General features: G+C 39.2%; 2 protein-coding genes across 8 annotated transcripts; both read left to right on the forward strand.

Annotated features, from left to right (window-relative positions):
• Positions 1-32,758: 32,758 nt before the first annotated feature.
• On the forward strand, positions 32,759-39,607 carry LOC149844019 (uncharacterized). 7 transcript variants are annotated; one of them, XM_090000247.1, is made up of 3 exons: positions 32,759-32,879; positions 36,514-36,689; positions 37,039-39,607. In XM_090000247.1, exons 2-3 carry the CDS (start codon positions 36,596-36,598, stop codon positions 38,976-38,978), a joined length of 2,034 nt encoding a protein of 677 aa, XP_089856373.1. In that variant the 5' UTR covers positions 32,759-32,879; positions 36,514-36,595; the 3' UTR covers positions 38,979-39,607. The 7 variants fall into 7 exon arrangements, with proteins under 7 accessions (XP_089856373.1, XP_089856377.1, XP_089856378.1 ...); XM_090000251.1 differs by lacking the exon at positions 32,759-32,879 and adding an exon at positions 35,644-36,365; XM_090000252.1 differs by lacking the exon at positions 32,759-32,879 and adding an exon at positions 35,644-36,344.
• LOC149844020 (myosin heavy chain, striated protein) lies at positions 38,988-39,607 on the forward strand. The gene has a single exon (XM_090000256.1). The coding sequence runs from the start codon at positions 38,988-38,990 to the stop codon at positions 39,399-39,401; it is 414 nt and encodes a 137-aa protein (XP_089856382.1). The 3' UTR covers positions 39,402-39,607.
• Positions 39,608-60,948: the final 21,341 nt, after the last annotated feature.

Below are 60,948 nucleotides of genomic sequence, written 5' to 3' on the forward strand. Positions count from 1 at the left end.
CTCGCTTCCTCGTTTTTACTTCACCCATATCTCTATTTTGCTTCCTGATAACAATAATGGTAGAAAGTACATATAGGGTAGTTCAGCTGCTCCTTTCAAAAAACATGATTCAAAATGACTTTAGAATCAGGAGTCTCGTGTGATTTTGAATCTCAAGCAAATTAAAAAGTGACTCATTTGCAAAAGCAAATGAGATTCACTCTCTTACGGCTTAACTTTTTTTGTTGGGCTGCTTATACAAATCAGATCCAACCGTACATGCCCCTACTTTGGACCTGCAACAAAGAACATTCATGAGTTTCAAACCACAGTCAACCTTTGTCAGATGATAAACCACAGCCACCGTCAGCTACCAAGGTGAAAGGAGGATCAGGTGCAACGTGATTGCACTTTTAGTGGTAATGCTAGTTGCACCTGATCACCCACCATCGGGAATGTACAGCCTGTCATCTGTAGGGTTGTACATCAGATGGTGGGTGATAAGGTGCATATGAGCACACATAAAGTGCGCAATCACATTGCACCTGATCTCAATTCCCATGGCCTTGGGGAAGTTTGGACAAATTTATTGTTATTCACAGCTAATAACTGAAAAATAAAAAATAATCACTATTTTACCAAATTGGTGTCCCCCAAGATCTGAGTCTATCAGACCCGTTATTCTTAGCGTTTATGGACTATGGCCCCAGAGAATATGTTAAAAGATTAATAAAAATGAATGTGTTAGTCTCGGGCTGAGTTTTCGGAATGGGGCATGTGCAGTGTGCAACTCTACTGAGTAGAAAATGCATCGACTGTAGGAACGCACGGTGTGTGTTGGCTTGATCGATGATGTGCGGTGGTAGCATGACATAAGATAGGCAATGATATCGTCATTAGTACATCATTGTATGGCGGCACAAACATGAAGCATATTGTTTGGTTAAGCAGTGCCAACGGATCAGAGGACATTGTCTTTGGAGATTTGGTTAAGGACCTCTCAGCTTGCAAGAGTTTTCATGTGTAGCGGTTGGACGCATGGGGGTGCATGTGGGTTAGGGCTAATTCCGCAGTGATCACATTAGATGATTTCAACCGAGTATGGTGACTTGAGGTTAGGCGAGTGAATGCCTAGGCGTCGACGAATGAGTTTGGGTGGTGTTTTTCGCTATGGTGTATAATCATCAATTGGTCTTTGGACTGGAGGCTGCAAGGTCTTGTTTCTTCAGTGACGAGGTTTTATTGTGGTGTACATGAAATCGTAATATGTTTCATGGCATGAAAGTCTAAGGTAAAGTTTATGCCTCCTTCGAAAGTGATAGCTGAAATGAGCCGACTATGTACTAAGTGGTATGGACTAACATAGAATACGCATTTGAAAATGCACTTGATCAGCTTCCGCTAGGCTGTGCACGAGGTAGTGCGTAGGGCCAATGAAAATGATTCAACACATGAAAAGGTATTGGTACGTAGCATTTGGCTGTTAGGTTGGGCAACTTGGCACATCGTGGGTTTGCAAAGCATTCTATGCCTGTGACAGAGTGATAGAAAGGCTTACGATGCTAAGGAATGACCGTCGCGCCACACCGACTTATTGAAAAAAAAGTAAGCTCATGACAATGTTACCCTTGAGAATAATGTTATTTCATAAAATAATCATAGGTTATTGTAATATTCCTCGCATACCCACCACCCGATTTTCCTTCAATTTAAAGGCATTGTTGATGATTTTACCCTTATGCTAAAACACAATTCCAGTGAAAATCACCATTTCATTAAAACTCTATTTTTTTTTCAACAATGAAATTTGTCTATACATTAAAATAACAAAACTCAATTTAATTGCAACATAACTAATAAATCTAAGTAGTGGGTTACTTTTTTTCTAAACTATTTTTCTTTCACTCCACTCTCATCATTCTCGTCACAACTACCACTTATATACCATCACAGTCACCACCACCACCATCTATCTCCATTGATGGTAATGACAATAGTAGTGGTGGTGGTGGCAATGGTGATGGATAGTGCTAATGGCAATATTGGTGAGGGTCGTGATGAATAATGATGGTAGTAACGGTAATGGTAATGGTGTTATTGACAATGGTGATAATGGTGGTAGTGGTTATTATAATGATAGAGAAGTGATGATAGGGACGAGGGTAGAGTGAAAGAAAGTAATTATTTTTTTGACAAAAAAAAGTTGGGGTTAGGCAGACCCCTATCATTTATATAACCATATATGATGTGCGCTAGCTACTCCTGCCAAACAAGTGTGGTAAGAAAAGTAGTCGAAAAAAATTGTCTCACAAACTCAGTAGTTTTGTTGCAACTAAATTGAGTTTCACGATTTCAATGTCTGCTTTGTTGGAAAAGTTGGAGTTTGGCTGAAATGGTGCCTTTGCTAGAACAATGTTTTGTTGGTAAAATCATCAACAATGCCTTCAAATTCAAGAAAAATTGGGTGGGTAGGTATTTTTGAGGATATTATTTAAAACAACATTATTCTCAGATCATTTTTTTCAAAAGGTTAAAGATGGCTGTTTTAGGACTGTTTGGTAAAATAACCCAAGAACTTGCCTTGATTTTGGTGGAAAAAAAAGTCACCAATGTAGGAAGCCAAACATTTAATGAGATTGACTATGGTGCCAACATTTCATGTATCTTAGTTGAACACATGATATAACGGTATCAGCTTCTTTCAATGAACCCTATAGGGTTTGGTATGGGTTGGGTCCCAGTCAAACCTAACCCATTGATCACATCAGGACTGATGTCACCCAAACGGTTCGGGTTCAGGTGGGATATTTATTCGAATCTAAGTCCATTTAATCGATTTGACAAAAAAGAAACTTTGTCATCATGGATGATCAGATATGTCTTCAGTTTTATATCCAAATCGGATTCGATTGACATCCAACTAAGATTAGCCTATCTGAATTTGAATGAGAAGGGATAATATCTGCTATTTTTGGATTCAGTAATGCCTACATTAGAACTGAATCCGGTTTATATCCTTAAATGCTAAAGTAAATGCTAGAACAACACCAAAAGGTTCTTGAATCGTGAGCGTACGGAATGCTAAGGACCGTAGGGCTTGGATTGAAGCCAAGCTGAGGTAACCCAACTTACTAGCTTGACCTCAAAAACAGGCATGTGTCTTAGGGATGTAAACAGTTCCGCATTCGGATCGGATGTTGCCTAAATGGATTTGGAAGGTGAAAAGCTCGTACCAAATTCATTTTTTTACGTGTAATTGGATTCGAATATCCTTCAAATCTGCATATATGTTGGATTCGGTAGCAAAAAAAACTAAACTATATCCTCATCCAATTATAATTGGATATGGTTAGGGTCTGACTAAACAAAGTCTGATTTGGTCGGATATGGGTTCCTCAATGATCCATGGCTAGAACTCTACCTCCACAAACTGCCACCACCACCCTCTTCAATACACTATGGCATGAAGACACACAGACCTCCTCAAACCCTTTCTGCCAATTCTGATCTCTCTCTGCATCAGTGGGAGGAGGCAGGCTGCAGACCAGAGCCTTCTGTTTTTTAATGCTTTCTAGATTTGTTTCATGAGATGAAAAAGCTTGGTCTTCAAGCCCCTCTATGTATGTGGAATTCCATCTTGGTGGGTTCTCTTAGAATGGAGAGGACTGATCAAGTGTGTCAGGTGTATGGTAAGGTGCCCCAACTTCTTTGCCTCATGATAGTAAAGAACTGTATTTCTGACCTATTCACCCACCAGGTGATAATGTATTGGCGTTGTAAGATGCACAAAGCTGTTGAAGGAGTTCGTGTATTCCATGAGCTGTTTGAATGGGAGCTACAGTCCTAGTGTCTTCATTTACACAACTGCAGTATATGGGCTTTGCTGGATACAGGAAATGATTGAGGCTATAATGCTTTGGAACCAAATACTGAGGTAGAAGGTAGTTTCGAAAGTGCTTATCGATGGATGCTTTGGTTTTCTTTAGTTCATTCCATATTGTATAAAGAACAATCATGTTGGTTTTCTTTTTGAATAAAAATGAATTCCAGATTTACTAGCACAATTGATCCCTCATAGTCCTTTACCATTTTGGATTTCTTGAACCATCTTGGTTCTTGTGATTCTTTCCTATATCACTTTCCCCTTGTGGTACATGTGATGTGAGGGAGTATAAGGAAAGCTTCTCAACAAAGTGGCAGTCTAACAGCCCATAAGGACTTTCATTCAGAATTGTGCTTTTGCCTTTGCATTGGTATGATAGAAGGGTCATTTAAAAAGCACAGAAGACAAAATGAACTATCAAAACTAATTCTGAGTTGTCTCTTTGTTCTCTTTTCTCCGTCTTCTTTGAGACTTTTCAAGCTTTAGTCCAGTTTGGAAGTCAATGTTCAGGCACATCAGTGCTCAATAAGGATTGCAAACTGCAAAGTTGAAGGAAATCAAAAAGTGCAGATTGAGACAATTCGGAAAACTCAGATGCACTGTTAAAGGAGAGATTCATTCCTATTGGACTCTTGTACATCAGTTTTTATCATACATCAACTGATTACAAGATAACGAAGATCACATAGGATCGTGATTTGGTCCAGCTCTCATCCTAACGTCCTGCTTACCAAACCAAATGTGGCAAGTGTGAGTCGTAACAGGCAGTAAATCGAGTATCAATAATGACAGTAAAGAAAATAAAAAATTACAGTTACATTACAAAGTTATCTTTTCTAATACTTCCCCAAAGTTGGGGCGTGTGGATTAAATAACCCCAACTTGGTCTTGAGTCAATGAAATGGATCCGAGGCCAGAGATTTGGTGAAGATATCGGCATACTGTGTGTGATAAGGGACGAATTTAGTACACAGATCTCCACTTTGAATTTTATCATGAATGACATGGCAATCAATTTCAATGTGTTTCGTCCATTCGTGAAACATTGGATTAGCGGCAGTGTGGCTTAATTATCGCAGAAGAGTGTCATCGGTTTTGAATAACGGATACCAAAGGTCAACAAGTAAGGACATGAGCCATGTCAATTCGCAAGATGCTAAGTCCATGGCCTGGTATTCTGCTTCGGCCAATGAGTAAGCAAAAATAGCCAATTTTTTAGTTTTTCATGAAATTAGACTATCGCCAAGTAAAATAAAGTAGCCGGATGTGGATCATAGTGACATAGGGTATGATGCCCAATCTTAATCATTGTATATGTTGAGATGAATCTACGATGAGAATAAAAGAAGGATACCTTGACCAGGTGTGCCTTTGAGATACCATAATACATGCAAGGCTGTAAAATCCATAATTTTTGAGAATTTTTCAGATAAATAAAAGTGGAAATTTTTCAAAGGAAACATGAAAATATCATGTCTTTGGAATGATTTGACGAATTGATACCGGATCCGAACTGGATCATGTGGGTTCAGTAAATTGGATTCGGATTTCAGGAAGACCCGGAGATCCAACCCGATTACAATTGGATCCTGATGTATTCGAACATTTTGTGATCCTTATTCGAGACCCGAAAAGAAATTAATGAAAATTTGTAGGTGTGTAAGAGGAATCGGGAGAATCCACTTGAAAACGGTGAAGCCATCAAGGAGAAACACTGAACAAGAGCTTATATAAATTAATTCAGACGAAACAAACGAATTGGAGTGTGGTGTAGTGGAGAGGCTCGTTACCTCTTGGAATTTGACATAGGATCAAAACTCATCATGTGCACACGCACATTATTGAGAAAAATGTGTTTTTTTTGACAAAAACGAATTGAGACTAGATGTGCTTAAATGGATTAAAAGATACACCAATTGCAACAAAATGAAACATAGTGCAGTGGTGGGGTTTGTTGCCCCTTTTGGGGATAGGCACTGGTTTGAAACCCCCTAGTGCACACGGGATTTTGCACCTTTGCATTTTGAAATCCTTTTACAAAAAAAAAAGATAATAAAAACGTGAAATGAGATTTTTTTTTAGGAAGCTAAGACCTCTCCCCCACTTTCCATGATTTTAGGTGGAGCCTTGCACCATTAGTTGAGGAAGGGCACCACTAAAAGGAAGAAAAAAATTGGTTGAAAAACAAAATGCTCATGAAAGGAGAAGGGCAACATCATACTTTTGGAATTGGGCTTAGAAAAAAGCGGAAATTGTGATTTGCTTGGACGGTCTCTAATTTTTTCAAAAAGGTTTGAAAGGCCCAACAAAAAAGGAGAAAAAATAGGGGAGGCTCTCTACATCAAAATCGTGAAATACGATTCCCTCTCTCTCTCTCTCTCCTAAACTTTCAAGAACCATCATTAGCACTTTCACACTAAGAGAAATCTCTAGCCGAAAATGAAGACAAGCAATACTATTTTCGGGACACGGTTCTTCAAATCGAGGTAAGGGCATAATCTCCTTATGCTTGCACATAGTGTTGGGAGGTACATGTATGTGTTGGACCATCGGTTTACATATATGATAATATGTACATGTTCAACCAACAGTCATAGCTATGGTTGACGCAGAGGTCTACTGATATTTCTATATTTATGTACATGAAACTCCATAACCATATATATATATATATAAATTATGGTTTAGTTGAGAACAATAATGTACATAAAATATGCAGATCAGGGTGTTGTGTATCTGTATATTTATAAATACAGTTCAAACATGAACCTACATGTTCATGTATATCTAATTTTCAAATTAGGTAGAAACATATATAAAAGAAAATGAACCTGTCGATTCTTGTAAAATCCTGATTAAGGATGTGCATATGCATGTATTCATGAACAACAGATCTGCATATGCTAACATTCTTAACAATAAATTTTTATAGTCTTGAACTATAATGATGAACCTGCATATGCTAGTATTCCTAATATCACGACTTGCACACACATCATCGAATTTGTCCAAAATAATATTTCCAGCATGTAGATAATCTGTTTACACGATGTGAATTTTTTACACAGAAGATTTCCAGCATAATATCTATTCCATATTTCATTAAAAATGCATAGTGTGGATCACAAGCTTACACACACGATGTATAATTTTTTCACAAAAACTTTCCAGCATAATATATATAATTTATATTTCATTAAAATTTATAGTATGGAAATCCGGTATTTACACATGAATGTGTGTTGGAACGGCAAAGATATCCCAGTACAAGCCGTCATACAGATTATTGCACCTAAGAGTGTATGTTACATAAGTGAGCATATAAATCGGCTAGGTATGCAAGTCGGGTATGTGTACAACCTGTTATGTATGTGAATTTGTAGTTTAAACACTTATATGCGCTTATGGGTTAGTGGATGACCCACACAGAAAAATGATTGTACAAATGCATACAAGGGTATGCTTGTGAATTAAAAGAATATATGTACATGTAAACCTATGAATTCAAGCCAGCAACGAACACAAGCATGGGGTTATGAATCCTTGAATGAAATGTACATGATTATGTGAATCTACAAGTACACCCACAGGTGTGTTTGTGAAATTCAGTTAGGTATAGGTATGCAATTAGGCATAGACTAGTGGAGGTGATAATGTGTGTGTTACTTCAAATAAAAAATTAGACTTGAATAACAACTGCACATGACCCAATTCAGGTGCAAAGTATGAATGATACAAGGTAATATGGTCGTGGGCAAACAAACCTTCGTGATGAGGCACATGAATGAGTCTTTGATTTTCAGTGAAAACCTTATTGGTGCATTTGCACTACAATTCATGGTATTACACCTTACTGGATCACCCGAATGCAGGTTGGGTTCTGATACTGAAAGTATAAGTACTCGACTCAGAGTTGAGCCAAAAATTTCAAGAAAATATTATTGGTACCTATTGGGCATTGAATTGGTAAGGTGCATACAGTGAGATCACCCCGAGTATGGGTTGGGATTATTGGAAATCTTCTGTGGTGCAATGACTCGCACAAAGAAAAAAACAAAAAAATAATTATATGCACATATAACCAAATTTTGAGATTTGGGGTATACCTGAAAGATAGTATATGTTACTGGTTTCTCGGAGAACTGGGTACACCCAATAGACGGTGTATGTTATCAGACTCATGTTCTACCTTGGAAAGGGTAGATGGTACAAGATCCGTGGGACAGTTACATTTTTGTGAGAGCTAGGTGTTTCACCTGGTCCCCAGTCCTCAGAGTTAGGGGGCCAAAACTACTAGTGTGGCCTAGGTGGTAGATCCAAGTCTTCTGTAGAAGTACAGGGGTGTATCCTAATTCTAGTTCTAGCCACTGGAGAGTACTATCTCGATCATGAACTGTCTCCTTTAGATATCTGTACTGCTAGTCATACGGGTTATCAAATTGAAAGCCATAATAGACCTCTGTGTGATCTCAGTTTGATACGATGTTGAATGCCTATGCATACCCACTGGGTAAGTCAATTTACTTTTAGAACTTTCTAAGTACACTTTACTCGTAGTTCATAGTTTTAGAAATTTATAAATATGAATGATTCATGTGATGAGTGACTACATCAAAATTATGGTACATTTCAATTACTGTCTGGTAAATTGGATATCATGTGTTAGCGTACTTAGCTTTCTCAATAATTTATTTTTGAGCAAGTTGTAATACATGCATTCTTGTTGTTTCTATATCATATAAAAAATGTTGCACATATGTTATACACAAGACATTAAGCACATGCATATTGATATAATGCTTCTTACTCAGACGGAGTAGTCTGACCCCTTCTGAATTAATATTTTTTAGGTAGCGACTAAATCAGAGCGATTGCGGGTGTCACTGTGGATAAACCATGAGATCTCAGTTTTTAATTATCTTGCTTAAAACTCTAATAAATTTAGTTGTCTTTGCATTCGTGAGATTGTAATAAATGGACATGGTTTTACTTTTAATGTCATTGAATGTTCCTGAGTACTTCTCGGTGTTACCCTATAACCCTCCCAACTCTTAGACTCTATATTTCCGCTGTTTAAAAAAAAAATATCAAAAATTTCTGTCCAAATTGTTGGGGTGTTATAGCTTTGATATCAGAGTAGGATTAAAGATATGCGATTATGGCTTTTCTGGCAACCGCAATGGCTATGTAAGTAGGCGAAACTCTTAAAAGTAGAGTAGTGTAGACTAAAAATAATAGTGTATTGTACTATTACAAAAATAATAACTAAGATCGTAATGATCCTTTTTTTTGTCCCAATTAGATGGTGTGGGCAAACAGGTGCAACAATATCATAGATACTCTGCATAATCTGGCAAAGGTCGTAGGTTAGCAGGCAACGATGATGCAGCAGATGGGCAATAACCTACATCAAGTGGCCTATGAGAGAGCAACTAATGGTGGAGGTATGTCATACAAGAAATTTATGGACATGGACCTTCCTGCCTTCTCGGGAAAGACGGATCCTGAAGTGGCCGAGAATTGGATACAGAAGATCGAACGCATTTTACGAGTGCTAGATGTCCGAGAGGATCGACAAGTTGATTTTGGGATGTATCGTCTAAAGGAGCATGCTGAGAAATGGTGGGAGACCACTCTGGAGGTTAAGTTCTAGAATGGCCCGGTGACATGGGCAGAATTCGTGGAGACCTTCAATGTCATGTACTTCCTAAAGCATGAGAGGACAAAAAAGATGCAGGAATTTCTAGATCTGCAACAGAGAGAATTGTCCTTGGCAGAGTACACTACCAAGTTTCACAGCCTAGAGGGGTATTGTCTGAATGTGTACATCACTAAGGAGGATAGGGCTATGATGTTTGCTCCAGGTTTAAAGATGGGTCTGAGGAACCGTCTATACACTCGGGGGCCCAAGACTCTCGAGGAGGCCATCCAGGTAATAAGACTTGTTTTCTTAAACCTTTTTGTTAAATGAAAATAGTGTTTAAGAAAGTTGGAGGAAGTCAACCTACTAATCGGATATCATTGGTACAGGTTGCGACCCTATTAGATGATGACTGAAAGGAGGGACAAAGGTCTCACAAGAACCGAACTGGGGTATAGAAACCCAAGTTTAAGCAGAGATTCAGAAGAAAGAAGTTTAACCCACAGGCCAAGAAGCAAAGGCACAATGGGGGAACAAGACAAAGGCTAGTGCAAAAACCATAGGTGCCAAAACTGCAACCGCTTCCACCCTGGGCAACAATGTCCCTGTGAGACAGGAGCTTGTCTCTACTGCGAAAAGATGGGACACTACATCAGGGAGTGTCGGAAGAAACAAGCAGACGATGCAAAGCGAGAGACTGGGGGACAACTGCAGCAACAACAACACCGACCACCACCACTACAACCGCAAGCAGCACAGCAGAGGGTAGCAGGTCAAGTCTACGCTACCTCGACAGACCAATTACAGAAGGGTGACTTGGTGCAAGGTATTATGCTTATATCTGGTCAAGCTGCCCTAGTACTTTTTTTATTATGGAGCTTCATATTCATTCATATCAGTACATTTTGCCAAACAACATAGGATTCCCACTAAATCTTTGAATCAAGAACTAGTAGTATATAATCTCATATGATTCAATAAAATATGTGTGAACTACATGCCAGAGGTAAAAGTCATTTTGGGAGAACACAATTTGCGTGTCAACTTAATCCTACTCGACATGACAAAATATGATGTCATATTGGCTATGGATTGACTCTTTTAACATTATACTAGAGTTCTCTGTAGAGAAGGAAAAGTGATTATCTCGACCTGACATGCCGAAAGTCAAATTTTGACTTTCGAGGCCAGGGATAAAGAAAAGGGTAATCTCGAACCTTAAAGATCAAAAATATCTCCGTAGAGGAGATATGGCCTTTCTGGTTAGTATGATAGGAGGAGAAGCCAAACAAATATCACTTGAGAATCTGAAAATCATTCATGATTTTTTTGACGTATTTTTGGAAGAACTTACTGGATTACCTCCATAATGGGAAGTGAAATTTGAAATCGAATTGTTGTCGTGTACGAAGCCAATTCTAGAGCACCATACAGGATGGCACCAGCAGAACTGGAGGAGTTAAAGAAGTAGTTGCAAGAGTTGATGGAGCATGGTTTTGTGCGATCAAGCACATCTCCTTGGGGAGCACCAGTTCTATTTGTGAAAAAGAAAGATGGGTCTATGAGGTTATGCATATACTACCAAATGTTGAACCAAGAAACAGTGAAGAATAAGTACCTATTGTCGCGCATTGAAGATTTGTTTGACCAACATAAGAGGGCAAAGGTCTTCCAAAATCAATTTAAGATCTGGTTACCATTAGCTGAGAATAAAAGATGAAGATATTCTTAAGTCTGCATTCCGAACCAGATATGGACATTATGAGTTCGTGGTGATGTCATTCTGACTCACAAATGCCCCAGCTGCCTTCATGGATCTGATTAATTGAGTATTCAGGTCGTATCTGGATACCTTCGTCATCATTTTTATTAATGATATATTAGTGTATTCTGAGAGTACAGAGGAACATCGAGAACACTTGAAGATTGTTCTAGAAACCCTCCGAACACATCAGTTGTATGCCAAATTCTCGAAATGTGAATTATGGCTCGAGGAGGTCATGTTCCTAGGGCATGTGATCTCGAAGGACAGAGTCTCGGTGGATCCAGCCAAGGTTGAGGTCGTAATGAATTGGGCACAACCGAAGAATGTCAGTGAGATTCAAAGTTTTCTCGGATTGGCAGGGTATTACAGGTGATTCATCCAAGACTTTTCTTGAATCGCTATGCCTATGATGAAACTACTGGGGATGGGAGTAAAATTTGAATGGAACGATAAAAGTGAAGAGAGCTTTCAGACTCTTAAGAAAAAGCTCACAACAACACCGGTACTAGCCTTGCCATCAAGAAGTGGCGAATTTGTAGTATATACTGATGCTTCTGGTATAGGGTTGGGTTGTGTGCTGATGCAACATGACAAAGTTATTGCCTACGTATCACGACAGCTGAAGACCCATGAAAGAAACTATCCAACTCATGATCTGGAGCTAGCAACAGTAGTTTTTGCCTTAAAGGTTTGGAGACATTATTTGTATGGAAAACAGTTCAAAGTCTTTACAGACCATAAAAGTTTGAAGTACTTGTTCTCACAGAAAGAACTTAACATGTGACAAAGAATGTGACTTGAATTCATAAAGGACTATGAATTCACTATCTCCTTCCATCATGAAAAAGCAAATATGGTTGTTGATGCCCTTAGTCGCAAGGCTGGGGGAAACTTGGCCAACCTAGTAAACATAGGATGAAAGATGATTAGTGAATTCGCGGAATGGAAGCCTTTCTGAGATGATTGAGGCATAATCAAGATGACAAGCATGAAGGCACGATCGAAGCTACAAGAGAGATTCATAGTTAAGCAAAAGGAGGACTCATGGTATGGGAAGATGAAGGCACGTGCACTACAGGAAGATACTGCATTCCAACATAAGGAAGATAAAAGCATATGGTTTCAGGATCAACTTTGGGTGTCAAATGATCCAGAACGAAGAGAAGAAATATTGGCAGGCACACAAAAGCAAGTACACCATCCACTCGGGCAATACCAAGATGTTTAAGGATTTACAGCACGGGTACAGGTAGAATGGAATAAAATGTGATGTTGCAAGGTAAACAAAATCGCAATCAAGGTCTATTGATTTAATTAGGTTACTTTCTTGTCAATTTAGTTTATCGATAAGCGAACTTTGATGTGCTTCCAGATTCATCACAAAATGCTTAACGTGCCAAAAAATCAAGATTGAACACCCAAGATCGGGAGGAACAACGCAGTTGATAGAGATTCCTCAATGAAAATGAGAGCATATCACAATGTACTTTATCATGGGGTTGTCTCGAACCCGTAAGAATTATGATGCCATTTAGGTAGCAGTCGATCGACTTACCAAATCAGCGCACTTCCTACCAATTAGGAAGGGGCAATCATTGAAAAGCCTGACGAACTTATATATTCAAGAGATAATACGGCGACATGGAGTACCTGTCTCAATTATCTTAAACAGAGACCTTCGATTCACTTCACGATTATGGGGTCAATTACAGGCGGCTTTAGGCACAAAGTTAAAATTCAGCACAACCTTTCACCCACAAACCGACGGTCAATCGAAAAGAACCATACAAATACTGGAGGACATGTGTGCTTGTATGTTAGACTGAAAAGGGAAATGGGATGCTCAAGTGATATTAGCGGAATTCGCTTACAAATAGCTACCACACAAGCATCAGTATGGCGCCTTTCGAGGCATTATACGGGCAACCTTGCAGATCGCTAGTATAATGGGACAAAGTTGGTGAAAGAGCGGTGGAGTCACCGATAGTACTCCAGCATTATACGAAGCAGATCCAGAGAATACGAGATCAGCTTTGAGCTGCTCATAGCCAACAGAAAAGTTATGCAGATCAGCGATGCAGGGAGCTCAGTTTCAAAGTTGGGGATGCAGTGTTTGTCAAGGTATCACCGACCAAAAGCGTCTTCAGGTTTGGTAAAAAGGGAAAGCTAAGTCCTAGATACGTCAGACCTTTCCCAATATTGGAGTGGATCGATGAAACAACATACCGATTAGAGCTACCCCCTCAGCTTTCTCGGATTCATAATGTATTTCATGTATCGATGTTGAGGAAATACATAGAGGATCCTTCACACGTGATTCAGTTCAAAGACATAAGTGTGCAAGAGGACCTAACAGTAGAGGAGAGACCGATCAAAATCGTGGACCATCGAGAACGAATAATGCGAAACAAGATTGTCCCGCTAGTCAAAGTGAGATGGAGACATTAGGGTCTAGAAGAATGCACGTGGAAACCCGAGGCAGCAATGAAAGACAAGTACCCTCAATTGTTTGATTAATATGTATCATGAATTTCGAGGACGAAATTCTATTTTTAGGGGGGAAGGATGTAAAATCCAAAAAAATTGAGAATTTTTTAGATAAATAAAAGTGAAAAATTTTGCAAAGGAAACGTGATAATATCATGTCTTTGGAATGATTTGACGAATTGATACTGTATCACGTGTGTTAGTAAATTGGATTCAGATATGGCAATTGGATTTGGATTTCAGGAAGACCCAGAGATCCAACCCGATTGCAATTGGATTATGATGTATCTGAACATTTTGTGATCCTTATTCGAGACCCAAAAAAGTAATTAATGAAAATTCGTAGGTGTGTAAGAGAAATCGGGAGAATCCACTTAGAAATGGTGAAGCCATCAAGGGGAAACACTGAACAAGAGCTCATATAAATTAATTCAGACAAAACAAACAATGAATTGGAGTGTGGCGTAGTGGAGAGGCTCGTTACCTCTTGGGGATTTGACGCAGGATCAAAACCCATCATGTGCACATGCACGTTGTTAAGAAAAATGTGTTTTCTTTTTTGACAAAAATGAATTGAGACTAGATGTGCTTAAATGGATTAAAAGATACACCAATAGCAACGAAATGAAACATAGTGTAGTGGTGGGGTTTGTTGCCCCTTTGGGAACAGACACTGGTTTGAAACCCCCTAGTGTACACGGGTTTTTGCACCTTTGCATTTTGAAATCTTTTTACAAAAAATAATAATAATAAAAACGTGAAAAACCAAACCCCTATGTTTTAGCTACTTCAAAAGAAAGTGGTAACATGGAAAGTTACCACTTGCTGAGATTTTTTTTTAGGAAGCTAAGACCTCTCCCCACTTTCCACGATTTTAGGTAGAGCCTTGCACCATAAATTGAGGAAGGGCACCACTAAAAGGAAGGGAAAAAAATGGTTGAAAACCAAATGCTCATGAAAGGAGAAGGGCAACATCATACTTTTACTGTTAGGCTTAGAAAAAAGTGGAAATCGTGATTTGCTTGGACAGTTTCTAGTTTTTTTCAAAAAGATTTGAAAGGCCCAACCAAAAAGGAGACAAAATAGGGGAGGCTCTCTACATCAAAATCGTGAAATACGACTCTCTCTCTCTCTCTCTCTCTCTCTCTCTCTCTCTCTCTCTCTCTCTCTCTCTCTCTCTCTCTCTCTCTCTCTCTCTCTTCCCTAAACCCTCTCCTAAACTTTTAAGAACCACCATTAGCCCTCTCACACTAAGAGAAAGCTACAGCCAGAAACGAAGACAAGCAATACCATTTTCGGGACACGGTTCTTCAAATCAAGGTAAGGGCATAATCTCCTTATGCTTGTGCATAGTGTTGGGAGGTACGTGTATGTGTTGGACCATCTGTTTACATATACGATAATACATATATGTTTGACCAGCAGCCAAAGCTATGGTTGATGCAAAGGTCTCTTGATATTTCTATATTTATGTACACAAAACTCCATAACCATATATATATATATCTATAAATTATATGGTTTAGTTGAGAACAATAGTGTACATAAAATATGCAGATCAGGGTGTTGTGTATTTGTATATTTATAAATACAGTTCAAATATGAACCTGCATGTTCATGTATATCTAATTTCCAAATTAGGTAGAAACGTATATAAAAGAAAATGAACATGTCTATTCTTGTAAAATCCTGATTAAGGATGTGCATATGCATGTATTCATGAACAACAAATTTGCGTATGCTAACATTCTTAACAATAAATTTTTATAGTCTTGAACTATAACGATGAACCTGCATATGCTAGTATTCCTAATATTTCTTTTTTACTATAGCTTCATAGTTAACTTGATTATAGCTTGATCAGGTGCAGACCTGATCACACAACTTGCACACAAATCATCAAATTTGTCCAAAATAATATTTACAGCATGTAGATAATCTTCTTACACGATGTGAAATTTTTACACAGAAGATTTCCAGCATAATATCTATCTCATATTTCATTAAAAATGCATAGTGTGGATCACAAGCTTGCACACACGATGTATAGTTTTTTCACAAAAACTTTCCAACATAATATATATAATTCATATTTCATTAAAATTTATAGTTTGGAAATCTGGTGTTTACACATGAATGTGTGTTGGAACAGCAAAGATATCCCAGTACAAGCCGTCATACAGAATATTGCACCTAAGAGTGTATGTTACATAAGTCAGCATATAAATCAGCTAGGTATGCAAGTCAGGTATGTGTACAACCTATTATGTATGTGAATTTGTAGTTTAAACACTTATGTGCGCTTATGGGTTAGTGGATGACCCACACAGAAAAACGATTGTACAAATGCATGCAAGGGTATGCTTGTGAATTAAAAGAATATATGTACATGTAAACCTACAAATTCAAGCCAGCAACGCACACAAGCATGGGGTTATGAATCCTTGATTGAAATGTACATGATTATGTGAATCTACAAGTACACCCACAGGTGTGTTTGTGAAATTCAGTTAGGTATAGGTATGTGATTAGGCATAGACTAGTGGAGGTAATAATGTATGTGATACTTTAAATAAAAAATTAGACTTGAATAACAACTGCACATGACCCAATTCAGGTGCAAAGTATGAATGATACAAGGTAATATGGTCGTGGGCAATGATTGAATTTTTGCAATGGTATTTTTAAAACATTATTTTATCGTTGAAAATGTTTTGAAAAATCACCAATCAAGTAATAAAAATCGACTTTCCACGAATGTGACAAGTACAGGTCGAATCCTCAGGGAACGGGATATATTCACAATTATTTCTAAAAATTCAATTTATTAATATCACAAATATTTACAACTAAGTTTAAAAATACAATTCTAATTGAATTATGAACTAAAAATGAAAATGAATTGAAATAGATTGCTAAGCCTTCTCCGGGTCGCCAGGGGTAATTTTTTATTTTTGCCACACGTGCCTTCGCACTCACATTTTGAATACACATGTTGATCTGTTTCTAACTTATCAACCTAACACAACAAAAATAAAAAGTCAGAACATAATCAATAATTAATTCTAGGTTTCATCTATAACTATTTCTGAACTACTTACTAAATTAAACTTCAATTAAAAATAAAGAAAACTAAAACTGTAATTTCTAACTAAACTAACTGAGTAAACAAACTCTAACTAGTCTAACTATTGTTAGTATATTACATGCTAGAAAACACTAAAAACTATGCAACATCAATCAACTAGCTAAATGATTGTTTCACCTTCCAATGGTGCAAAATTGGATTCTGATAGGTTTTTGCAAACAGTGAATTTGAAGGGACAAATTGAATCCGATTTTTAAGATTTTTCTTTTGTTCTCTTTTTAATAGATTCAAGAGTCTGTCAAACTTTACGAAATTGAAAAACTCATCCGGAAACTCTAGATACAAGTGTTTCAAGTTTGATAAAAAATCTAGAATCGTTTGACCCGAAATCTAAAATCGTGAAAAACCTAATTTTGTAAAATGCTTAAAAGGCAAACCAAATCAACTCGAAATGAGCTGATTTTTGGTTTGCAAATAGTAAACACTCTAATGAATAGACTAGAACAATAATATTGGAAAACTCAAAAAATTAACACTTAAAACAATGAGCGTAAGTTCATGTAATACTCTGGTTTTTACTTCAAAGCACTATTCATTTGTCACAATCTAACTAAGCACTCTTTCTTAGGATTCATGCAATAACAGTCATTTACAGTATTTAAAACTATGTTCATAACAGTAAACAAACTTAACTACACTAAAGAATTGAAATCTAACACCACTACGTAAGTTATTCACACGAAATATGGGTTAATTCTAGGCTAAAATTCTAGAAGACATGAAAATAGTAACTAAATTAGAGTAATCATGCAACTAAGTTATAAATTTAGACTTCATAAGACCTTGCTAACCTGTTATTTACTGTAATAGCAAGAACCGAACATGGCACTAAAACCAAGCATACTCAAATCAAGTTTTCAAAGACTAAGAAAAATAAGTTTATAATAATTAAAACAACCTAAATAAAATCTAAAGTGGTCTAGACTGACCCCACGACCGGGTATGTTTCTAACTTGTCAATTTAATTTAAATAACCTGCTGATAATTACAAAGAAAGATTAAACATTATAATCTATCTAAACCCCAAAAATCGGCTATTGTGAAAATCTACATAAACACTACTAAATCAGGATTCAACTAATACATAATTAAATCTATAGCATCACAACCTAATTAATTAACTAACCAACACTTAGACTAACACAGAAATGCTACTAACACAAGAAACCAATTGCATATTCTAATTATTTTTCTAACTACAAAATACTAAAATCGGGTAGAATCCCTTCTACCCGATTTTAGGCATTTGAATGTGCCTACAACTAAAACAGAGTTTAATGCAAAGAGAACACGATTATAGACTTAACATGGTGATCTATACACTCAGAATATCAACTAACTCTGCAATTTAACTAAACTAACTGCCTACGATAAAACACTTCAACCGGCTAGAATCAAACTAGCTGGTTTAGACAAAAAATAGAGAAATCGATATTCAATAAGGCCAAAAACAGTAATATCCCTAAACACGAAAACATAGACTCAATCTACGGTGTTGTTTGACACACCAACATTTCTATACTATGGCTGAAACAACAGGAAAATCAGGCATATAACGAAAAATCAGAAAAACCACATGCACACCATGGGTTTTAACTACATGAAGGGGAAGAGGAAAGACATACCTCACATTGAGGATGTCCGACGATTGAAGGGGTAGGAAAGAGCTGGAATCTGTCTAGAAGACGCGCACACAACCCTCAATGGTGTTGTCAAACTCTGCTTTGTTGCAGGGTGCTGGAAATAGCAACGTATGGCACTCTGAGGATGGCGTGAAGGTAATGGTGAAGAGAGCCAGATGGGGGCCAGACCAGCTAGCCATGGAAGGGCAGACAACGTCCTTGCCATGGCTGGAGTATTTCCATGGCTGCTACAACCTGCACAGTAAACATAAGACGTTAGTTTCAGCAAGGTGCGGAGAAGGGAAGGTGTGAAAGAAAGGAAATGGGAGAAGGGACGGTGGCTTCCATGGAGGTTCTTGGAACTCCTTGCAAAACCAAGGAAGAGGGAGAAATGGGTGTAAGGGCGACTAAGAAAGAAGATGTGGGAGGAAGAATCAGGCTGAGGAGCGCAGTTTTCCAGGCAAGAGATGCCTAGGGTTTCTTCAGAACTCGATTTTAAAGGCAAAGCTCAATTTTTTGTTATTTCCACAAAAAAGATTAAAAACAAACTATTTGCTGGGCGCCTATTCTGGAAAGGGTTTTAGCAAATATTTTATAAAAATCGTAAATGGGGTTTGAGTGGGTTGGATTGGGTATGTTTTTCCCAGATCCAAGGCCCAAAATGGGCGTTTGGATCCGAAATGACCCATTTTGCCCCGAGGTCTGACCCATTTCACTAAAAATGTGATATCTCTCTCGTTTTAAATCTGATTCGAATGAAATTAAAATCGTAGCTCAATGACATCTATATGCATCTAAGTATGGGTTTTAAATCTATAAATGATGTGTTTATGCAATAAAAATATATTATGATTATGAGTATTTTATGCATCATCAGGCAAACAAACCTTTGTGATGAGGCTCATGAATGAGTCTTCGGTTTTCAGTGAAAACCTTATTGGTGCCTTTGCACAACAGTTCATGGTATTACACCTTACTGGATCACCCGAATGTGGTTGGGTTCTTTTTTACCCTCGAGGTGTCGTGTATTTCACTAAAAACACTAAGAGATATAAGATTAACTATTTTATGTTCTGACATCTTGCATCTTGTCCCTAAAATGAACAAACCCGAGCATAGTTTCACAAAATATAAAAAAATTCATTATATTTATGGTCGTGTATTCAACAGGGTGGTCGTACATTTGAAAACCCAATTAAATAGTAAAGAAATATTTATTTCATGATTATATAAAAAAAAATCAAAATTGAACTTATGGTTCCGCAGAACTTTCTAGTGCCATAGGAGCACTTATGAAAAGTTATACTTGAGACATGCCATGTGAGTGCATGAACAGTGGGGTACGAAACGTACACTCTATCCCAGAAATAAAATTTTAAAATACTGCAAGTATAAGTACTCGACTCAGAGTTGAGCCAAAAATTTTAAGAAAATATTATTGGTACCTATTGGGCACACTACAAGAAACCTGTGGATTAGCGACAACCTAAATCTATCGCTAATCTAACGCTAAACTGTTTAGCGACGGATTAGCGTCGAATTAGCGACGGATAACTTTCATCGCGAATTTTTCGACGCTAAGTAGTGCCACAACTTATTCGCTGCTAATTCCATTGCTAATTGGCGACGGATTAACGACGGATATGATTCATCGTGAGTCCTTCGCTATTTTAAATTAGCGATAGATAATATTCATCACTAATCCATCATTAAATTTAAAAAAAAAAAAATTTAAAATTGCTCGCTGTCGGCGCGTTCTCCGGCAGGGAGCAATTTTTTTGTACAGAACCGGCGTCGGGACGCTCTTCCGCAGCGAGCCAGTCACGACTGGAGACGGGATCCGGCGAGGGAGACGGGATCCGGCGAGGGTCGTAGTGGAGACGGGATCCAGCGAGGGAGAGGCGGGACAGGCGGTGGAGACTGCCGAGGGGCACCGCCGGGAGGAGCGGTCAAGGCAGGCGGCGTAGCCAGGGTTCACGGGGGAGAACTTGCAGGAGGCGTCGGGCTGGATGACGACGCGGAGGATGGAGGTGCCATTGGTGCCCGAGCAGTCTCCACCGAGAGGTGCCTGAGAATGGAGGATGGAGGTGTCGTCGGGCTGGACCACGAAACAAGGACGGAGGGATCGCTGCTGAGTAGTTGCAGAAGTTGCGCGTGGTGCGAGAGGTGTCGTCGGGCTGGACGATGAGACGGGGACGGAGGGATCGCTGCAGAAGTTGCGCGTGGTGCGAGAGGTGCCTGAGAAGGTCGACCTCCGTGGTGCGAGAGGTCGTTGCGCATCGTCAGAGGAAGGTGGGTATGGTTTAAATCAAACGGGAGGAGGGAAAAACAGAGGGAAGAAAATTTTCGAACGGGGGGAGGAAAAATTTCGTGCCTCAGGCGAGACGGTTTTAAATCGAAAATTAGCGAGGGAATTTTTCCATCCCTAATCCGTCGCTAATTAGCGACAGATTAGGGACAAAAAAATTCCCTCACTAATTATCATTTTTTGTAGTGTTTTGGCGACGAAAAAACATTGTCGCTAATCCGTCGCTAATTAGTGACGAATTTAGCGATGGATATATTTCTGTCGCTAATTTTGCAAATATTTCAAATGTTAGTGACAAATAGTTTTCGCTTGCTGATCCGTCGCAAATTTGCGACGAAAAAAATCCGTCACAAATTTCCGTCGCTAATTAGCATTTTTCTTGTAGTGGCATTGAATTGGTAATGTGCATACAGTGAGATCACCCCGAGTGTGTGTTGGGATTATTGAAAATCTCCTGTGGTGCAATGACTCACACAAAGAAATAAACAAAAAGACAATTATATGCACATATAACCAAATTTTGAGATTTGAGGTATACCTGAAAGACAGTATATGTTATCGGTTTCTCGGGGATCTGGGTACACCCGACAGACGGTATATGTTATCAAACTCATGTTCTACCTTGGAGAGGGTAGATGGTACAAGCTCCGTTGGACAATTACATTTTTGTGAGAGCTAGGCGTCTGACCCGGTCCCCTGTCCTCAGAGTTAGGGGGAAAACTGTCAGTGTGGCTTAGGTGGTAGATCCAAGTCTTCTGCAGAAGTACAAGAGTGCATCCTAATTCTAGTTCTCGCCACTAGGGAGTACTCTCTCGATCATGAACCGTCTCATTTGGATATTCGTATGGCTAGTCATATGGGTTATTAAATTGAAAGTCATAATAGACCCCTGTGTGAACTTGGTCTGATACGATGTCGAATGTTTGTGCGTACCCACAGGGTAAGTAATAAGAAAAACATAAAGTTAATTTACTTTTAGAACTTTCTGAGTACACTTTACTTGTAGTGCATAGTTTTGGAAATTTATAAATGTGAATGATTCATGTGATGAGTGACTACATCAAAATTATGGTACATTTCAATTATTGTCTGGTAAATTGGATATCATGTGCTAGCGTACTTAGCTTTCTTAATGATTTCTTTTCGAGCAAGTTGTAATACATGCATTCTTGTTGTTTCCTTAACATATGAAAAATGTTGCTATATATTATACACAGGACATTGAGCACATGCATATTGATATAATGCTTCTTACTCAGACGGGGTAGTCTGACCCCTTCTGAATTAATATTTTTCATATGGTGACTAAATCAGAGCTATTGCGGATCTCAGTTTTTAATGATCTTGCATAGAACTCTGATAAATTTAGTTGTCTTTGCATTAGTGAGATTATTATAAATAGACATGGTTTTACTTTTAATGTCATTGCATGCTTCTAAGTACTTCTATGTGTTACTCTGTAACCCGCCCAACTCTTGGACTCGATATTTTCGTTGTTTCAAAAAAAAATTACTAAATTTTTTTGTCCAAATTGTTGGGCGTTACAAGGCGGTCTTCATATGAAGCTCTCTGGGTTGATGCATGATCTGGCTGAGGATGTAGACCCAATATATGATATTTGATCTTGTTATGGTCAAGTAAATGAGATTGTCGACGAGTCTGCAGTATGAATTGGTGTCAAGTATAGCTTCTCCTTCCTCATTTGTGAGCTTTAGAGAGCGGTCCATTTGTATGTCAAGTGGTTTGGCTTTGAAGTAACCACTATCCCCAAGGTTATCTAATAGATATTTTCGTTCAGAGAGAAAAACACCTTGATTGGATTGAGCCACTTTGAGTTCGAGAAAAATATTTGATCCCAAGGTCCTTGATGCGGAATATGTTGTTTCAGGTGACCTTGAGGGTCTCAATGTAGCTAGTGTCATCTCTTGCAACTTTGTTGTCATCGACATATACAAAAAAGAATACCTTGTGAGCTTGAGTGATCTTTGAGAACAGGAGTAGTTCGCCTTGGACTGAGTGAACCTGATGCCCTTAAGTGATGATGAGAGCTACGCAAACCAATTATGAGATGATTTTTTAAGTTCATAAATTGACCTATTTAAGCGACAAAATGTCTGCTCTCCCTAACTTGAATATTTTATTGGTCGGCTCATGTACACCTCCTCATCGAAGTCATTGTGCAAGAAAGTATTGTTGACATCGAATTGGTATATTGGTTACTTGGAGACGGTTGCAATGGCAAGCAAGCATCATATAGTAACTAATTTGGCAACATGTGCAAATGCTGCATTATAGTCAAGGCCTTCTATTTGATTATATCCCTTGGCAACTAAGCAAGATTTGTATCACTCGATAGAACCATCTGACCAATATTTGACCTTATATACTCATTTACAATCGATGAGACCTTTATTAGGAAGAACAAAACCAAGTGTTATTGGCTTATAATGCCTAAATCTCGATTGTCATTGCCTCTTTCCAATTGCGATCTTGACTGGCTTGAAAAAATGTTTTTGGTTTCACAGTTTGAGTAATGGCTACTAGGAAAGCTTTATGAGAATCCAAAAATTTATCATAAGATAGAAAATGTATTAGGGGATACCGAATGCCTTTTGGAGGTGTCTGACATAAATGATGAAGCGTGTATGACGGTATAGCATCTATAGTCCTTGAGATATCCAGGTGAGATCTGACCCTGGTGGATCATCTGAGAATTGGATCTGAGGCCATATCTGAATTTGGGTATGATGTGGTGCCTGGATTGGGTGTTGTGCCTAGGTCGGGTTGTGGTCCATGATCATGGTACAAGACATAATATAATCCATAGTTTCAAACAAGAAGTTTTGATCATCCCCATTTTCTTGAGACATATTAGTGATAGGTAGTGGTAAAACCACTCCACTATCTTATTCAAATGCATTTGAGGTTTTGCGAAAAGGAAAATTATTTTACTGAAAAACAACATCCCTACTAGTAAATATACTATGATTATCAAGATCTTAAACTAGATAAGCATTTTAACCATAAGGATACCCTATGAATATGCACCTTTTGGCACAAGAATCGAATCTGTCAAAATGATAAATATTATGTGCATAGCACAAGCATCCAAACACTCATAAATGGTGGTAGCTTGGATTCTTGCCAAACAAAATTTCATATGGTTTTCTTAGTAGGGGTTTTATAGAAACCCAGGTTAGCAAATGTGCAACTGTGAGAATACATTCTTCCCAAAATTTTATGGAAAGATTTATTTGGAATCGCAGGGCACGTATCATGTTCAAAATATCACGATGCTTATTATCTCATTTTGTTGTGGTGTAGAGACGCAGCTATGTTGGTGTACGACCCCTTGAGTATGAAGGAAAAATTGTATTTCATTAGAAAAAAATTGATTTCATTATCGCTAGGAAGGCATTGGATTTGGGTTCTAAAGTGGGTCTTGATCATAGAAAAGAAATCCCTCGTGAGTTGCATGGTTTTAGATTTGTATTGAAGGTCATTCTATACTTTGGTTGCTCTTTGAGCATATATGATGCTTTTTTATAGGTCTTTATTAATGGCGTTGAGGATCCAAGATAACACCATATCATTGCATCTCTCTCATGCGATCATCATCTTTGAGAGATTTGTCGATTTCATGATGGTGCCGTTGACAAAACTCATCTTATTCTTGGCACTTAGTGTCACTGGCATTGACCGCTTTCACATTGAATAGTTCTCTCGTGAGAACCTAGGACACGAGTAGGGGACCTGGATCATCATCTCTCTATGGATGGTTGCTGTTGGGATAAATGGGATCCATGAGAGCTAGATTTCAGAGGTATGCTATAATACCATGAAGGAAATCGAAAAGTGCAGATTGAGACAACTCGAAAAACTAGGATGCATTGTGAAAGGAGAGTTTCATTCCTATTGGACCCTTGTACATACGTCTTTATTTATCATACATCAACTGATTACAAGATAACGAAGAACACAGAGGATCGTGATCTGGTCCAGCTCTCATCCTAACGTCCTGCTTACCAAACCTAATGGATGAGATAGGATAAACCAAATGTGAGTCGTAATTTTACAGTTACATTACAAAGTTATCTTTCCTAATAAAAGTAAAGCATAAATTTTCATGCTTTGAATATCTGCATCATATGAGTTGTGAATTTTGAGAATTTGTGTTACAGTGATATGATATAATTATTAAAGTAATAATAATGTAAATCACATCTGTAGGCTCTGATTTATAAAAACTTTATAAAATATTATAAAAAGTGATTTTTACTTGATAGTTTTCGATCATCGTTGGTTGCTAATATTTAAGTGATTAATAAAATTGTTATCTTTTAAATGATGGTAGTCATGTGGTGAAAAAAAGCTTTGACTGTTATTCTTGGGTATTTTCCTAATGGTGGTGTTCATGTTTAATACAGTTCTTCGTTTTCATTACTTGTACAGGTGGATGGTGTTTAAAAATGAGAAATGCAAGTTTCAATTCCAAACTTTTCAAATTTCTACTCTTATCGTTTTCTAAAAATCATGCTAAGACAACACTTATTTCTTAAATTATTCTCGTAAAATTAAAATTACTGCCAACAATATCGCAATATTGGTAAACTTTATCACCAAAATAAATAAAAGCAATAGTACCAAATTTACACTTTTTTGTAAAAAAACTTGCAAAAAAATAACTCTAAAACTAAAAGTCTTCAACTGAAATATTATGACTCCATGTGAACATCCATCCCAGCGACTGTATTTACGTCGGTGGCACGATTCCAGAGAAAGAGGAAGAGCAATAGAGGGGCGGCCTAGCACCGTTCGAGCAACAATGATGAGAGAGAGAGAGAGAGAGGGGGGATCATCAGTGAACTAAGGGGTGAGAGAGAGAGATGCAAGCTGCTGACGACCTGAGGATAGAGAAAGAGAGAGACACTCGCCAACGATGATCTGAGGGGGCAAGAGAGATGCTTGTCGCTGATGACTTGAGGGGAGAGAGAGAGTGTGAAAGGAAGGTTTTTATCAAAAAGTCAAAGTGGATGTCATATCGAATAATGAGTGTCAGGTTTTGAAAATGAGGACAGTTATAACTATTCTTCACCGTGCAATCCAATCTCATCGAACAGACAGTTTTGATTGGTTCTCATAGTCTTCCGTTCCCACGCACACACACATATATATATATATATATAAAAAATAATGTGTGAAATATAATGTTTATGAATTTTTTATTCTTTTCTCTTGAATTTAACCATGAGAATGTAATATATATATATATATATATATATATATATATATATATATATATATATATATATATATATATATATGCTTGGTTTTATGAGAGCACACTCTTGAATTATTTGATTTTGATGTATAAATAAGATTTTTTTTAAGGCTTTAAAATCAATGATTCGTATTCTTCAAAAATATTCTAGCATTCAAAAATTATATTTTTTGATAAAAAAATATATGATCCAATGATTAATTCCTAAAAAATTTCATCATGCCAAGCACATCCACATAAGGGTGGGCAACTGCCCGGCAGCATGATGGGCCAAGCCGACCCGCCATGGGCCGAGTTTGAGCCATGATTTTAGGCTCTGGCTAATTAGGTATCGGGCCGAAACCCGACCCGTTATATGGGTTGGGCTTGAGATGGCCCGATGGGTATGAATTATTTATTAATTTTTTTAATAATATAAAATTTTTAAAAATTAATTATTATATAATAACTTGGATAACTATTATTATTTACCTAATTAGTTGTATGAAAACTTACTAATTGTTAATTATTATTATTTACCTAATTAATTATACTAATTAAGAATTAGTTGCATAGGAACTTACTATTCTCTCGTTAACCCATAATTTCAATCAAGCATTTATGCATTTTAAGATTGGGCCAGACCTGGCCCGCTTCACATTGGCCCGTTGGGCCAATGGATAAGGCCATGAACTTCTCTTCAAACCCGAGCTCATTAAGAACCGGGTCAGGCCATTGATCTGGCCGGCCCGATGCCCACCCCTACATCCACATGGTTGGATTTGCAAAAAAAAATGTTAAAATTGTTCATATTTTCAATTATCATATATATATATATATATATATATAGGGAGAGAGTAATGTTTTGGTTCTACCCACTTTCTCCTTGTGCCCTATCAAAATGGCATTTGTTTTTGTATTTTTTCGCACATCTAATACCATAGATGTGATTTATAGGTTTTGTTTAGTGGGAACCAACTTTTGGATCACCAGAATCTAACCTGCATTGATGCTTTTCTGATAAAAATATGATCAAAGAGACGATTCTCACTAAATTGAGAATCTTTAACACATCTAACAGTTCATATAAGTTCAGTTCTTTTATATATATATATAAGGCATAACAGGGGATACCCTTTGGTCGAACCAAATTTGCATGCTTGCCGGCCAAGTGTCACCAAAAAAACATATGTAACATATAGATTTTGAAGGTGGATCATTTAGTGGTAGAGCATCCCACTAAATGTTTTGTATGGATTAAAAAGATCAAATATATATATATATATATATATATATATATATATATATATAGAGAGAGAGAGAGAGAGAGAGAGAGAGAGAACCTTATGTTTTATTTTCCTAAAACTTTTTTGAACTAGCATGTCAAACTCGAGTCGTGTCCGAACTAACCCAAATCTTGTGACGTCCATTGCGACATGAACTTTTAGTTTCGTGCCACATTGAGTACCCGTATTTAAGAGACTCTTTGGAGGGTAGCAAGCTTACCAAATTATCCAGCAATAATTTATGAGATCACTGGTGTTAATAGCTGGCTATATGATGGTACAAAAATAAACAAAATTTGAATCAAGAAGTAGTTGGATTCATTATTGACTAGGAAACCATGTGGGGGTCCCAATTGTTTTGGGAATTCAAATTTCCATCCCTCTATGCGAGATCATTTGAATTATGATAGTGGGAGGTACAGCTTTCAATGGGTCAGGTCTGTGTCAGATACCCGACCCAAACTGGAATACCGGGTATAGGAAAGAAAATTGCTTACCCCAATGCATGGATGTGAATAGTTCGGCTTTGGGTCGGGTCGGATGTAGCCAATATCATATTCGACTTATCTGATGCTCGCTAAATGGGTTCCTTTTCAGATTCAGGTGGTGGTGAAAAGCTCATACAGATCTGCTTTTTTACATGTAAATGAAATTGGATATCCATCAAATTCATATATTTCTCGAATTGGGTAGCAAAAAATCAAAACCATATCAGCATCTGATTATAATAAGACATGGTTTTGTCCTGCCAAATTCAACTAAATGGAACAAAAAATTCAGTCAAATATCAGTTAAATAATCCGATCCATTGACACCCCCACCCCAATATTGCTCTGGCTCCAAACCCAGGCAGAGTAACAGTCGGTTTCCATAATTTTGCTTGAATAGTTGAATGGCTGATCACCCACCTGACCCCAAAGTATTAATTTCAAGAGTAAAATACATGCATTAATGAATAATATTGGCTACACTACATAGTACCATACTCTCTAGTTGAAACATATAAGTCTTTAATTTTTATTTTTATTTTGAAAGGCAAGCTCGAACCTGGGCCTTCAGCTTGACACAGGACCTCGCTTACCACAAGGGATACCACCTAGGTGGAAAGTGTGAGCTTAATTGATCAGTCTGAACCCCATGAATTCATTCAGCGTGGTCCATTTATTAAGAAATGCACTTTCCATTGAGTGGTTTCGACCTAAAAACATCATTCATAAAATTTGGATGGACTGTCGACAATTGAATTTGAAAACCTTTAAAAGATCTCTCAGTGTTGTCAGTATCGGTGCATATCGGCCTGAACCAGTCGATAAGTATCGTATCGCTAGAAAATCGATGTGATACGGACTTAAATCGGATACTTTTTTATAAATGTAAAAATATAGCTTAAATTAATTTTTTTAGTATTATTCTAATTAATGGCTTTAACATGTGTCGCGTTCTGATTGACACATAATATTTTTTAATTTTTTGTTGGCAGATTCAGAATTCACTTGAGAATCGGCATCGGCCCTGAATCGTTGGTCAAACGATACAGGTCCGATCCCGATACTGACATTGATGCAACTGACCATCTAAATAATTTATTTGACTAAGAGAACCATATCAATAATTAACATCCATGGGGCATTGATGTATAAAAAAGATTAAAAAAATGTGAAGAAGTCAGGAGCAGGTTGTTTCTACTAATAAGTACGGTACAGTTTAGGGTAGCTAATAAGTTTTCATACTTTAGATGCCCTTTAACTTAGGGCAAGAAAAGTGATACAAAATGGAAAAATTCGTACAGATTTTTGGACCCTTTCCAACAAGTGAGACTCACAAAGTGCACATTTTTGATAGAAAACATTCCTCCCTAAGAGAGGTGGAGGAATGTTTCCTACCAAGAGAAAATTTATTTTTACACTCCTAGACAGCCATCTCACGACCACAAGCACCACCATCACCCACCATCTCACCATTACCACCACCCACCACTATCACCACCACCCTCCTCCTCTCTCTCATTTTTTAACATTTTCTCACTCTATTTTTCTCATGCTGCACAAACAAGCGAAAAACTTCCTTTTGAAAAACTTCTCATATCAAAAACTCTCATGGGCAAAACTTTTTTTTTCTTAAGAGTTTTTCTCTCTTCCAAAGGTGCCCTTAGGTTGGTCATCCTTAGCATTCATTTTCTTGACTTGACATAACTGGTATTGGGTACCCAAACGTCATTGCTTGTTATTTGGGTGATTCATGTGAATTGGGGTGTAAACTATTTGGATTCAGGTCAGATGTAGCCAATAGCACATCCAACTAATCGCACTCGGACTTTGGTTCGAATTGAGATGAGAAAAAGCTAATACCTAATCCAAAAAAATGCATGGAATTGGATTCAGATATCCGTTGGATTGTCGTGAAATTCTTATACCCAATTGGATTCAGTTTTCTTAACCGAATCAGACTAATCTGATTCGGGTCAGATATCTGACATATCTAATCCGTTAACATACCTAAAGGTCAACCTTTAGGAGTTGGGATATTCAACTCATTAACAACCCTAGCAATAGGCACTTTTGATACAGGAAGCCAGTTTTTGTGCAAAAGAAAAGTCACCGTCAGATAGTCATTCCCTAGGGTCAGCCGCCTCATTTTCGTATGAAAATGTAGGTTTACCTTGTTTTCGTATGAAACCCACATCCTCGATGTCAGCCCTGTGGGCACCTTCCTCAAAGGGCACTCGTTTCAGTCCCCGTGGGAATGAGTCATCCTTTCATATGAAAATGGCTAAAACGAACGCTCCATAAACACAAAGAAATATGGGGCAGTGGGAGTTCTCGAGAAAATTTTGGATAAGAAATTAAAGAAAATTATGTTTCTTGCAAAAATCTTGGGAAAATGTCATCACCTATATAATTAAAAGCTTTAAGAAATACGTTAAACAATAAAACATATATAAGATATAAAATAACTTGATAAGAACTGTAATGTATTGGAAAGTGTTTTTATTCCTTTATAATAATATCATGAGTCGGCATTCTTGTGGTGAGCCAAGCCGACTTCGAGCTCATAATGAGCCGGAGTTAGATAAAATTATAAAATGAACAAATTGAATCGAGCTTGCGGTGTTGAAGCTTGGCTCATTCTTGTGGCCAGTCAAGCTGAGTTCCAGCTCATAATGAGCCCAAGTTAAACCAGCCGAGTTTGAGTTTGCCTGATTAGAGGGAAAATATATTGTTTTGGAGCCGGAAGAAATACAAACAACAACTACGCCTTCATCCCAAAACAATTGGGGTCGGCGATATGAACCAACAAAGAAAATCATTCTGGGTCTTCCACATGAATCATTCTCCTCCAATCATTTTTATCCAATGTCATGTCCTCGGTGAGGTTCAATGCATTCATATCCTTTCCTATCATCTCCATCCAAGTCTTCATAGGCCTACCCCGACCTCTTTTAACTAATATATTTTCTCATTTCTCCATCCTTCTAACTGGAGCATCATTAGGCCTTCGCCGAATATGTCCAAACCACCGTAAATGATTCTTTCTCATCTTATTTTTAATGGGTGCAACGTCTACCTTCTTACGTATCTCCTCTTTCCGAATCTTATCTTTTATTGTATTTCCACACATCCTACCGAAAGAAATAACACTACAAAAAAAAATCATTGCTTATGAGTTAGAAGTAATAAGATTTTACGGCTAAACCTATTTTTTGGAAACCAAATAATTCAATATACTATATGACGTAAAATATATCTAAAATATATTTTTTACCACTTAAACAAACTTGCACGAGTCAAGCCAAGCTGAGTACCTATTTTCATGTTCAGTTTGATGAGTCTATTTTTGGAGTTTGAAGGAACTCTTTAGTATATGAACGTGAGCTGAACCACGAGTTGCTCGGCTTGTTTTTGAGCCTTACGGGGCGGCTTTTGAAAATGGTTCAATGTGACAAACTTCATTGATCGAGTGAAGGTCTTTTCATGGCTAAACAGTTCGGATCTGGGTTGGAGAGGAATGAAAATCTACTCACTAGAAAACCTACCAAACATATTCACTAAGAAACATTTTATCAGATTTTCTGTGTTTTTTCGAGACTCTGACCTTGTAGATGTGTTCAGCATGATTGATTTACTAAAAAATGGCACTTGAATCATGCATCTTTGATGAAAAAAATGGTATTTGGAGCATAAAAAAATTATGAAAATTATAGGCCGCTGATTTTTGAAACCGGATAAAAACCTATTCAAGAGCATGCTCCAAGAACTGATTCTTATAAAAACAAGTGCAAAAAACACATGTACGATTAGAATTTCTAAAAAAATGCCTAAAATCAGATAAAATGTTTCTTAGCGGGTAGGTTTGATAGGTTTTCATTCTCCCTGGGTTGGATACCTAATAAATCTAACTGTTTAGTTGCATTTGTAAATATATCTGGATCCAAATACTTGAAGTTGGGGTTGTGGGTTTCCTATCTGAATACCTTTGGCAACCGAATCCATTCACAAAAACGCAAAAACAGTACCCGGTGAGGGCAAATAGTAGGACCCAGCTTGGCAAACGATTTTTAACATATCTGGTAATGTGCATTCGGATTGGATTTGGATCTGGTCGTTCAGATTATTTTTGGATTCGGATCAGTATTTTAATTTGATTCTAAAATTGATCCAAATCAAAATCCGATCCGATTGCATTTTTTACATGTAAATATCATAGTTTTTCTTCTATTTTTCTCGGATCCAGTATTATCACTTGCATTTCGGATTAGAATTCAACCTTACCGCTTAGGATCTTATTCATGTCTGGATCCAGATTTGAATCTACTGTTTGTATTTTGAATTCGGATCTGGAAGGATCCAGCCAGAATCTTACCCGTTTTCACCCCTAAAAATGAGACAAAGCCTGGAAAATAGAACATGGATCATCTGTCTTATATCTGGATCCAGAACTGACCGGATCATGTCTGGTCCTTTCATGGTTTGCAACCGAGATCATCGAGAAAACGGATCGGATCCGTGTCGGTAGAGACACGGTGTCATCTATCCCATGCGTTGGCAGAAGCTGCAGAAAACGAGGACCCTTGTATATTCCACGTTGCAATGCAACTTGATGCCACGTCATCCTTCTGTTGTCAGAAAAAAATGAGATTTCCCGCCTTCGCCGACTACCGATCTTACAATTGACCCTTTATTATCTATAATTTACAAATCATACCACTCGCTCCCGTTGGATGGTGAAAATCACTTGGGCATCGTTGTGGTGAGCGCGTAACCTTCGGGGGGCATATATTGTAATTATCTCACAAAACAACGTCCCTAGAACTAAGGGGCAGTTATGCAAATTTTAGTAGTATTTTGGACTTTATAAGATGCCCACAGCTACCTCCTGAACGAAAAGGTTAGGACGGTCTCTGTTCTCTCTGTCACCGGAAAAATTCATTCTGTTCTGTGTTTTTCCGGCGAGAATTGGAGCTGGTTTGCGGGTGTGATCGCCTGATCTGTTGCTGGAAAAGGTTAGCCTATTCCTTCGAATTCTTTAATCTATCGTCTTCATTTCTTGCTGTTTTTTTTCTTTCATCTATTTCTTGTTTGCTTTTTTTCTATTTCGTGTTTGTTATGGACTGGACTGGACTGTAGTCTTGCTTTTGGGAGAATGACGAATCATGTCTCCAGTCATGTTCTCATTTCTTGACAAGATAAATGCCATTTTAGTTGTTTAATGGAGGCCGTTTCTGCCGATTAAATGACGAATCGTGTCCCTAGTCACGTTCTTTATCTTGAGTGAAGATGATTGCCATTTCTTTGTGTAATGGCTGCTGTTTCTAACGATTAAATGGACGAATCGTGTCAATAGTATCTTCTTTATATCTACAGAAGATGAATGTCATTTCGTTGTTTAATGAAGGCTATTTCTGCGGATTTGTTGCTGTTCGAGGGCTAATCGAAGGCCCGATCTTTCTTTTTCTTTTTTTTCCGCATTCTTTTTAGGGGGAAATTTACGGTTTGTTCGTGATCTATTTTCGAAATCACCTAATCGCAATCGACGAAAAGAGAGAACTCTTCTTTGAGCTGGGCGTTTCTGGCCCTAAGAGATAAGAGCCTTGTAAAAGAAAAGAGGGGCGTGGTTCTGAATCTTCTGATCCTTCGGTTTACTATCGTCCCATTACAAGGGCATTTCCGTACTTACCTTGCTGTCCTTCCGATTCAATGAATCGGCGATATCTTAGCACGGGATCGTGAGGTTTTCCGGTTGATGTCGGAACTTCGTCATTTTGAAATTTCTACTGGTCTCCTCCAACTACGAGTCGTCGGGTGCTTGCCCTGGTCCTGAGGGTCCCCTGACTGTGGGAAATCTCGCGATATTTACGAAAATGTCACGATAGATTACCTAAAAGTTCTAAACAGTAATTTCTCGATATATTTTCAAAATATCTCGATACTTTTTATATGAATATACAAATCAAGTTTAAATGCAATATTTATGCTTTTTAAGGCTATTTATAAAAAAACGTGTGTTTTTTGTTTCTAAATATTTTTATTTCTTCATAAAAATCATTTTTTAAAATTTTTTCATTTGTTTATTATTGCTGATATTTTGCCAAAATGCGAGATTTTTCGAAATATTTATATTTCTCCCGACTTTTTGGTTGCGGAGCCGAATGACTGAATCTCGCATTTTTTTCTGCAAAATCTCGGCAATAAATAAATAAATATAAAAAAATGTACAAGAAAATATTAATAAAATTATTTAAAAATAAAAATACACAGTTTTTGTCACGATAAATAGCCGTTTAAAGCATAGATATCTGGTTTATAACGCGATATTTATGTTTGATATTTGTCACTATGGCTCTCAGGAAGTCATCACACTTCAGCTTGCGCAGGGATGATACCTATGAGATTTGAACCTAGACCGCTTGCCTAGCGGCCTGAGCCCCATCCCACTAGGCCAACCACTTACATATCGAATCTTTATTTAGTAGTTGATGCAAAGCAGACTCTAAAGAAAACTTCCCTCATCAACTCTAACCCCATTTGGGGGCTAATTTAGTTCATAACTCAAATATTGAACATAAAAACCTACACCACATTAAAGAAAAAAATGATAAAAAAAAGGACAGTTATTATCCTCAGCTTGGTAGGATATGGGTCGGGTCGGGCTTCCGACGATTTTTTTTGAAGTGTGGATCTGATCCTTAATTTGGATCAGATTAGAAGCTCAGAAGTTCCAGATCCGGCTAAGGTCGAATATATTGATTTCAAGTGGAAAAAGTTAAACGGGTCATGTTGGACCCGATTTGGACTCAGAACCGACCATATGGGCTTGTCCCATTCCATCCTGGAGCCGAATAGTTCTGATTATATTTGTTCGAGATCCCATCTAGATCCGGTTATATACACTATCCGGATCAGATTGTAAGGTTCGGATTCGGTTCGTACCCAGTCGGAACTTTAATCCGTTCCCACCTGTATCAGAAATTTGATAGGCTCTTTTCGCCAGTTTCTTGCAGCAGACTAGTAGTTCACCCAAAAGACCAAAATGCTCCTCTGTCTCTTTAATTACCTGTTTGCCCCTGTGCAATGCGGGTAGTCTACGTCAGGCACGCAGCGAGCTCGTTTCTTCTCCGTGTTTCTTCACGCGTGTTCTTGAGTTCTCCCTCACACTTAAACACGGTGAGCGGAAGTCAACACGATTTCTTGGTCAAAGGCCAGAAGAGTCTAGGTGAGATGAAGTCGACTCCCATTAGCCTCTCCATCTCTGCTTTTTTACATGGACCCTCTTGGTCTCTTCCCTTGAAAAAGCTCAAAAAAAAGCTATAATACCGTCATTTTCCCCTAGTTGGATGGAAAAGGACTTCTCTTTTGCAGGGACACCATTGGTCATATTAGGAAAAGTATAGGGGCGTATCGGCGATTCATGCGTCAAGATATTTTATATTCCATTTATTAATATCAATTAGCGTACGCATAACGGCCAGTCCTATCCTTTTCATGTTCACATGCCACTTCTACCATATTTACCAAAATCTCACTTCAAATTTCCGAAAATGACTGCTATTTCTGGTTGGGTGTTTTACCGTACTGTGAAACGTGTTGGCACATGGTCTATCCATCTCTTTAGAGGGGTACATCAGGCATAAGAAGAATATGGAAAATCATATCTTGAGCTAATTGTGGGTTTAGCGCAAAGGAAGAGAACCCCTTTCAGTCACATCTAGTTGTCCACTTGAAGATATAGAGGTTTTCCTTTTTTTTTTTTTAAATGGTGGCCCATCTGAACCGTTCAGCATACTTGCCCCGTTCTTCATTAATTGAATGGACTTCAATGACCCAAGTGCGTTAGCTGATTTTTTTTCCTTCCAATCTCTCTTATTTCTCCTTTCCTATCTCTTTCTCTCCATCTCTCTTGTTCCATCTTTCTCGTATCTCTTTCTTAATCGCTCGTTTGTTATTGGTGAAAGGAAGTAAGGAACTCCAAGGGGTCCTTCCAAATCGATTTGGATCGAACTGTCTTCGGGTAAAAACCCTCAAGAACCCGTTCCCCTCCTCTGTCCTCCTGCTCTTTCTAATTCTTGGTTCATCTTGCTAGCCACCGGCGTCCTGCTTCCTTTTGGGGATTTTGGCGAAATAACCAAGAACAAGGGTACTTGGGTCTTTTCCACGCTCGCAAGTTCGGGTTGCCACTTAAATCTGTGGAGCTGTTGCCACACACGATCGTCTTACTACGTGTCTGTGAATAGCTTTATGACCAAAATGCCCCCTTAGCGATGGGAGGCTGGACAAAATTCTCTGCGCTTTCTGCATGAAAATCAGGACCAAGCTTCCCTCTAGTCTCTTGAGAAGCGTAAAGCCCTCCTGACGGCATTCATTGTAGGAGTAAGGGATATTTTGGTCTTCTTCTTCAAGACTGGCATCGGTTACAGACTCGCAGCGAAGCTCTATCCCTAAATCTGAGCCGCCCGATTTGGGCTGTTGCTGTGCGTTATGAAGTGACGATGGTTGTGATTTCTGTTCGTTTCACCCAACTCTTGTGGTTGGGTTGTTTAGGCCTCTGGGCTCTTTGTTGGTGGTTAATTTTGCTGCTGCTAATTGTGGTTATCAGACGTTATTTTAAGTAGTGACCCTCTCTTTCTCTTCCTTGAACAGACGGAATAGAGCAGGCGTTCCCTTTTCCCCTCTCGTTTCTTGCGGCAAGCCGAGTTACTCCGGCAGGCGGAGCTCTGAAAAAATGAAGAAGACGGCGTCCATCCGATCTCACGCATGGTGGTGGGACAGCCACATCAGTCCCAAGAACTCCAAATGGCTCGCCGAGAATCTTGAAGGTCGGTCTCCCCCGTTTCTCTTCTTTCTTGAGACCAAAACTCTGCTTAACCGAGCCGACTATATGGTGGTTCGGTACCCCCAACCGTTTCACCTGGGGATGTGATCAGATCGGATTACCCAAACCTAACCATTGTTTTGCACCTATTGGGCCCAACCCGAAACGTGACCAAGTTCATAAACCTGACATATGAAGTTGCAGATAGTGAACTTGGACACGTTTCAATTGATTGCACACGTGCCACGTTCAAACCGTTTCTCTTTTCGATCGTTTTACGGGCTGTGGCACCTTGCACCAAAACCGGACCGAGTCCGGATTAACCGAATCGCATCGCTCCTTTGGTTTTTCAGAGATGGACAAGAGCGTGAAGCGGATGCTGAAGCTGATCGAGGAGGACGCCGACTCGTTCGCGAAGAAGGCCGAGATGTACTACGAGAAGCGCCCCGAGTTGGTCTCCCTCGTCGAGGACTTCTACCGCATGTACCGGTCCCTCGCCGAGCGATACGACCAGGTGACGGGCGAGCTGAGGAAGAGCGTGCCGCTGGAGCTGCGCTCCCAGGGCTCCTCTGACCTCGGATCGCCTCCACCCAGCCGGCCGAAGAAGCACCGCAGTCCCGACTCGAAGCATCGTGCTGCTGGCTTCGACGTCTTCCTCGGCTCTGGCAGCAGCACCACCGACCGGTCTCGGAAGAGCAGCGAAGATGACGATTCGTCCTCATCCGATTCTGGATCCGAGTCGGAGGGTTCAGAGGATTCGGTCCCGAAGCCGGGTTTGGCCACGCCGGTGAACGGGAGCCCCGTTAACCTGCGGAACATGGTTGCATTCCTGGAGTTGGAGCTCTCGGGCGTGAGCAAGAAGCTTAGCGCTTCATTGGAGGAGGTGAGGATGGCGAAGCTGGAGATCGAGCAGGTGCGATCTGAGATGGAGACAAGAAAATCGGAGTACGACGCCTCGGCGAAGAAGCTGGAGGTGGAGGCCGGGAGGCTGCGAGCGGAGCTCTCCGAAGCTCGCAGGGAGATCAGGGAACGGACGGCGGAGATCGATCTGCAGGCGGACAGAGTGGCCGAACTCCAGCGTCTCGTCGCCGGGAGAGATCGCACGATCTCGGATGCTGCCAGGCTGTTCGCATCGAAGAAATCTGAGATGGAGAGAGAGCTGTCCGATCTGTCGAGATCCCGTTTGGATCTGGAGGAGGAAAGTAAGCGGTTGATCTCCAAGGCTGAAGCTTTGGAATCGGAGATGGCAACTCTGAAGGCCGAGAGATCAGATCTGGAAAACCGGTACGAGACAGTGAAGGCCGAGAACTCGGCTCGGGAGAGTCGCCTGGAGGGCATGAAGCGCGAGTTGGACGAGGCGAAACAGAGGCACGACGGTCTCGTATCGGAAAAGCACGCTCTGGAAACCCGAGTCTTGGAGCTCTTGGCCTTGATGAACGTGAAACGGGACCGCGCCATTGTGGAAGCAGCCGGGAAGTTCTCGTCGGAGAAGTCTCGCATCGAGAAAGAGCTCGTCGATTTGTCGACATCCCAGGAGATCCTGCAAGCGGAGCTCGAACGATGGAGGTCGAAGGGGGAATCGCTGGAGTCGGAAATATCGCGAGTCAGAGCTGAGAAATCGGACCTAGAGAACCGGTTTGAGATGCTGAAGACCGAGTACTCGATTAAGGAGGCTCGCTTGGAGGGTATGAATCGGGAATTGGGTGATGCGAAAGCGATGTATGATAGTCTCAACTCTGAGAAGGATGCACTTGAAATCCGATTCCGTGAATTGACAGATTCTGCCCGGAAATCGTCATCGGAAAAATCCTTCCTGGAACGTGAATTATCCGAGTTGGCGATCTCGCATGCAAGTCTGGAGGAGCAGCTCGGAATATGGAGGCTCAAGGCCGAGTCGCTTGAATTGCACCTGTCGAAACTGAAAGCGGAGAAATTGGAATCTGATAACCGGGTCGAGACGGTACAGGCCGATAAATTGGTTGTGGATGGAAAGCTGGAGGAAGTGACTCAGGAACTGGACAACGCGAGGGTCGAACATGGCCGTCTCGTCTCGGATAAGGCAGTCTTGGAAACCCGGATCAAGGCTTTGGAGGAGGCGATGCTGAAATCTTCGACGGTGATTGAGCGGATCAATTTAGAACTCCGACAGGTGTCGCAGACTCGGTCAGACCTGGAAGCCGAGCTGCAGCGGTGGATCTCAAAGGCCGAGTCGTTGGAATCGGATCTGGCGGGACTGAGGGCTGAGAAATCAGATATAGAGAACCGGTACGAGACGGTGAGGGCAGAGGACTAGGAGAAAGGGATGCGGTTGGAGGCAGCGCACCGGGAATTGGACGGTTGGAAGCTCAATTTCGACATGCTGGTGGCCGAAAAGGACACAATGGATGCTCGGATTGCGGATCTGGTGGCAAAGTCCGAGTCCAGTGAGATCCAGATCCGGGAGATGAATAAGCACCAGGGCGAACTGCATGCAGAGCTCGCCCACCTGGTCGCCCTATCTGCGGCAGACGGGAAGAAGATCCGGGAGGCCGAGGCGAGGGCCGCAAAGCTAGAGGAGGAGATCAAAGGGCTGGAAGCTGTGGTCTCGGAGGCAGCGGAGGCGAAACGAGAGGTGATCCGGCAGCTGAGCTTCTCTCTGGACCACCTGAAGGGCAGTTACAACGAGCTCCGGCGGTCGCTGCATCACAACAGGAGGAATACCGTGCTGGCCTCGTAGAGGTTTTTCCCTGCCTTGACTGGTGGGTTTCAAGTTTCTGTTCTTTAAAGTTCTCTGTTTGGGGAATTGAGTGTTTGGGAATTTGGTGGGTCCGAAATGCTTGACCGTTCTTGGGTACGGTAGTAGAACTCTTTGTTGCTGCCTTGTTCAGGGTTGCTATGTGTACACATTCCATTTAAAGATATCTGCAGCTCACTGATTATGAACTGCGTTAGCTCGTTCTTCTGAGATCGTTGTTTTAGGCTAAAAATGCCTCAAATCCACGGATCTCTCTAATCCATTCATTGCTCGGATAGAGATCCTGAGATTCTGATTCAATGCTCGGATAGAGATCCTGAGATTCTGATCCATTTGCATCTTTAGTACCGAAGAACAGTGGAATAATGTTTGTTTTAGGGATCTCAGATGCGAGGGTTTGGGAACCAAATAGCGTGAATGTTGGATACCTTAAGCGTCGTGTCTATGGATCTCTTGGGTAATTGAAAGTAAAGTTGTCATTATCGGTTTCTAATAAAAGTCAAATCGATTCAGAGAATAGGCCGATTCAGATTCTCGGGCTGAATTGGTTACTTTTACTTTTTAATTTGAAAAAAACACTGGAAAACTTTAAAAATATTGAAAGATTCAAATAAGGGCCAATTCAACCCCGATTCAGTCAGAATCTGCCGGATTCAAGGCGAATTGGGGTTGAATCGGCTGATTCGATGTGTATCATCGGCCAATTTGCATAGATACTAACGGCATTCATTGAAACACTCTTAGGGTGCGTTTGTGTGTCATAGAAAGTGGGTTGTTTTTTTCAGGAACTCATTGATGGGCGTGCTTTTCATGAGGTCTACAGTGACAACACAAACAGTGGAATCCACTGTTTATGCGGAAAACCCTTGATGGGTGTGCCAAAATACACCCCATGATGTGCGTTTTCCGTAGAGTGGGGGGGGGGATCCGATTCTATTTTCTCACCCAATGTTTATAGTACGCCCTTCCGTGCAAAGCAGGTTATATGCCCCCCCACCCCACCCGCCAACATGCAGGTGCGTTTTTGGGGGTTTGAATGAGCACCACGTATGTAAGCACGTTGGGGCTTGTATTCTCGTGTGTGTTGGCATCAGTTAGCATCGGAGTCCGGTGCGATTGCAAAGACTTAAGTACCCTTTCTTGTCATTCTTGTTATGAAACGATGATTCTAAGAACAAAAATATCCTTCGTCTAGAAAAGGAAGGATGATCTTAACTCTTTAAAGTCTAAACATTCTGTTTTCGCCTTAAGCAGTAAACTCCTCTGCTGTAACAGGAGCTTCTCGCAATATTTTGCCCTAAACGTTTCACATCATTCTTTAACAACATAGTATCTGCTCTAACAGGAGTTCCTTTTGACGATGCACCCTTTGTCGTCATCTGTTATTGTCGGAGCATCATTTGCTGTCGGAGCACCTTTTGTTGTTGTCTGTTATCGTCAGAGCACATTTTGTTGTTGTTTGCTGCCGTCGGAGGACCCTTTGTCGTCGTCTATTATCGTCGGAGCACCCTTTGTCATCGACTGCTCGTGAGAAATAGTTGAACTATCAAAGGAATCAACATTCTGTCTATTGTTTATCATGATACCAGAATGCAAGCATCAAACTGAATAGACAAAGAATAATGATTTACAGAAGAGATAATGGTGACAACGTTAAACCGAGTAGACAAAGAATAGCGATTTACAGTAGAAATGAGATAAGGGAGTAGCAATTCACAGAAGAAATCAGATCAGAGAGTAGTGATTTACAGTAGAAATCAGATCAGAGAGTAGCAATTTAGAGTAGAAATCAGATCAAAGAGTAGCGATTTATAGTAGAAATCAGATAAGAGTAGCGATTTACAATAGAAATCAGATAAGAAGGTAGTAATTTACAGTAGAAAACATATCAGAAAGTAGCGATTTACAGTAGTAATGAGATAAAAGACTAACAATTTACAGTAGAAATGAGATAAGAGAATAGCGATTTACAGTATAAATCAGATCAGAGAGTAGTGATTTACAGTAAAAATCGTTACTCTCTGATTTGATTTCTTCTGTAAATCGCTACTCTCTAATCTGATTTTCACTGTAAATCGCTACTCTCTGATTTGATCTTTGTTGTAAATCGTTACTCTCTGATCTGATTTCTACTGTAAATTGCTACTCTTTGATCTGATTTTCAATTATAAATCGCTACTTTCTTATCTGATTTTCACTGTAAATCGTTACTCTCTGATCTGATTTCTACTGTAAATCGCTATTCTCTGATCTGATTTCTATTGTAAATCGCTACTCTCTGATTTGATTTTTATTGTAAATTGTTACACCCTGATCTGATTTATACTGTAAATCGCTACTCTCTGATCTCATTTCTACTATAAATCGCTACTCTATGATCTGATCTCTGTTGTAAATCGCTGCTCTCTGTCTACTCAGTTCGACGCTGCCGTCATTATCTTTTTTATAAATCGTTATTCTCTATCTACTCAGTTCAATGCTTGCACTCTGGTATCATGATGAACAATAGACAGAATATTGATTCCTCTGGTAGTTCAACTATTTCTCATGAACAGACGACAACAAAGGGTGCTCCGGCGGCAGCAGACGATAACAAAAGGTGCATCGTCAAAGGAAACTCATATTACAGCAGATTGTGCATCGTCAAAGAGTGATCTGAAACATTCATCATCGAGTTCATTTTCTACTGCAAAGTGATTCTATATGCAGCTGAGGATACATCCTCTCCAAGCAAACAAACTCATTTGTAATGGCAACCCACTGCACCATTTTTCTCGGACTGTGGTTGATTCTTAGAAACTCTAGCAATGGTGCACTCTTGAGAATATGCTTCATAAACTTTAGTTCAGGCATTGTCCCCTTGAAGAAGCCGATGGGCTCCGACTCAGGCAAGCTATTTATGGGAGGACATTTTCGTCACACGGATGTCTATTTTATGAGAAAATATTTTCGTCAAACGCATATCCACCTTTTTTATATGTTATTTAATTATAAAATCATCATGGGTAACACTGGCATATGAATTATCGTGAGTCCCAAGATATTCCTCCGTACACACCGAAACATGCAAATTTGTCTTCGGGGGAGAACACACAAGACCCTCCCCCTTCCGTGACATGCAAACTCCCCCCTCTCTCCATGAAAAGGGGTTGAAGCGTGGAAAGTAGGTGGTTGGCAGACAATTTTCGGCAGGGATGGAAATTCACTTGTTTGCATTCACCACAAATCCACGATGTGAGCCCCACACGAAAAGTCCCCAAGAGGAGGAATACGTATGCATTTGGATAACTAAACATAAACCTAAGAATTTAAATTGTAAGTTTTCTAGGCATGAATCTGAATTATAACAAAAAACTGAGTATGTTTTTGTAAATAACCCTATTATAAAAACACCTAATATAGATTCGTGAAGACACTTGAATCCTCAGTGGCCAGAAGCAACCTCAAGGGTTTTATCAAATGAAAACCTGCCAATCTATTATCTGCTCCATTTTTTTTGGATAATCCAAGGGAACCCCTCCCCCACTATTGCACATTGGCTGGTCTTCAGTTGGTAAAACTCTTGAGTTCCCTATTTTCACCGTAGAGTATACTCAGCTTCTACCTTGCGGCAAGGAATATCACCGGTGAGTTTCGAAGAGATTCACAAGTTACCTCTACTAGATGAGGGAAGCCCTTCTGGGCAATATGTGCTTACTTAGCATAAATAAAAAGTCGAAAAAAAAGGAAGAACATTTGCCTACTTGAGTTCAAATCTGAAAATGGTATTGTTGGATCCAATGGATCAGATGTAATCCATGTTTGCCAAAAAAAAATTCAGATCCCAAATCCCATCTAAAAACGCATTAAAAGTTCATATCCAAAATATAATCTATCAAATTTGAGAGGAAGGTCATCTGATCCATTTGCAGCGGGTCGGATATGGTTCAAACCCAAGTGAGTCTGAACCCAGATCTGACTTTGAGGTAATGGTACTAGCTGTGATAGAGTCCACTATAAGGCATGCCATACCTGGGTCCTATATTTACATGAACTAGACCTAGTTTATATCCGGTAAAATAATACTTTTATCTTTTTTTATATTGAAAAATTACCCGCTTTATTCAGAACTCGGATGGGACCCAAGTCTGGTATGAAATTTCACAAAATATTCCGGACTTCATATACTAATTGGACCCTTAAGATCCGACCTAATTTCTAATGAGACCTCTTTTTTTATCAGTTATCACCAAAACCCTGAACTTATAAAGTTTGGTACAGGTCCGTCTGGGTCAAACTCCACCCATTGACACCCCTACTTACTAGTCTAGTTTTCTCCATGTCTAAGCATGTGATAAGATTTTGGTAATTTTGAACCAAGAGGCAAAACGGAAGCCTATGATTTGGGGGTTGGGCTTTTAAGGGCCTGTTTGGAATCTCGGCGTTGGGATCGAAATTTATGCATTTGGTGGTCCGGAGGTAAAATCTTGATCAAACTACCTTGGTGGTCCCGTTTGGAATCTTGGCGCTAGGATGGGGGTTTATGCATTTGGGAGGGGAAGTGAGGTCCTTTCTCCTTTGTATTTACACTAAATCATGGATTTGGCAGCTGCCACCTTTTCAAATGCATAAACTCAAATGCCACCCTGCGAGGGAAGCGCCGGGTGGGGCCCCACGACCACCCTGCCTTACGTGGCCCACCTCTGAAAGCTACCTACACATTCATGCGCCAATGAGCTTTGATCCGAATAAATCACTAGCAAGATGGATTTAAAGAAACAATACAAGAGTGTTACTATATATGTCACAGGAATGTCCAACTTATTCTCGTGTCGTGTCCCATTATACATTATTTTTAATGAAAAAATAAATAAAACAGACGTATCTCGATCGTTTCCTTGTGACACTAAGTTGGAGGCGGATGCTCTTGTTAATAATTATGATAGTAAAGGCCCTCGAGCATCTCTTGCTGCCAGGTCAAACTGGGTGTACCGTCACAGAGTCTGGATCAGGTGCCATCACATATTTTACTTTGAAGTGTGCCGCTGCACCTGATGCCCTCCATCTTTGGCTGACAGTTTGCCAATTGTGGAACCCAAAAGCAAATGGAGGGCAGCCAATGTAGAGCCAATCTCATAAGTGTGCTATGTGATGGCACTTGATCCTGGCTCACTCTCCAATGGGTAGGGTAGACGTCCAGTATTTTACCAACTCTAAAGCCTATCAATGTGTGCTTTGTAATGGGGAATTTTTTCTTGTCCTAGCCAAAAAAAATAAATTGTATAGCAACATTTTTTGGTTGTTCTCTTTGTGACTAGGTCTCTCATCCCGGGGGCAGTTTCTCCAAGTAAATATAAAAAAAATCTTCAAAATAATTCGAAAATAAGATTAGGTGCAATGTGAGAGCACACTACTTTAAGTATGGTGCTGCACCTAATCACTGAGGATACAGCCTGTCAATTGTGGGACCAACATTAGATGGTGGGTGATGTTTGTTCCATCACATTAAACTTGATCTTTAAGAGGGGCTCAATTTAAGATAGAGCTATGTTACCTTATTACTTCTATGCATGAAAACAAAAAAAAAAAACAAAAAAATACAAATATATATATATATATATAAAGAATAAGTTAAATATCAACTTCAATTGTCTCTAATCTTAGATTTTTGTTATATTTGTAACAAAAGAATTATAATTCTAATCATCTCCCTAAACTGATAACTCTCTAAAAGTTACAACTTATCTTAAATAAGATATGAATCAGACATAAAGATCCAATATCCATTACAAAGATGACCTGAACGCATAAAAATAATCTAAATGCTAAAACATATTCAAAACATCTAAAATGGATCCAAATAGATCCTTATGGTCCTATGTCTTATGTTTTGTTCATGCATCGTTCTCTCCAAATTAAAGACTTGTCTTCAAGTATTGATCCTCCTTATGCTTTTTTAAATCATGTTAAACTTTGTAGGTTATGAGCCCACAATATGCAACTGAATCTTTATAACACACCACAAACTGTGTAGACCAAACAAGATATGCTCCAATATGCATATGAAAACCTGAAATATTCTTTCTAAATCATCCATAATCCTTGACTGCCACCTTTTAAAGATTTGGATCAAATGGATCGAATGAATATAAAGTTGGTTTGATCCAATATGAAGTAGTCAACGAACAAACAAACTGGATCTCTGGCTTCATTATCCCATGTTCAACATGTTGCTGATGTTGCACCTTAAGTAGGCTCGGGTTCTGGGGCAGGTTTGGTTTAGGTGAATTGGGTATGGGTGAAGTTTGGGACTGAATAGTAGGTAATAAATTTGGTTCTTTGGGGGCTAGGTCAAATAGACTCGAGTTTGGTTTTATGATAGGGTATTTGGATATGGGGCTGCGAGGATTCAAGATTGTTTTAGAAATATTGAACAAAATGGATTTGGACTCAACACACTATTTTGGATTCAAATCTTCTTTAATTCGATATAGGATTTTGATATCTTTTGGCCAAAAAACAAGGGGTAGAAGATCCACGAAAAGTACCTGCATGAGTTGCTTCAGCTCAATCCATGTAGGATCGTTGTTTCCTTGTATCATACAAGTGAATAGCATGTCCCTGAACCATCTTCTAGCTTTCTTATGCAATGCAAGCATGGTTAGGAGTGTTTTATGGTACTCTGAGGTCTGGTTCTCTTCAAAGATCTGCTTCATTGCTTGAATCCAATCAAAGAATATTTTTAGATCATTGCAGCCTGTGAACTCTATAAAACAAAATCCTTCACCATAATATAGATACAATTCTTTGTCCATTGTTTTGGAGTTTTTGGTGAATGGTTAGGTTCTAGTGCTTAGTCTTATTGTGGATCTTGGACTAGGCTAAGATTTAGATATATATGACGAGGAACTTGGGTAGAATCTGGTAGACCTAGATAAGTAGGTTGTTTATACCAAGAATTTAAGTCACACTGGGTTCAATTAGGTGGATTTTGACCCAATAGTGGGTCTCAATACAAGTGGGGTGGGGTTTGAAGTTAGTTCGAGTCCAAAACTAGGTTAAAACAGGTTTTGGGTTAAGGTTTGGATCTGAGACATAAGTATTCTGGGTTGGATATGGGTTGGAAGGTTGTGGTTTGTTTCAAACTGGGTCGGTTCTACATAAACAGGGCTAAAATATTGGGTTTGAACGAATCCAAACTCATGGGGTTTAAAAGGAGTCAGAACCGTACCCAACCCCATTTTAATCGGGTTTGGGGTTCCGAAATCGATCCTCAAGATTTTTTGGTGGGTGAACTGGTTTGCCTCAGCCGTTCAGTGGGTGAGAATCTCCCACCTGATGACTCTGGTGAGAGTATCACACCCGTGTTAGGGTACAGGAAGGGCGCCCCTACCGCTGGACTTGTTAGGGTCTTGGGGTTGCTGCAGGACTCCTGGATGGTCTGCATCTCGCCGACAACAAGGCATGGGGTTAGGGAGGGACTGAGGTGGAGGGGTCGACGGTGGTGGGTGAAAACAGAGAAGGGGGATGGATGGTCACACTAGGAGGGTCGACGATGGTCGGCCAAACCCACTGCTAGGCATAGGTGGCTAACGATCGGTTGCTCGGAGTAGCAGTGATGTCAGAGATAGGAAGACCAGGTATGTATGGCGAATTAGAGAAGATGGGAGGAGTAGGAAGAAAAAAAGATGATGGTTGTGATGGTGATACCTAGATTGCCATTGATTGATGCCTTGCCGAATTCGTCGGCCATATGGTACAATTGATTGTAGTGGCCATCATGGGTGAATATGAAAATGAGTCATGCAACCCAGCAATACTGCTCATTGTTGACCATGATTGTCATTGATCCTGGTATTTGTGAGACATAATTGGTCATTGTTGTTGCTCTTCGAGTTGAATCCTTGAATAAATTTGAAATCTACCAAGATTGATCCTTCGAACTATTTGATTAAATGAATCAAGGCTTGGCGTTCTCTTTTACTCTGATAGAATCCTCCCTCAAACTTCGCGCAATCGGACAATGAACGAGGTGAGCAAACCTATGACTCCGATACCAATTGATGAAAATAGAGAGGGGCTCGATTTATGATAAAAACTATGTTACCCTACTCTTATGCACAAAAACCAAGAAAAGTAGGCAATACTAAAAGAATTTGTAGGGAATAGCTAAAAATTGAAATAACTGGAATTTTTAAAGAAGAAAAACAACAGGGAATTCTCATATCAACTTCAATTGTTTCTAATCAGTGATTTTTCCTATATTTATAGGGGGGAAATTCTAATCCTAATAAATTTTCTAAAGTGGCAACTCTTTAAAAGATAAAACTTATCTTAAATAAGATGTAGATCAAACATAAAGATCCAATATCTATTACAAAGATGACCTGGATACATAAAATAATCCAAATGCTAAAAATATCCAAAATATCTAAAGTAAATCCAAATGGATCCTTATTGTCTTTGATCTTCTGCTCCACTCCAGTTTGTATCTATTTGATCAAGTTGATCCAGATCTTTAAAAGGTAGCATTCGAAGATTATGGATGGTTTGGAAAGAATGTTTCAGGTTTTCATATGCATATTGGAGCATATCCTACTTGTTATACTCAACTTGTGGTGTGTTGTAAGGATCTGGTTGTGTATTGTGGACCAATAGTTCACAAAGTGGAACTGGATTTGATAAAGCATAAGCGGGATCAAGACTTGAGGGCAAGAGACTTCTCCAACCCAGGGAGAATGATGCAAGAGCGAAGTAGAAGGCTCAGGACCATAAGGATCTATTTGAATCCATTTTAGATGTTTTGAATATTTTTAGCATTTGGATCATTTTACATATTCAGGTCATCTTTGTAATAGATATTGAATCTTGATGTTTGGTCTGTATCTTATTTAAGATAAGTTTTATCTTTTAGAGAGTTATCATTTTAGGGAGTCTATTAGAATTAGAAATCTTCCTCTATAAATATAGGGAAGATCTAGGATTGGAGACAGTTGAAGTTGATACAAGAATTTTCAGTTGTTTTTCTTTTCTTGTTTAAAAATTATGGTTATTTCAATTTCCAGTTATTGTTTGTAATTTTTTTTAGTATTTTTTTTTTACTTTTTTTGGTTTTCGTAGATAAGAATAGTGTAACACAATTTTATCATAAATTGAGCCCCTCTAGATTTACATCTTCTTCCCTCAATAATTCATATGGATTTCAGATCCAAGACCCCCTTGGTTTCTAACAGTGCCACCATTGTTTGTCACATTCGGCCTCCTTGTGAGAACAAGTTAAGGTAATCTAGAAAATCACCAATTTGAAATTGTCATTGTCCATCATGGTGATTCATGGCCACCAGCAAAGTTGCTAACAATGGCATCATGCACACGTTCATAGAGGGTTGTACAGATTGTTCAATGGACGTTGGCTATGAAAATAATGAGCGTTATCACACCAATGAGTTATGAAAACCTTTTCACTTATCAAGTTCACTTATGTAAAACTTCAGGCCCTTTTGCCCCACCAAGAAGTATGCATAGCGTCATGTTATGGTCATTGTTAGCAAAACTCTATTTAAAATGCATTTTTTCAATAAACCTTCAAAAATGAATAAAAAAACTAAAATGTAGCTTTTTTTTTAAAAAAAACTTTTGAGATGAACATTTAGATCATAAAAAACTATATTTCAAAAATTACTTTTCAAAAAAACTCAATTATAGATCCAATTGAATTGGATCTTAGATTTGGATCAACAATGATTCTTGAATCTGAATCTCATAGTTCCTACAATGTGATGTATATATATAAAGGGTAGGTGCCTAACTTTATTTTTGCCTACCGTGTGCCTACCAAGCTTGGTTAGGGTTTTCAGGTTGTTTATCAAAAATCCGATGCTACAGGTGTGTTATGCATGATCAATTTACTAGGAAATCACACTTGGATTATGTTTTTTTTGAGAAAAAAATGAATTTTTGAGCATTGAATATTTTTTAAAATTGTAAACCATTGATTTTTTAATCTTATAAAAACTTAGTGTTGGAATCGGACAATCAAAAAGTTTATTCTCACAAAATCAAGCATGATGATCACCTTTGTATGGTCAGATTTTAGAAAAAATGGAAACAATCTTCAGAGCTCTCAATAGGCATGCAGTAAGCACAAAAAAAGCTCAGACACCTACCTTTACTATATATATATATAGATAGATAGAGAGAAAGAGAGAGAGAGAGAGATCAAGGGCAGTTCAAGAGAAGTTGAGGCCCTAGGCGACACCTCCAAATGGGGCCCTAAAATTCTATTATTTATTAAAGGAGTTGCACCATTTTTTTCTTAAACTCTTAATATCCTTCTTATTTACTAATTAGGTTCATATATATATACATATATAATAAAAACTCTTTGAAAAATGTGTCCTGGACAAGAACATTGTTATGTCTATGTGGAACAATGTGTTATGTCTAAGCTTAGGCAAGCAGTTCAACACCCCTCAAGGCCCATAAAGAGTTGGGCCTTGGGTCTCACCCAGCCCCATTAATAAACGAGTTGGGTCCAAGTAAGAATAAAGCACCACCTAAATGGATCCTGACCCATCCCAATCCAATAAATAGTCATATTGATAGGTTTCAATCTGAACTTGGCCCGAAACTACAAGAGTCGGGTCATACTTCGGCAGTCTCGAATTTAGTTTGGGCTTATTGGGTCTAGTCCAATGTCCACGTTAGGACACCTACTTTAGCAGGCTCTTTGTAATTTCGATAAACATTGGGTGGGCCTTTATAATGGGTTAAACGTCAGGTATGCAATTTCTCAGCATAAAAGAAATCGGCGATGAGCGAAATTCTAAAATCTAGGAGAGAGAGAGAGAGAGAGAGGCCTCGTCTCTAGGGTTCAAAAGCGCATCATCTCCTCTTCCTCTGAATCTATTTCCCATCACCAATTCGCAATCAATCTCCCCGTTGGAATCGGACGGTTGATTTTTCTCATCGACTATTTTGACTGCATATTTATGGCCCACTTATTTTCGTCTTCAATTTTGGTATGGAATCGAAAATCCCTTTTCCCTTCTGATGTTTGGTTTAGAATCAAAATTCTTAATTGGTTTTCGATGTGTTCGGGGGGATGGGTCTCTGATTACTTGCCCAACAAGTTTTTGCTATGACCATATCGAACTGGATTTACGTTATAATGTCGTAGTATTATCGATTCAAGCTTAATGTGATTGCTGGTAGAAATAGCTGCAACCCATTTGCATTCCAATTAGAAATCAACTTGTAATGGGTTTTCTATGTGTCTATGAGGAGAATCCATGTTTATTGGCCAACACCAAGTTTCTGCTCATATTTCAAATTTTGGAGACTCCTTCAAAATAAGAGGACCTAGGTGGTGGTCACAAATCTCAAAGAGGTCAGTCAGCCCTAAGTGAGAGAAAGAGGAAGAGGAGGGTGAGTTTGTTTATCCGATTGAGATCACCATGGCTATGTTTCACGGAGTATCTCATCCGTTAAAGAGAGAGGAAGGCCCACTCTCTCCTTAACGGGTGAAACTGTTCTGTTAAGGACCTTGTCCAGAGATGAAGCACGCATCATCTTTGATGAGCTCAGGTTGTGAAACGATCTGTATTTCATGTTGGGTTATCGGCTACCCAGAAGGGTGCAAGACTCGAGCGTAATCTCTCTATTTAAAGAAGAGAGGGTTACTCATCGAATACACTGTGAAATCAAGTGAGTGCGCCAACCCCTCTTGAAGCAGGTCGTAAACAAACCTCACGCACTCTACACGTTCCTTCAGTGGTATCAAAAACCTTGATTTGGGTCTGCCTGTTGCAAATCTCTCAGGAAGGAGATTTGATCCCCAATCTTTTTTGTCCTTTGTTTTTTTTTAAGGTCGAGTTATGCAACAGGCGACACACAAAAAAAAGGAGGAACTTTTTTAAGTTTTCTTTTCTTCAGAGAGTTGTTAGTTATCGGTGACCTCTGTTTCTTTTAAAAGAAGGTCATCGGCATTGGGTGATCTTCGTAAATAAAAAGAAAACAGAAAAGGTTGCTGGCATCGGACGACCTCGAAAAATAAAAAAAAACAAGAGGAAGAAATATTTTTTTTAGGTTGTCTTTTTTTCAGAGGGTTGCCAGTGACTAGTGACCTCTGGTTTTTTTAAAAGAAGGTCACTGACATCAGGCGACCTCCGTAAATAAATAAATAAATAAAATAAAAATAGAGATTACCTATTTTTTTTAGTAGCCATCCTTAGTATTTTTTTTTGTTTTTTCGGTGATCAAACTAGCAGACCGAACGGTCTGTCTTTTTTTTTCTTTTTTAGTCACCGACTCCCTGAAAGAACCTCAAATCTGAGAAATAAAAACAAAAAAAAATGGGGAAGATCGCCGGCATCCAAGCATCTGGCAACTCTGGATAAAAAAAAAAGGGTTGTCATTTTATCGCCATTTTTTTCTCTATTTTTTCGATGATCTCCGGACAACTTTGGCATTCCTGCGGTTTTTCTTTTTTCTTTTTTTACAAACGAGCTGAAGGAGATCAACATTCTCTGGCTGACTAAAACAACAAAAAAAAGGAAAAAAATGCACTGACATAGATCGATCTCTTCTTCCTTTCTTTTAGCGAACGACCCGACAAAGATCGGTCCTTTTCTAGTGAACGACCGACATTGATCGGCGTTCTTCGTCGACTGAGAATAAAAAAAAAGAAAGAAAAACTTAACAGAAGCTTCCGATTTTTCAAGAATCTAGTTTTTATACCTGTTTACAGGTAAAAGTACCAGATTACCCCTATCTTTTCTGGAAATACAAGTTATATCCCCAAACAGGCAAAATTATGCTACAATCATCGGTCTTTTCATAAATTCTGGTCATATCCCTGCCATGTAATATTACCATTTGACTGACATCTTCTTTCATTATTTTCAGTCAAGTCCCTGACCGATTAAATTGCAAGTTTGACCCTGTAATTTGCATTAATTCTAGTTCTGTCCTACTGTAGTTTATTTACTGTAAGGCTCACAATATTTCTGAGATCACTTAATATGTAATGTGTTTCAGTGTTGATAATGTCTTGTATTATCGAGAGAATTTTTCGTAATTATGCTTATATAATTATACGAGGTCCTAAATTGCGTAAATTTTGATGTACGAAGCGATTAAGGGCAAACCATGATAAATTAAATTCCGATATTTCTAGATTAGATTTATAATATATCTAATTAGTCACTCTTTGAATTTAGAACCTAAACGAGGAAAATACTTCATTATCGCATGTGAATTGGCGAAAAATGAATAACGACAAGGTACAAGTCGTAACGAGAACGAATTTTGTAGGAATTGAAAATCTAAGTAAATGATTCTAAAACTTAGATTGTATTTCATAAAATGTAAGTTTAAAATAAAGCATTTAAACCATTTAAAACCTCGTTTTTAAAATAAAAGCAATTAAGGTTTTTAAATAAATAAATTGCAATTTTTACAAAACCTAAGTGAGGCTTTTTCAAAAGTTTCAAAAAGAGAGCTTGTTTTGAAAATATTTAGAAAGTGGTTAGCATGGGGCCCACACTAGCCCATGCTTCCTTGATTTAAATTAAAAGCAAAATTCAAAAAAATGCATTTCATAAAAGGGTTTTTGAAAAGTATGAAAAAAACAAATTTTGGGGGTTTGTTTTGGCATTTTTAGAAGTGGTTGGCATAGGCCACCGACTTCTAAGGGAGCTTGAGCGCCCCTTAGGGGGTAGTCCAAGCTACATTTAATGAGATTCAAAAAATAAAAAAAATAAAAAGAATCAATTCAAAAGAAGAAGTCGATTTTTTTTCAGAGAGGCTTGCCTTTGACAAGTCAAAAGACAGCCCCCCTAAATCAAGGAGTGATTTAGGGGAGAGATAGTGGGAGTGGTTGGGGCCAACTTTTGACTCAAGGAGAGGGGTGGAGATGGATAACCCTCCATCTCTCCCTCCATGCCTCCCAGCCCTCCATCTCAATCCCTTTCTTGCCCTCTCTATAAGAATAGAAGAAGGAGAGGAGGGAGAAAGAAAACTGATTATTTCTCCTCCCCTCTCTCCTTCTTCTCTCTTCTCCCCCATCTTCTATTTTCTGTTTTTGGTTCTCTTATGATGTGTGTGTGTGTGTGAGTGGCATCAAGAACCTTCCCTAGCTGAAAAAGGATACCCTCTTCACCCCCCAAGGTGAGCTACCTCCCCTATGTTATTCCTTTTTCGGTAAATCATGAGTTGCAAGCATGGGACCTCAAGGTCGGTTTACACTTGTAAGGTGCAAATGGGTCCGAAGTGGCTTCAAGCCATAGGTGTGCTGTAAGGAAACACCTTTGTTTCCTTTTTCTTCCTTCGTTTATACTTCAATCACATTATAGCATGATTTTTCCTTTTTTTTATGCACCCTTGGAATGCATTTTCGTTATCTTGGTGGAACGCCCTTAGTTGGGTTGGGCTTGTTGGAGGTCAAGCCGGGCTCTTTTGCAGCTAGCACAGACCTCTATTTTTCTTCGTTTAAGGCCCCATGGCCATCCTTGGTGGCTGTTGCAACCACTGCAGCAAGCCCCAGACTGACCAAGGGCCGGTCAGTCCGAGCTCCCCTTAGCCTCCTCTTGTGTGCAATAACATAGCCACCGCAGCAGCCCCAGTTGGACTGTTGCGGCCTCTTCATTATAGCATGCATCTCGGGACCCAGACTTATCTGGGTGACCCACTCACTGAGTGGGGTCACAGTCGGAGAACCACCTCCCCCTTAGTTGTTGTGAAGCAACTATGAACCGTGTGCTCATAGCACCCGGGTTTGGTCTTGGGCGCACCCATCTTGTGAGGGGCAGGCCACGGTATGGCTCTGGTCTGGACCCTTTCCCTAGGTCAGACCAAGGGATACAGACCCCCAACTAGCTCAACCACCTCCTTGACCCAGCAGGGTCTGGACCCACATGCTGCCAGGTCTGTGCAACCCTAACTGGGTGCTAGTCGCTCCCTTGGGAGCACCCACATTGATGGGGCGTGGGCTAAGGTAGTAGCTCTGGTCCGAACCTCTTCTAAGGTTCAGACCAAGGGCTTACACAACCCTTTTTCCTTTGATCCAACAGGTTTGGACCCACAGGGTCCAGACCATGCTCGAGAGAACCGACCCCTCCCTAGAGCCAGGTGCTAGCCGCAACCCCTTTTGGGAGCAGGCTGGGCCTGCTACCCTGGTTTGAACCCCCTGTCACCTCCATGACCCAGCTGAGTCTGGTCACCCCTGGACCAGACCCTGTTGGTGTGGTTTTTATCCTTGCCTACTTAGGTGTTTGCCCCAGCCAAGCCCACTTTGGGGCTTGCCTATGCTTAGTCGGGTGATAGTGCACCCGGGTGAGCTGGGTTTTGGCCCAATGGCCAGTTCTTCAGCACAACATCACTTGGTTTGCACTTAGGGTGCAGACCAAGATGGATTCGGCCCTATGGCCCAGTCTTGCAGCAGGCCCTACTTGGGCCTCGACCTCCACCTTGGCGCCACTTTGGCACCGAGTGCTAAGGCACCCGACAACCTTGCTTCCACTAGTGCAGTTTTAGGCTGGACTGCACTCAGTCTGAAGCCCATGGTCTAAGCCATTTTCAGGCTCAGACCTGATTGCTTTGGACCACGCAAGGTCTGAGGGACCAGCCTTACGGTCTTGCTCTTGGGTCGGTTGGGACACTACCAATCGGTTCCCCTTGGTGGCACCCGTTCGGTCTGAACCACCTTAGGTTCAAACCAAGGTGGGTTCGTGAGCCTAGCTGGGTCTGATCCCACTGGGAACAGACCTAGCTGAGCATCCATTGGGAGCTCAGCAGAATGGTTGCAACTTTTCTCTCGTTGCCACCAGCTTGCAAGGTGAAACAACTAGTTCTAAAATGAGAGAAATTAACTAGTGGACAACGAGGTAGTTGTGATCTTGTGCAGCGGATGCTCGTGCCTCGCTATCCCATCATGATAGCGACGTATTAGGCTCGTGGCATGAGTTATGCTATACACTTACGTGTACCTTCCCGCCTTCACTGGACATTCCGGCAGGTGGCTCCGTTCGTGCCACGTTTGTGCAGGCAAAGTGTGGCCACCCTTTTGGGAATGCAAATGTAATTCCCATACGAATGGGAATAAGTTAAGATTCATTCACGGCACCCGTGAGTGTTGTTTTTGCGAAGCTCCTTCGCAAGTGATTTCGCTATGCGAAATTTGTTGTGGTACGATGTTGAAATATGCGTACTTGTAGAATTCATATTCAAAAGCCTTGGACCCTCAATCGGGTTTGAATATGCATTTTGAGCCCCGTATCGCTCAAAAATAGTGAATTGTATCATTTTATAAATATATGTTTGTATCGTTGCTCTTGCTTGATACTTGTGTGAATGTTGAGACTTTGTGGCTTTCCTTGTTTTGCACGTACACGTTGGCACATCTTGACATGTATGTCGCTGGTTTTGGTTTGTCGAGTGTTACCTGTTGTTGGCCCATGTTCGTGAGAGAGAGATCACGTATTGTGATACCCTAGAAATGAAATTGGAAATGGTGTTAGATCATCTTTATTGGCAATGTGCTCTTTCTTAGGTCGTGTGAGGTCGAGCACGCGAATAAAATAGCTAAGACCTCGTTGCGTACCCGCAGGGACCACGAGGCGTTTGTATCTAAACATCTATGCGAAGCTTAGGTTCGTGCAAAGAGGCACGTGTTAATACGCTTAAACTGTCATAATTGCAAGTATCGTAAAAAAGGCACGAGCACTTGTTATTGATATGGTTGACCGATCTCACTTGGCACTTGCATGTGTTCACACGTGAATAGAAATGAGATACGTAAATATTAACATTTACGTTTGATGGTTGAGCAACTATACTTTGCTCTTACACCTATTGACACGAACGTCCTATGGATCGTATGCGACATCGATACACATATATATGCGGTAATTTACCTCTTGGCATTACACTAATGCAAGTCGCACATTTTGTATCTGACATGTCCCGACAAAGGTTTGGGATCAAACACCACGTTAAGATATTGGCACATTTTTTTAATCGATATTGTTGAACTCCATACAAGTTGCGTTGGGCGATTGCCCCACGCTCGTGAGTCAAGCTCACGTGTTTAAGTATGTCGCATCTCTGATTGTTAACGTATTGTTGTTGCCTTCATCGACAAGGTCCTTCTCTATGCTTGTTGTGTTGGAGCACGTAAATGTTCGAGTGTGACCTTGACATCTTTGCTTGTGTTGCCCTGCGGGGAACACAAGGCAGGATGGACCTAAGTACCTCGGAAGGAGGAATTGTGACTAGATATGACTGATTAAGGTTAACTATTAATTAATAAATGCGATGAGTTTCATCATCGTAATTGCTCCATTACTAATTTGCTTTACTGCTTAAATGCTTGATTAGTTTCATGTATGTTTGCATTGGGCGCATGATTTACCCTTGACACTTGATCTATCTCGTAAGTACAAAAGAGAGACTTGAAGCACCTTGCAGAAATGCATGCTTGTCTCTAAGACTGGATTGGATGCTAAAAACTTCGTGACAAGTTTGTGTGGGCTATAGAACCTTTTCGTGAGTTGAGCTCACCCGTGCTGAAAACGTATGGTTACACGTATCTTCCTTTGTAGTATATCTTGTGTGCCTCGGATATATAATTGATGAAACATTCATCATTGCCCTCGAATGCAAATGCTAATTCCATAATCATGCTAATCATTTGATCACGATAGTACTGCTTACCTTGGAGCATGATGCTAGAGTTATATCTACCTGGCTCACTTGCTTAGATACTGTATATTATTGTCTAAGTGTGTTAACGCTTGACATTGTTTTTTATCACTTAGCATAATCTTTACTTCACTGTTGGTGTTAATATTGTTCTTGTACTTGTCTTGCTCGTGGTTCCTTAGTTACTTATTGTTCAGCAGTTGTTTAGCTCAGTTCTTTGTTTTTGTTAGTTATCTCGTTGTACTTGATACTTTCACTGTTGTTTAGACTTGTATCACGTGCACTCACCGGCCACATGCACATGTACTGTGATTAAATGTTTCTAACTATTCTATCATGATAGTTATAGCCTGTTACTTATAGTTTTCAAGTATGACATATCGGTATCGTGCTTCATGCTTTATACTGTATGTTTTTCCTTAAAAATGATAATGTATAGATGATTTATCTCACCAACTCGCAAGAGTACTGACCCCGTTTTATGAGGATACAGGTGTTGGGCTCCTAGTGGTGCGATGGAGCTCGATATGCGGCAGAGGACTGAACTCACACTCTAGAACTGGAGATCTTGGCAGTGGTCTTTTGAAAAGAGAAATGATGTATATTCCTCATCTATCAATTTGTAATAAATAAAATGTTTCTTTATATTGTTCACCCTGTAACCCGCCCAGAATTTTCAACTGTTTTCCCTTGTGAGTTATTTCATTTTGCGCAATGCTTTCAAAAAAAAAAATTACCCTAAAATTTAAGGATTTTCCAAGTTGGGATTTTGGGGCGTTACATTTACAGTATTGCCCATTCTTTTTATTTAATTATCGATTATATCTCTCAGTTATAAATTACAATAGTACCTTTAACTTTGTTGTTTTTTACTTCTGTGTCCCTAAATTATAGCAGAATTCCTTGTTTTTACTGGTAATTCCAAAATAGGTCCCACTCTAAAAAAAATCAAAATAGGGTCAGTTTTCTGATTTTTGCATAAAACCCCCTATTTTCTTTTAAGTCCTGTTTTTTGGGAGGTTATTATTTGTCATTATAGTGTTGACCTTTGACTTTTCTGAAATTACAGAAAAAGTGCTCAGAGTTTGCATAGTGGCTCAATTTTAGTGAAAGTCAAAGAACTTGATTGTCATACATTTTTTTTTGTATTTGCATGACATAGTTAGATTGATATCATGAATTTTTTTATTATAAACATAATATTTTATGCATTCATGTCTGGTATTCTCTTATCTATCTACTTGTTAAATGTTGGACTTATACTTATCATGTTTTACCATTTTAAAATAACCAAAAAATACAGAAAAATGACAAGTAGGTTTATGCCACTAAACTAGCCAAAATTGACAAACTTAATGGCATTAATTTTTACATTTGAAAGAGAAGGATACCTCTTGTTTTAACTTTAGAGGGCATCCAAAATGCCCTCACTACTGAAATGAAGGACCCTAGTAATAAAGCTACCTAAGAGGTCAAAGCTACTTTCTTAAAATACAAAATGAACGACATATTGGCTAGAACCATCATGTTAACTCATATGGACGATAATTTAATTAGGGTATTTGAAGATTACCCTATAGCTAAGTCCATGTTTGAAGTCATTTTCAAAACATATAATACCACTTCTGAAACACACATATAACTTTTGTTAGAGCAATACAATTTATGTCGTATGCAGAAAAATGATAATGTTGTTGACCATGTCAAAAAAATGCATGTTATGGCTAAGTACTTGGAAATTGTCGGGAATGTGATTCCTGACCGGATGCAAATATCTACCATTTTGCATAGTCTACCATAATCTTGAAAGATGGTACAAACAACTCTTAGGTTGAATTCTAAAAACCTAACCTTGAAAGAGTTTCCTGCTCAACTAAATATTGAGCAGTAACATATACAATAAGATAGAAAAAGCGAATTACACTTCGCTAAAGATGGTCCTTCTTGAGGCTATATCCCTTCTAGATGCCCACAGTTTAAGAAGAAATATTTTAAAGGCAATGGCAAAATTGATAGGAAGAAAGGTCCAACATTTCGTAAGCTGCAGGCAGCCGTCTCACAAGTGAAGGGCTTTAAGTGTGGAAAATCTAGGCACTTCAAGAGAGATTGCAGGAGTTGATCAAACAACAACACTGGCAAAAATAATGAAAATAGCCAGCAAAAGGCGAGGCGGGATATAACCCACATGATATCGGAATACTCTTATGTAGACCAAGCTCTTTTTGGTTGGTGAGTGGACTCTAGGGCAACATGACATATAGCAATGACCAAAGAGGGAATGGTGGACACGGTTGAGTACCAGCCTGGTGAACATTGGGTGTACATGGGCAACAATGCATGCTCTGATGTTTTGGGTGTCGGGACTTATCGCATTGAAACCTCTAAAAATAATATTATGTTATCCAATGTCTTGTTCGTACTCTTCATGAGACATAATCTAGTGTCTGTTTCGGCCTTGGTTGCCAAGGGTTTTGAAGTTCATTTTCTACCAAGGAAGGTCACTATAGGAAAACATGGTCGAGTCCTTTTTAATGGGGTCTTTGACCAAAATCATGGATTGTTCAAAATTTATGACTCGAATATGAATAAAATTCATTCGGCTTCTGCTTATATTGATATTGTCTTTAGTATGGATGTAAAAGTTTGGCACCAAAGACTTGGACACATTAACTTAAAAAAGATGAAAAAACTTGTTGAATTAAAATTAATACCTGACTTAATGAATCCTCATTTCATAGATGTAAATCTTGAATTTATGAAAAAATGACAAGGAAACCATTTTCACAAATTGTTATTAGAGCATTTGAACTATTCGAAATCATTCACACTAACATTTGTGGTCATTTTAGGACTCAAACTCATAAAAGAATGCAATATTTTATATCATTTATTAACGATTTTTCTAGATACAGTTATGTGTATCTTATAACTTATAAATATGAAGCAGTAGATAAATTTAAAGAATATCATCAAGAAGTCAAAAATCAACTTAGTAGGAAGATTAAAGTTTTATGGTCTGATCGGGGAGGAGAATATACCTCAAATGAATTTTCTAAATATTGCAAAGTCATTAGGATCAACCCACAAGCTTCTACTCCGAGCACACCTCACCAAAATGGTATGGCGGAAAGATTTAATAGGCCTTTTTTTTATATTATATATAACGTTTCATTACCCAAAGTATTTTTGTAACGCCCCATATTTTCAAAATAAAGCTAAGTTAAAAATTTTATGAATTTTTTTTTCTTTGCAGCGGAACTTAGAAAAGGTTTTAGCAGCAGAAATAGACGGTAATGAGTCGTCGGTTTTAGAAAACTCTTGGCAAGTCATAGGTATGTGGTCAAGCACTCATTGACCACCAAGGTGTTCCATTTATCAAAACCACTTATTTATTACAAACATCACTACTTGGAAAAACAGTATTTAGTTTTATAAATAAAGCAATACAACACTATTTGGAGAAACCCTGAAACTCGATGTCGCCTTGCTCCGCATATTGCATTGCAGGTTCAACACCTGAAATTCTCATTAAACAGGGTCAGAATCATTGTTGGTCTGGTAAGCAAGCATTCATTCACACATTCAAGTATCAATTCATGCAAAGATCACTCAGGGTCACAGTTTGCAAAAATGATGCTCAAGTCTCCACGACTTGGCATGAGCCTCTTCAGGGTTGTGATTTGAACATCTCACTCAAGTCTCCATGACTTAGCGTAGACCTCTTCAGGGTCTCATTTGGGATACCAAGCTCAAGTCTCCAAGACTTGGCACATCCGTATCCCATAAACCCAAGCACAAGCTACTCGAGCTTTGCTTAGTCGTGCAAATATAACATGGGTCTTTGCTCTAT

This window comes from Nuphar pumila, chromosome 3, assembly GCF_984573655.1.
Source record: "Nuphar pumila chromosome 3, dmNupPumi1.hap1.1, whole genome shotgun sequence".
Lineage (NCBI taxonomy): Eukaryota > Viridiplantae > Streptophyta > Magnoliopsida > Nymphaeales > Nymphaeaceae > Nuphar > Nuphar pumila.

What these genes read in the sequence shown, in the direction of transcription:
- LOC149844020 (XM_090000256.1), top strand. Translation starts at nt 38,988, where the DNA reads ATGCGGTTGGAGGCAGCGCACCGGGAATTGGACGGTTGGAAGCTCAAT.
- LOC149844019 (XM_090000247.1), top strand. Translation starts at nt 36,596, where the DNA reads ATGAAGAAGACGGCGTCCATCCGATCTCACGCATGGTGGTGGGACAGC. An exon ending in GCTCGCCGAGAATCTTGAAG is followed by an intron (nt 36,690 to 37,038) that starts GTCGGTCTCCCC and finishes TTGGTTTTTCAG; the next exon opens with AGATGGACAAGAGCGTGAAG.